At 47.4% G+C, this 72,089-nt stretch overlaps 1 protein-coding gene across 1 annotated transcript; it reads left to right on the forward strand.

The window, feature by feature from the left end:
- The first annotated feature begins 19,494 nt into the window (after positions 1-19,494).
- Positions 19,495-43,807, forward strand: LOC147124850 (leucine rich adaptor protein 1-like). Its single transcript, XM_085994001.1, has 2 exons — positions 19,495-20,659; positions 41,248-43,807. Exons 1-2 carry the CDS (start codon positions 20,453-20,455, stop codon positions 41,635-41,637), a joined length of 597 nt encoding a protein of 198 aa, XP_085850127.1. The 5' UTR covers positions 19,495-20,452; the 3' UTR covers positions 41,638-43,807.
- Positions 43,808-72,089: the final 28,282 nt, after the last annotated feature.

Consider the following 72,089-nt stretch of genomic DNA (forward strand, 5'->3'; position numbering starts at 1 on the left):
TCGCCAGGGCACTAGAGTTGTCAGAGAATAAAATCGTGAACATTTACACAGATAGTAGGTATGCCTTTGGGGTGGTCCACGATTATATGACTGCATGGGGTAGGAGGGGATTCATTACTACAGGAGGCAATCCCATAAAACACCAGCTGAGGATAGAAGCCCTCCTAGAAGCTAGCGACAAACCCCAACAGGTAGCAGTAATTAAGATTAAGGCACATCAGAGGGAACCGGACCGGACTAGCCCGGACTGGTTAAATCACCAGGGGAACCAGGCTGCGGACCAAGCAGCACAAAGGGCGCTAGAGCAAGAAAGGATCAAAGAAGTACCAATAGCCACTGTGAGCAGCTCCGAGGACGAGATAAGGATTGACGAACTCCACGAGGACACCCCCGACGTCGAAAAAGGTACGTGGGAAGAACAAGGCGCAAAGCGGGGAAGCGATAATGTCTGGCGAAAGGATAACAGGGTAATGACCCCCAAGTGCATTCAAAATACGCTATTAGAACTCCACTATGGGCTTGTGCACTCAGGGAGAGAAGCGATGATGGGAAGCCTCCGCAAAGAATGGTGGTGGAAGGGGATGGGAAGAGATATCGCGAGATACTGCCATCGATGTATCACCTGTGCGCAGTATAACCCCGGGCGACCCATAAAGGTCAAAATGGGACATCAACCAAGGCCACGAGGGCCCTGGGGGCATATACAAATAGACTTCACAGGTCCCCTTCCACCGTCACACGGCAAAACATACTGCCTCATGGTCATAGACCAATTCACCCGCTGGGTAGAGGCTTTCCCCACGTGAAATTGCACCGCTTTGACGGTTGCCAGAGTCTTAGCTGAAGAAGTAATCCCCAGGTGGGGAATACCAATTCAAATGGACTCTGATCAAGGTACCCACTTTACCGGGAGTGTCATAAAAACGGTATGCCAATTAATGGGAATTAAACAAAAATTCCACATCCCATACCACCCTCAAAGTTCGGGCATGGTGGAACGAATGAACCGAACCCTTAAAAATGCATTGGCAAAGGCAATGCAGACGTCGGGGAAAACCTGGACTGAAGTATTGCCCATTATCCTAATGAAGCTGCGAGCCACTGAAAACTGAACGACAAGCTTGACCCCTTATGAATTGATGACAGGAAGGGCGATGCAATTGCCAGAAGGCATCATAACAGGTGGGGCCAATGTAGGCCCTTTAAAAGATAGACTAAAACGATACGTTCTGGAACTTAGCACTCAATTAAAGGCGATGCGAAAGAATGTCCGTGATAATCAGGAGGACAAGGATCGGGCACAAGAGCTCACAATGACAGCTTATGTTCCCTCAGCGGGTAGTAAAGTCATGGTGAAAACTCTGCCCAGCAAACCAGGGTTCGCCCCAAAATGGAGTGGGCCATATGAAATCATAATCAGTGGGGATACCTGTGCCTGTCTAGACATAAGGGGTAAAGGAGTATGGAAGCATTGGACACAATTGAAAGTATATAAAGACAACTTACTGGCTACTTTCTGAATCTGTTTTACAGGTGATCTGCATACCCTTTGTCATAAAATTCCTGTAAAGACTGGACTGTAGTGATATATTAATCATGTTTAGAGTATTATGGGTAATGGTGTTATTTTATATTGTCACGGGAAGCGCGGTACCCCATTTACGTAAAGAGAGGATTGCATGGAAATACCTTTCTGTATATGTCATATGTCTATGCGAAAAAAATGGGCCAAAGCTCCTGCTGGCTGTGCGCCCATGTGCCCACCCATACAGGGGGAGGAATCCCATTAAGGCCTATCCCCTTTAAGGTAGAGGAGATGGTAGGGTGGTTATTATACTCTAATACCACCTGGAATAAGGAGGATACCATACAAACCCAAAATAGCTTGAATCCAGATCAGCTGGAACATGAGTGGAAACAGGCAGGGTATAACCCCACGAGCTTTAAAGGATGGTTTCATCCCCAGTACGATAATCGAAGGTATCCAGAAGAGCTATTAGTCAGCACAGGGGGAAAACTAAACAATGCAGAGGGGGAAGTCTGCTTGGTAAACTATGACGAGACAGGGTTAGTGGTTGGATGGAGTAAGTGCAAGTATAATTACACTTTAACCAAAACCAGTACTAAACCACCAGGTGCCCTAGAATGGCCCCACGTGGGAACGTTTAATTTATCCGAAGTGCTAAACCGGACTAGCAATCTACCCTGGAGGGGAATACCTGGGATCATGTACCAACTTTGGAACAAATTTGAGGCCTATAATAATACCTATTTCATTTGCGGATATAAGGCGTATCCATGGCTTCCACGAACCTGGACTGGGTCATGCTATATAGGATACGTAGTACCATACATCCATCATTTATCCTCCCTAACCCACCACTACAGGTACCAGTCGTTATGGCAATCAGCCAAGCGTGTTAAGAGAGCTATTACTGAAACCGAAAGATTCTGGGCTATAGCATTCCCCTGGTACGGAACAGGAAAAATAGCAAGGGAATCCATAAACATGGCAACAGTGCTCGAACAAATAGCCAACGATACGGCCGAGTCCCTGAGAGAAATGAGTGCCGAAATGGTGGCGATCCGGACCACCGCCTTACAGAATAGGATGGCCCTAGATTATCTGTTGGTGGCACAAGGAGGCACCTGTGCCCTGATCGGGACAGACTGCTGTACATATGTCCCAGATAGCTCCGAGAATATCACGAGCCTAGCAAATCATATCCAAGAAGAAATAAAGAAGCTCCATCAACCCACAAGCACAGGGTGGCTTGATTGGTTGCTAGGGAAAACCGGGTGGGGAGCGTGGATGATGCAAGGGATAATAATAATAGTTGTAATTTGTATGTTGATGTGTTGTGCGCTGAGCCTTATAAAGTTGTGTTGCCAAACTGCTATGAAAACCGTGATGCCGATCACCTCTATCGAGGAGGAACACACCAACCTGCTACCAAGGGACGAAGAACACCAATACGACACTGTCGAAGGAGCAACCGAACCCCTGGACATAAGCCAGTGGCTGTACGCACCGACGAGAGGGGGACCGAGGATGGTCATCTGGGAGCAAATGAATCGTGCTCCAGGACCAAGAGGAGGGACTGTTAGAATAAAATTTTGCTGGAAAAGACACAAACAACAAATTCGCTGGCTGGGACTAATTAAATCACTGCACAATGAGACATGCCACGCCAACGCATGGCTGGAACAAAGTTCATCTCGTGTCCTGTTATCACAGTCCCAAGAACTAACAAGGTTCACTGGTATCCTATTATCGAACTAATCACATTCCGCCGGTGACGCGGATGAAACAAGATGAAATGAAGACCTTTCACAATCACTGAGAACTAACAAGGTTCACTGGTATCCCATTATCGAACTAATCACATTCCGCCGGTGACGCGGACGAAACAAGACGAAGCGAAGACCTTTCGCAATCACTGAAGAGGCAGAATTGGCAACACGAGTGTGTAAACTCCTGACTGGAGGAAAATAACGATATGCGCTAAAAAACGAATTGATTGGATGAATGTAAATGATCTAAAACCAACTTCTTGGAATTGTATATAAGCTCGGCACGTACTACAATCGAGGAGAAGGTGCTCTCGCAGACCGCGTGGTTGCAGACGCTTCTCCCAGAGCTCTGTCATTGAATAAAGTTGTCTCTCTTACTCAAAGTCTAGTTTCCGAGGAATCATTTTTCCTACAACACTATAAACCACAGAGTTTAAGCTTAAAACAGAGAGAAATACTTACCAACCAATCACTTACCCGCTTTCTGGTGACATCACACTTGGATTACTTTTTACCTCTCTCCATCCCTCCGAGTTCCGAGTTCGGAGACTGGTACGCCTTACCTGGTCTCTGGGGCCTTTTATAGCCCCGCTCTGCCGCTCGAGTTTCCCGCCGACGCTCTGAGGCCTTACCTGGTCTCTGGGGCCTTTTATAGCCCCGCTCTGCCGCTCGAGTTTCCCGCCGACGCTCTGAGGCCTTACCTGGTCTCTGGAGACATTTATAGCCCCGCTCTGCCGCTCGAGTTTCCCGCCGACGCTCTGAGGCCTTACCTGGTCTCTGGAGACATTTATAGCCCCGCTCTGCCGCTCAAGTTTCCCGCCGACGCTCTGAGGCCTTACCTGGTCTCTGGGGCCTTTTATAGCCCCGCTCTGCCGCTCGAGTTTCCCGCCGACGCTCTGAGGCCTTACCTGGTCTCTGGGGCCTTTTATAGCCCCGCTCTGCCGCTCGAGTTTCCCGCCGACGCTCTGAGGCCTTACCTGGTCTCTGGGGCCTTTTATAGCCCCGCTCTGCCGCTCGAGTTTCCCGCCGACGCTCTGAGGCCTTACCTGGTCTCTGGAGCCTTTTATAGCCCCGCTCTGCCGCTCGAGTTTCCCGCCGACGCTCTGAGGCCTTACCTGGTCTCTGGGGCCTTTTATAGCCCCGCTCTGCCGCTCGAGTTTCTCGCCGATGCTCTGAGGCCTTACCTGGTCTCTGGGGCCTTTTATAGCCCCGCTCTGCCGCTCGAGTTTCCCGCCGACGCTCTGAGGCCTTACCTGGTCTCTGGAGACATTTATAGCCCCGCTCTGCCGCTCGAGTTTCCCGCCGACGCTCTGAGGCCTTACCTGGTCTCTGGGGCCTTTTATAGCCCCGCTCTGCCGCTCGAGTTTCCCGCCGACGCTCTGAGGCCTTACCTGGTCTCTGGGGCCTTTTATAGCCCCGCTCTGCCGCTCGAGTTTCCCGCCGACGCTCTGAGGCCTTACCTGGTCTCTGGGGCCTTTTATAGCCCCGCTCTGCCGCTCGAGTTTCTCGCCGATGCTCTGAGGCCTTACCTGGTCTCTGGGGCCTTTTATAGCCCCGCTCTGCCGCTCGAGTTTCCCGCCGACGCTCTGAGGCCTTACCTGGTCTCTGGAGACATTTATAGCCCCGCTCTGCCGCTCGAGTTTCCCGCCGACGCTCTGAGGCCTTACCTGGTCTCTGGAGACATTTATAGCCCCGCTCTGCCGCTCAAGTTTCCCGCCGACGCTCTGAGGCCTTACCTGGTCTCTGGGGCCTTTTATAGCCCCGCTCTGCCGCTCGAGTTTCCCGCCGACGCTCTGAGGCCTTACCTGGTCTCTGGGGCCTTTTATAGCCCCGCTCTGCCGCTCGAGTTTCCCGCCGACGCTCTGAGGCCTTACCTGGTCTCTGGGGCCTTTTATAGCCCCGCTCTGCCGCTCGAGATTCCCCCCGACGCTCTGAGGCCTTACCTGGTCTCTGGGGCCTTTTATAGCCCCGCTCTGCCGCTCGAGTTTCCCGCCGACGCTCTGAGGCCTTACCTGGTCTCTGGGGCCTTTTATAGCCCCGCTCTGCCGCTCGAGTTTCTCGCCGATGCTCTGAGGCCTTACCTGGTCTCTGGGGCCTTTTATAGCCCCGCTCTGCCGCTCGAGTTTCCCGCCGACGCTCTGAGGCCTTACCTGGTCTCAGGGGCCTTTTATAGCCCCGCTCTGCCGCTCAAGTTTCCCGCCGACGCTCTGAGGCCTTACCTGGTCTCTGGAGACTTTTATAGCCCCGCTCTGCCGCTCGAGTTTCCCGCCGACGCTCTGAGGCCTTACCTGGTCTCTGGGGCCTTTTATAGCCCCGCTCTGCCGCTCGAGATTCCCGCCGACGCTCTGAGGCCTTACCTGGTCTCTGGGGCCTTTTATAGCCCCGCTCTGCCGCTCGAGATTCCCGCCGACGCTCTGAGGCCTTACCTGGTCTCTGGGGCCTTTTATAGCCCCGCTCTGCCACTCGAGTTTCCCGCCGACGCTGTGAGGCCTTACCTGGTCTCTGGGGCCTTTTATAGCCCCGCTCTGCCGCTCGAGTTTCTCGCCGATGCTCTGAGGCCTTACCTGGTCTCTGGGGCCTTTTATAGCCCCGCTCTGCCGCTCGAGTTTCTCGCCGACGCTCTGAGGCCTTACCTGGTCTCTGGAGACTTTTATAGCCCCGCTCTGCCGCTCGAGTTTCCCGCCGACGCTCTGAGGCCTTACCTGGTCTCTGGAGACTTTTATAGCCCCGCTCTGCCGCTCGAGTTTCCCGCCGACGCTCTGAGGCCTTACCTGGTCTCTGGGGCCTTTTATAGCCCCGCTCTGCCGCTCGAGTTTCCCACCGACGCTCTGAGGCCTTACCTGGTCTCTGGGGACTTTTATAGCCCCGCTCTGCCGCTCGAGTTTCCCGCCGACGCTCTGAGGCCTTACCTGGTCTCTGGGGCCTTTTATAGCCCCGCTCTGCCGCTCGAGATTCCCGCCGACGCTCTGAGGCCTTACCTGGTCTCTGGGGCCTTTTATAGCCCCGCTCTGCCGCTCGAGATTCCCGCCGACGCTCTGAGGCCTTACCTGGTCTCTGGGGCCTTTTATAGCCCCGCTCTGCCGCTCGAGATTCCCGCCGACGCTCTGAGGCCTTACCTGGTCTCTGGGGCCTTTTATAGCCCCGCTCTGCCGCTCAAGTTTCCCGCCGACGCTCTGAGGCCTTACCTGGTCTCTGGGGCCTTTTATAGCCCCGCTCTGCCACTCGAGTTTCCCGCCGACGCTGTGAGGCCTTACCTGGTCTCTGGGGCCTTTTATAGCCCCGCTCTGCCACTCGAGTTTCCCGCCGACGCTCTGAGGCCTTACCTGGTCTCTGGGGCCTTTTATAGCCCCGCTCTGCCGCTCGAGATTCCCGCCGATGCTCTGAGGCCTTACCTGGTCTCTGGGGCCTTTTATAGCCCCGCTCTGCCGCTCGAGTTTCCCGCCGACGCTCTGAGGCCTTACCTGGTCTCTGGGGCCTTTTATAGCCCCGCTCTGCCGCTCGAGATTCCCGCCGACGCTCTGAGGCCTTACCTGGTCTCTGGAGACTTTTATAGCCCCGCTCTGCCACTCGAGTTTCCCGCCGACGCTGTGAGGCCTTACCTGGTCTCTGGGGCCTTTTATAGCCCCGCTCTGCCACTCGAGTTTCCCGCCGACGCTCTGAGGCCTTACCTGGTCTCTGGGGCCTTTTATAGCCCCGCTCTGCCGCTCGAGATTCCCGCCGATGCTCTGAGGCCTTACCTGGTCTCTAGGGACTTTTATAGCCCCGCTCTGCCGCTCGAGATTCCCGCCGACGCTCTGAGGCCTTACCTGGTCTCTGGGGCCTTTTATAGCCCCGCTCTGCCGCTCGAGTTTCCCGCCGACGCTCTGAGGCCTTACCTGGTCTCTGGGCCTTTTATAGCCCCGCTCTGCCGCTCGAGTTTCTCGCCGATGCTGTGAGGCATTACCTGGTCTCTGGGGCCTTTTATAGCCCCGCTGCTGCCGCTGGAATTCCTGAAAAATCTTGCAACCTGTCTGCTTTCTCAGTAGAAAAAAGTGTCATGTAAAACAAAGAGAACATATGTAGTTCTTTGGAAAAACTAAACAGATAAAGCAACTAACAGTTCCGTATTTGCAAATATGTCCAAAGGGAAATACAGTAATAGTGGCAAATTGAAGAGCTCGCTGGAACAGCCCAGCAACAAGAGCTTCACACCCTTGTCTCCCTCTGCTGACAGCTGCTGTGTTGACCTACTCTGAGCACAAATTCAGACCTTCCCCTGATTGTTCCAAGCATCTAATATTTTGCTTTTGCACCATAAGTGTCTGCTCAATGAGGAACCTCGTACCTCTTTGTATTTACTTTCTTCCGGGGTACTGAAAAGTCACACAGAGATGTCATGCACATAGCCATTTTTCCCAACAAACCAGTTGTCCATCTATTTAGAGTGGATGTGTACTGGAGAACTGGACAGTGCCGAAGGTAATACCCATTTTCAAATTGGAGACCGAGCTAACCCAGGTAATTACAGTTCAGTTAGTTTACCATTTGTCGTAGGGAAACGTTTGTAACCTGTAATTGACAAATATAGTGGATGAGAGAAATGCAGTGAAGTGGACTTTCAGGAAGTCTTTGACAAGGTAGTACACAGGTATCTATTGGAGAAGATTAAGGGGTATAGAAATGGGGCGTTTACCATGTTAGATTAAAAACTGACCAGAAGGCAGAAAACAGAGTAAGAGTTAAGGGCAGTTTCTTAGTGATTGAAAAGGGGTAGTAGTGTCCCACAAGTTCTGTTCTTCTATTCACTGTGTACATAAATAGTTTGGATATAGGGTTAGAGGGAGTGGTGTCAACATTTGCAGATGATACTAAAATAGGATGCATCGTAAATAATTCTGAGAGGACCAAAGGAAACTGCAAGAGGATATCGATAAGATCAAAAATGTAGCAGGTGGAATTCAACGTGAGGTGGTACAGTTTGGTAAACAAAAGTAGTAATTGCATTTTGAAAAGGGGAAAGCGGGATGTTGTGGAAGCTGGATGTTGTGGAAGAGCAGAGGCATTTGGCAGTTCAGGTTCACAAGACATTAAAATTAATACCTCAAGCAGATAAGGCCATTAAAAAAAAGCTAATTGAATACTGGGTTCCATAGCAGGAGATCTAGAATATAAAAGTCAAGATGTAATGGTGAATCAATGTAGAACCTCAGTAAGACAGTTGTTGTATTGTGTGCAGTTTTAGGTTCCACGCTATGGGGAGGATGTTGAGGCAATAGAGAATATGGAGCACAGATGCTGCCTGGTATGAGGAAATACAGATGCAAAGAAAAACTTGCACCATTGCGGCTGTTTACATGAAGCAATGGAGAAGACTGAGGAGCGATTTGATGGAGATGTTTAAAATTATGAAGGCATAGGACAAGATGGATAGAAGCAGATTGAGATGGTCCAGAACAAGGGGACATGGATATAAGGTTAAATGTAAGAGATTTAGGACAGAGAACGGCAGAAACATTTTTTACATAAAAGGTCATGAGGTTGTGAAATTTAATAATAATTTAACTTTGGAGTGTTGGAGTTTGGAATGCACTGTTGGAGATAGTGGGCCGGATTTTGCGACCCCCACGGGTGTGTACGAGGTGCGTATGCGCCGGTAGGAGCTGCGCAAGTGCTGGTGTAAGGCATGCAAACAGCATGCGCTGAAAACCGGCACTTGCGATCTGACAAGAATTCTCTTGACAGATTATCCGCCTGCCCGGGAGAAGGGCCTCCACGGGTGGAGAGTTGCGCTTTTTGCACAACTTCCGCCTGCTGAATGACTGTCAAATTCTTGCGCCTGGTAAAAGCAGATGTATGGCCTGCATTTACCAGCATAAGAGTTTTAAAAAATAGAAAAATGAAATTTGATAACTCATTTATTTCAAAAAGGTAAGCTTATTTTTAGCCCCGTGAAATCATTTAATTTCTTTTTCCAAAAATTACATTTTTGTTTTGTGGCGACACGCCACCACAGGACATAATCCGCTCACGGCGGCACGGACAGCTTAAGCAGGCGCCCCCAGCCGGGGGCCCTTTCCTCCAGCAACTTGTTTCCCGCAGGGACAGGCTGCCGGGAGCACTTCCTGTCTGGGGAGTATTTAAGTGGATACGCGGGCTTTTCCAGTCTCTCTTTGCCATGAGGTAGAATAAAAGCAGTTGTGTTTTACTAGCTCTGGTCTCGACTCCCACGTTTGCCGCGGTATCTCAACACTGGTGACCCCGACGCTCAGGACGAATCCTAAGCTAGCATGGCGGAAACAAACGCAGTCACGGTGAAACTACCAGACTTTTGGGAGAACCTGGCCGAAGCCTGGTTCGTTCAAGCTGAGTCCAGATTCCGGCTGAAACACATTACAGTCGACGCCACAAAGTACGACTACCTCGTCTCCTCTCTCACCTACGCCACAGTCCCCAAGGTTTGGGCAGCACTGCAGGATCCACCACCGGAAGGCAAGTACGAACATCTGAAGGCTGCGCTCCTTAAAAAATTTCAAACGTCCTCTTACCAGCGCAACTGCCAACTCCTTGACCTCCCCGGCCTTGGTGACGCTTCACCCTCGGATCTGCTTTCCCACATGCTGTCCCTCTCGGACGACAAAAACACCGGCGCCCTCTTTCGCATGCTTTTCATTCGGCAGCTCCCCGCCAGCATCCGCCCGCTCATTGTGGAGTCTGGCTCCACGGACCTGAATGACATAGCCGAAAAGGCCGACCGGCTGCTCTCTGCACAGTCCGCTCGTGACGTCGTGCCCGACCTCATGGCAACGACCACGTGGGCTTCCCGGCCCACTAGGCCCGACCGCCCTACCACTCCGGGTCACTGCTACTACCACACCCGTTTTGGCGCTAGGGCCCAACGCTGCACACCACCGTGTACTTTCAAACCCCCCCCCCCCGCACCGGCCCCCGCGATGGCCGCGGGGCAAAAGGGGCCTCTACTGTACGTCACCGACGACAGAACCAACCGCCGATTTCTGTGCAACACAGGGGCCCAGCACAGCATCACCCCCGCCTCCGCCCTCGAAATCCAACGCGGCACACGGGGTATCACGCTGGCCGCAGCCAATGGCTCTGACATCCGCACATATGGCACCCGCATGGTCACGCTCGACCTCGCAGGCCGCCGCTACCGCTGGGAGTTCCTCACAGCCAAGGTCCTCTGCCCACTCATCGGCACCGACTTCCTACGCGCCCACGGCCTCCTTGTCGACATTCCGAGGCACCGCCTCGTCGACATCAACACCATGGCCCCCATCCTCGGCGCATTCACCCCGGCCCGTTCGGCCGGCCTGACGACCTACTGCCTCGCCAGAGCCACAGACGACTACTCGGCACTCCTAGCCGAGTTTCCTGCCCTCACTAACCCGACCTTTTCGGCCAAAGCCGCCAAACACGGTGTGGAGCACTATATCCCCACCACCGGCCCCCCAGTTTCTGCCCACGCCCGCAGACTCAACTCGGCCAAGCTGGAAATCGCGCGGGCCGAGTTCACCACCATGGAACAACTCGGCATCATCCGCCGCTCCAGCAGCCCTTGGGCCTCGCCCCTCCACATCGCCCCCAAGCCCGGCGGAGGCTGGCGCCCTTGCGGGGACTACCGCCGCCTCAACGACGCCACCACCCCCGACCGATACCCGGTGCCACACATCCAGGACTTCTCGGCCCGACTGGCCGGACGAACCGTCTTTTCCAAGGTCGACCTGGTGCGCGGTTACCACCAAGTCCCCGTACACCCCGCAGACAGCCCCAAAACGGCCGTCATCACCCCATTCGGCCTGTTCGAGTTCCTGAGGATGCCCTTCGGCCTCAAGAATGCAGCCCAGGCTTTCCAGCGCCTTATGGACTCAGTCCACCGGGACCTGAACTTCCTCTTCGTCTATCTCGACGACATTCTCGTGGCCAGCTCTTCCAAACAGGAACACCTCGAACACCTTCGCATCCTGTTCGGGTGCCTAGCCCAACACGGGCTCATCCTCAGCCCGGCGAAATGCCAATTCGGCCTAACCGAGATCGATTTTCTCGGTCACCACATCACCCCTGCTGGGGCCGTCCCCCTGCCCAACAAAGTGCAGGCCGTCCAGCAATTCCCCCGCCCCACAACCATCAAGGGCCTCCAGGAGTTCCTCGGGATGGTGAACTTCTACAACAGGTTCATCCCCAGAGCTGCAGCCCTCATGAAGCCCCTATACGACTCCCTCCGAGGTAAATCCGGCAAGATGGACGTTGCCTAGACCACTGACACGTCAGCCGCCTTCGACGCCACCAAAAACGCGCTCGCCGACGCCACCCTGCTCGCACACCCGAGGGCCGATGCCCGGGTCGCGCTCACCACCGACGCCTCCGACCACGCGGTCGGAGCCATGTTTGAGCAGTGGGTCAATGGCGCGTGGCAGCCACTTGCCTTCTACAGCCGCCAACTGCGTCCCCCGGAGGTCAAATACTCCACTTTCGACCGCGAGCTTCTCGCGCTCCACCTGTCGGTCCGCCATTTCAGGTTCCTCCTGGAAGGCCGCCCCTTCACCGTGTACGTAGACCACAAGCTGCTCACATACGCGATGGCCAAGCACACCGAACCCTGGTCCGCTAGGCAGCAACGCCAGCTCACGGCCGTGTCCGAGTTTACTACGGACATCCAGCACATCTCCGGTAGAGACAACGTTGTCGCTGACTGCCTTTCCCGTCCCGCCATCTGCGCGAATCACCTCGCGGTCGACTACGCGCAACTAGCAGTGGCCCAGCTCACGGACCCAGACCTCCTCTCGGCGGCTACCAGCCTGCCAGGGCTACGCCTAGCTAAGGTCGCGCACGGGCCCGAAGCCACGGCAGTCACTTGCGACGTCTCACTCGGCCAACCCAGGCCGGTCGTCCCTGCAACCTGGCGCCGCCGCATCTTCGACGCGCTCCACGGGCTCTCCCACCCGGGTTCCCGCGCATCCGTCAAACTCCTCTCCCAGCGCTTCGTCTGGCGCGGCCTCAGCAGAGATGTTTGGACTTGGGCCACCTCCTGCCTCGCCTGCCAACGGGCTAAGGTACAGCTGCACACAAAAGCACCCCTGGGAGACTTCGAGGTACCCAGCCGCCGCTTCAACCACGTACACGTCGACATCGTCGGTCCTCTGCCGCCATCGCAAGGCCAAACTTATCTCCTCACGATGGTCGACCGCTACACACGCTGGCCTGAGGCAGTGCCGCTGACCTCCACCACCGCAGCCGACATCGCCAGGGCGTTCGTTAACATCTGGGTTACGAGGTTCGGCGTACCGGCCGACATAACCTCTGACAGAGGCGCCCAGTTCACCTCCGAACTCTGGACGGCCACAGCACGCAACCTCGGGGTGACGCTCCACCGAACCATGGCGTACCACCCGCAGGCCAACGGGCTTTGTGAACGCTTCCACAGGTCACTCAAGGCCTCACTCCGCGCCGGCCTGCAGGACAGTACCTGGACTGACCGCCTACCGTGGGTGCTACTAGGCCTACGCACCGCGGTCAAGGAAGACCTCCAGTCCTCGGCAGCGGAGTTAGTCCACGGACAACCGCTGCGCGTCCCAGGTGAATTCCTTCCGGAGGCTACCACGCCTTGGTCGGCCGAACAGCAGCAGCTCAACTCTTTCTCTTCCGCTCAGCAGTTCGCCCCACTTCCGGTCAACCGACACGGCGAACTCGCACCTCACGTCCCGCCAAATTTACAGCAGGCGCGCTTCGTCTTCGTGCGACACGACGCGCACCGCGGGCCCCTGCGACCCCCGTACGATGGACCGTACGAGGTACTACAAACCGGGGACAAGGTCTTCAAGCTGCGACTCGGCGACAGGGTCGACACAGTCTCCATCGACCAGCTCAAACCAGCACACACAGAACCAGGGGAACAGGTCCCCGTGGCCCGGCCTCCAACTAGAGGCCGTCCCGCCAGCAAGCCAGCACAGCCGGCGGCAAACCGCCCGGCCCCACCAACTAGACCGGTGACCACTCAGAGCCGCTGCGGCAGAACCATCAGACCACCGTCACGACTCGTCCACTCCTCCTAAGCGGATTCTGGGGGGATCTCTGTGGCGACACGCCACCACTGGACATAATCCGCTCACGGCGGCACGGACAGTTTAAGCAGACGCCCCCAGCCGGGGGCCCTTTCCTCCAGCAACTTGTTTCCCGCAGGAACAGGCTGCCGGGAGCACTTCCTGTCTGGGGAGTATTTAAGTGGATACGCGGGCTTTTCCAGTCTCTCTTTGCCATGAGGTAGAATAAAAGCAGTTGTGTTTTACTAGCTCTGGTCTCGACTCACACGTTTGCTGCGGTTCTCAACAGTTTAAAATATTTAATTAAATGTCATTTTAATTAATTTTAAATATGTAATTTTTAAAAATGTATTTAATGTTTTTAAATGTGATCCCCATTCAAACTTTTGACAGTTCTGTGCGTACGGACCTGTCAAAAGTATGAAAGGGGATTCCCTTCTTCCATTGGTTCGCCTGGCTTACATGATTCCAGGGATACCTGGGCCTCTGCGTATTTAGAAAAGGAGAGGCCCAGGATCGCAAGCCTCGGGATCTGTGGAACCAGCAGGGAGGTTCATAGATTTTTTCCAATCGGAGGCATCCGCCCACAGGAAGCCTCCGATCGGAAATTCAGAGCCAGTGATTGAAGCACAGGTCATGTCAACATTTAAGAACAGGTTAGATAGGCAGTTGAAGGAAAGGGGAAAAAAGGGTTATGGGAACAGAGTAGGGATGTGGGATTAAGACTACTGTTCATATGGAGGATAAACATGTGCAGACTGGTTGGGCCAATTGACCTGCTTCGGTGCTGTAATTCCATTTCCCATGTTAACCATTCTTCAACCTATCTTTTTGATATTGTCAATTAGTGCCAAATTAGGAGCACTTTTGTACTGTAGTTCCATGCCAACCAGGAACTGGATTGCAACTGCAAAAACTCATTTCATATAAGATACTGAGGGGGCGATTTTCGGCAGCACGTTCAGGCGTTAAAGATCATCCGAAGTGGCCAAGATGGGGTCTTGAGCTGAAATGTCGGTTTAGTCCACGTTAAGTGCAAAACGCCATCTAAGGAGTTGAAGCATGCACTAGGAACGGCTGCCCAGAGGCTCGTTAAGGGGTTGTTTGCCATTTAAAATGCCTGCTAGCGCTCATTAAAGAAGCTGCATGGTAACTTGGTAGCTAGCGCTTCAACCAATGCCCTCTCCTAACAGTAACCAGCTGTTTGAGAGTAAACTAATCATTGATGTGGCTTTCAAGTGCTAATTAAAGGTATATCACCATTTCATGTTCACTTGCTGCTGGAGCAGTGAAGAGGACCTCTGAAACACATCGGGAGACTTTCTGGGACATTTTGTCAAGACTTCACCAGCACTCGAGCAACATTTATTCTGGAAATTCTCTGAGGACTTCACCTAAAAAGAGTGACTGCTGTGCTAGTACACCTTATAGGACTCACCAGGAGAAAGAGAGTGATTGGTCATGGGCATCTTGCTAGGGGTCCCCCTTGGTCTGCAGGAGGAACGGGAGGAGGACATGAAGCCAGGCAGAGTAGCACCAACTGCTGCAGGAGAGAGGGACATGAGGGCGAGGTGGCGTCCTTCCCCCTTGCAGGTAGAGGACATCCCTCCTCCTCTGGACCTCCTGCCTGTGGCACCAACAGCTCACGCAAAAATGTTAATGAGGCCCAATTTTGGGCTGGCCCCCGGCCTCCCAGTTGGGCTGAAAATATTTTTAAAAGGACAAGAAAGTGCATTGAGCAATGGATTAGATTTGCATGTTTCTCTATCTCCTTTCTAAGACATTTTCTTATGGCCAAATTAGAATGAATAAGTTTGAATCTGAATTCATAATTTTACATCTCAGCCAATCAGGTACAAGAAATGCGAGCTGAGGTGGAATAAATCAGAAGTGTGATATAGAAATTTGCCTGTCGACGCAATGTGGACAGGGACTGTATGCTTGGCGTACCATTTTTATAATGTATTTTTTATATGATCTTTTGAAATTAAGCCCCCACCACCACCCTCTTTTGATAAGATAAGTTCTCATTAAGCATCATTAATTCAGCATTAAACTGTAACAGAAATAACAAGGTATTGTTTTTCTTGCGCAGATCTAGACATGGATCTAAATGATTGTTGGCCACTGGAGGGCCCCATAACTATCAGTTAACTAACTATTGGACATACACTGCTCATCCCACGTGCTTATTTGTGCAGGATTCGCGGGTACCACAGGAATTCCTCTTTAAAAATCAAAAAGCCGCTTACAACTTTCTCTGCACAGGAACATTTCTCCCCACCGACGTCCTCCACTACTGGCTATGCTCTTAGTGGATGTAGGCACTCAAACTTGGGAGCAATGGACAGCAAGTAATCCAGAAGGATGGTATAAGTTAACTGAAGAACAGCTGGCTGGGTATTGTCAAAAATTACCAAATTTAAGTAAAAAAGATTTGAATTTATATAGTGTCTTATATCATCATAAAAGAGCTTGTCATACAAATACATTTGAAATTCAGTAACTGTGATTATGTAAGCAAATAAGGGAGACAAATAGCAATGAGGTGAATTAACAGTTAATGGGGGAGAAATTCGGTTGTTAGCGCCACCGATTAACGCCTAAAGAGGCCGAGAAGTGGGGCGCTAGCCAATTCCGGGTGGGCGCAAGGCGCCTAGCACCTCGCCCCATATTGAGCATGCATTTAGCGCCGGCACTAAATCTTAGCGCCCGCTCATGGGCGCAGGCTGATTATGACGTCATTTGAGTGTGCAACGCCTTTTGGGCGCCCCGGACTGGAAATTCAGTGGCGCCCCCCTCCGTAGCACCTGGCGCTAATAGTGACAGCTTACCTGGACCTTACCAAGTCGATCTCAGGCTGGAGGAGCGTTATTTAAAGGGGACTGGTGTGGTTTAAAAGCGGCAGCCATTTTTGGAGCACAACTTCCTCGAGAGCTACAAAGAGTTGCTGAGCTGCACACTGAGAGCCATTTGATCACTGAGCCAGTGCAGGCAGACGATCTTCAGCCTTCTGACCATCACCTTGCTGTTGGTGAGCCTTGACAATAGGGAACCTTCCTGTGGGCACTTATTATGGCGGCTGCATTGGAGGGGAACGTCCTGCTGCTGAATCATCTGGAAAGGGCACTGAGACGCTGGGAGAGGGGGGCGGGCATGGCCAGACGAAGGAGGGCCAACAGACGTCGCCACAGCAGACCTTACGCTGGCAGGGTTTTCCGACAGCAGTTTTCCTACATGAACATGCCGGAGGAGCAGTGTGTCAGAAGGCTGCGATTTAGAAAGGAGGTGGTGACTGAGCTGTGCCAGCTGCTTCAGCCAGATCTGCAGCCTCAGATAAGGTGCAGGACATCTCTGTCGGTGGCTGAGAAGATGCTTGCTGGCCTGAACTTCTACGCGAGCAACTCTTCTCAGGCTGCATGTCAGAGGCTGATCAGAAGTAGCTTCTAGGCCCCTCTCACTGAATGCTTGCTGCCATTCCAAGAACAGGAATGGAACCGGTCTGATACCCCCAAGCCTGTGAAGGGCAAGATGCATGTAAATAGCAGGCATGGCCATTGTAAATGAAGAAAGTGTTTCATTAAACAAAATGTGGTTCCTTCAAACATGAGAAAGCTATGACAACAGAAAGCAAAACTAATACACTGACACATAACTGCCTCTCACACCCGGGAGACTGTCCAAAACATAAATCACATTCCGACCATCTTCCTTGGCCTTGATTCCACTGCGCCAACCAAAGCATCCAATGCCCCATCAGTGAGTCGTTCCACCCTCTGCCTCACCCTTTCCATGTCTTGCTAGGCTGGTGCACCACAGGTAGGCTCCCACCGCTTTGAAGGCCTACAAGGCAGTGAGTGTGTCTGGTGATGCCAATTGACCTGCCCCTTTAAGAGCTGGCTGGCACCACTGTGTCTCAGGGAAAGTGATTATTGAAAGCACCCTCGCTGCGCCCCGCCGCCGCGAAATTGGGTTGCGCCGCCGGGTTAGTGCCTTAAGAGTAGCGTGCAGCGCCTGATTTAGCGCCGCAATCACCTTTAGGGGTGCTGCAACCCAATATCGCGCTAGGTGGTGCTAAATTGCGCCTGGTGCTAGCCTCTGCGCATCGCCAGGACTAGCGCCCCAAACGCGGCTATACCGAATTTCTAGGCCAATTTTTTTTTAGGTGGTTTTGGTTAAGGAAAAATATTGGCCAGGACACTGGGACAACTTGATATCCTTCTTTGAATAATGACATGGGATCTTTTAACATCCACTTGAAAGACTAGAACAGCTAGACCTGCGTTCAGTTTAACATCTCATCACCACAAACACCGTTCTCTGGCCACTGACTCCATCCCACTCCCTGCCATCTGTCTGAGGCTGAACCACACTGTTCACAACCTTGGTATCATATTTGACCCTGAAATGAACTTCTGACCACATATCCGGGGCATAACTAAGATCGCCTATTTCCACCTCCATTACATCGTCCGACTCCGCCCCTGCCTCAGCTCATCCGCTGCTGAAACCCTCATCCATGCCTTTGTTACCTCTAAACTTGACTATTTCAATGCACTCCTGGCTGGCCTCCAACATTCTACCCTCTGTAAAATTGAGGTCATCCAAATCTCGGCTGCCCGTGTCATAACTCGCACCAAGTCCCGTTCACCCATCAGCCCTGTGGCTCCTAGTTAAGCAAAGCCTCAATTTTAAAAGTCTCATCTTTGTTTTCAAATCCCTCCATGGCCTCGCCCCTCCCTATCTCTGTAATCTCCTCCAGCCCCACAACCCCCTGAGATATCTGCACTCCTCTAATTCTGGTCTGTTGAGCATCCCTGATTTTAATCACTCAACCGCTGGTGGCTGTGCCTTCTGTTGCCTAGGCCATAAGCTTTAGAATTCCCTCCCTAAACCTCTCTACTGTTGGAGTCGACAGAAATCAACAGGCTGAGACTTCTTTAAGCAAAAACAAAACGTGTCTTACTTTAATCAATCTCCATGAGGTCTGAAGGCTCAGCCTCGTGCAGGGGCTATGACATCATCATGCAACCGATGTCATGATGTCATCACGTTCCCGATGCTCTTAAAGGGACCCTGCACCAATAACCCAACCCAGCATGTACATATCACAACATTGCTATACAAAGTGAATTGTGTTTAGGTACATATAACAGCATTGGCTATACATTGTGTTATTGTCCCTATGTGGTCTCCGCCACACTACCTCACTTTTCTCCTTTAGGACGCTCCTTAAAACCTACCTCTTTGACCAAGCTTTTGGTCATCTGCCCTAAAATCTCCTTATGTGGTTTGGTGTCAAATTTTGTTTTATAACATTCCTGTGAAGCACCTTGGGATGTTTTACTATGTTAAAGGCGCTATATAAATACAAGCTGTTGTTGTTATCTGATGGTCGGCAGCTCCAATATTGCAACACACCCTCTGTAATGCAGTAGAATATCAACCTAGACCATGTGCTCATGTATTTAGTAATTCCTAGTAAATTGCTTATGGAGTTGCCCACGGTCCATTGAATATAAACCTTTTTAATATACCACATGGCAAGAAAGTTGGGAATGGTTTCAGAAATTTACTTAATAGAGTTATCTACTGGCCGGAATCGGCAACTGCATAGCGACAGTTTCCATCTCAAAATTGAATGGGAAATGTTGACACAAAAGTGTGACTAAAAATGTGAAAACAGGAAGTGGATAGGATGTGGGCACCATACACAATATATCGCTTTAGAAAAGTAGAACCACAATTACAATACTTATTTCCATACAGTTACCAAAGTAGGGTTGCAGCACAGAACTTATACACATCTACTTCAGGCTAGTTCATGTGGCCCCAAAGATGTCAAGGCAAGGGTAAGTTTGCAGCAAGATTTATAAATGATTAAAAGTAAATGTTCAAACATTACATACATGTTCGAACGTGAGAATAGAGTGTGCTGGGTGACTGTGCATCAGTCTGTCGATAATTTGTATGTTTATATGGGAGAGGTCCAAGGTTCAAGTTTATGCCTTCAGGTCTAAGCCAAAATCCTCCTATCACAAGGTTTCCAACAAATAAATCATGATTTTAAAAATTGATTTAAAAATAATAGAACCTGCGGTTACACGAACGATATGGAGTGGTTAAAATTTCCCATTATGTGTTAACTTGTCGGGGTGAGATTCACTCATTGCGGTTTTAACAATGATCTGTTTTAATGTACCAGCTCTCGATATGGTTCAATCATTTGCAATCGTCGGTTCTTTCTGGTTGGAGGTGTACTGCACTCTGCCAACTCAAAGCGACGTGAAGCGCCGGTATCAGGTCTTACTCCGTGCATGACCAGTCCAGATCACAGCTCTCACTCCTGAACGCTGCACGCTTGTTGAAAGCCCTGTTTGGACCGCGCATGAAGAAATGGCAACGCGACCGGTCCTCTGCTTCAGAATGGCAGCGTTTAAGGGCTGGCTGCGAAATGGGGAGCTTTTCAAAGCACGGTCATGCAATGCAATGGCCACGGATGCAAAAGGCAGCTTTGCAATGGACAGAGACTGGAAGGGAAGGAGCAGACAGCAGAGAGAGAGAGTGGGGCTCCTCTCTGCGGATTACGGTAAATGGGTTGGGTGCTGTGCCCTGGTTCACCTGTAGCTTGGCTCTGCTGGGGAGGTGGGACAGAGAGAGACAGACAGACGGCAAGGTCAGCTCACACACCCATCTCCAGCAGCCGGCTCCCTGGTCGTTTATTTTTGGTCCTGCTTTCAGGATGAATTAATCCAGAAGCAAGCTCCTGCAAGAAGGATGCCTGGACGAGCAGGCGCTGCATTTTCCTTTCTTGATGTGAACTTTTCCTTAACCAGATGAACCTTGTCCTCGATCAAGCCAGACAGTTTGGACTTGTTACCCTCTTAAGCCCCGCTGCCCGTGTTCACCGGAGCCCAGTGACCCTCACCTATAGGAAGTCATTCATTCTCTTAACCTGGTTGCCACGCCAAGTTTAATGAAGTCATCAGATACCTGCTGATATGATCTGCGGCGTGTGGACTCCGTCTGAAAGTCTCTCCATTTCCACGATTGGTTTAAAAAGAAGTGTTTAATGCGATAAGTGGCCATCTACAGTCTTGTGCAATTATCTGCCTTTTGCGAGGATGGAGGAGTGTGTTCCGCCAGAGTTGAAGGAGATAGAGACCAAGCTGGGACGCAAGATTCCCGAAAGCCTGTTGCGATCACTTCGGGAGGATCAGCTGGGCCGACACAAAGACGATAAGGGCGCTCTCTCCACCTCAGGCACATTGAGTGACTCCAGCACGCTGGAGAGACTGGAGACCAAGATTCAGATATTGAAACTGGAGATGGTAAGTGTCGGAATACGTGTGGGGTTACTGACCATGTACACTTTTGTTAGTGTGCCCGCCACAGTCTGCACCGCACTCCCGGCTATCTGTCCATTCGTGCTGCTGCTATTCAGTAATGCCTTACAGACTGTAACACGGAAGCGAAATGCCAGAAGCTGAAACGTATGATATGGAGCCAAACGACTATATCACCATTCCCATCGTCCCACCCCCCCTATAATGGTGAAGGAAATGATTTTCTGTCATTCCTTAAAATTATTTTTGGAATACTCTGTGTTTAAAAAAACTACTTTTCTGGTGAGTGGGGGAGGGGAACATATACTTTTTTAAAATTTAGGCAATAGAATTCTGTGCATTTTTTTCACAAGTTAAACAGTGATTCATTTATTGGCATTGCGGCCATCATGTGTGTTTGGCAAAGCTTTCATTTGTCTGGAGTTTTTTTTTTAAAGAGTCAAGCCAGTATCCTTAAAAAGAGAAAAATATTCCCTGGCCAGTGTGAATCAAAAAACACCTGCTTCTTTGAAATGTATATTTTTATTTAAAAAATTGTGTTTATTAAGTGGAAAATTGAATACTTTTACAGCTTGGGTATTCAAAGTTAGCATCAAGCATTCTCGGGTCAAATGCACAACCCTGATGCAGAGTGAAGCTCCTGGTAGTTTATCTCAACAATGTGCCTTAACTCCAACTTCAGAAGAGGCTCTATTGCAACCATTTTTTTGTGGTTTCTGAATGACAGTTTTGTACTTTGAATTCAGACTTATGAGATTGTCCCAACTCAAGCTAACATCAGTCTGGCTAGATTTGAACTGAGGTACTAAAGATGAAAGAACAAATGCATTTATATATTGCCCGGAATTTGCGTTCGCCGTTTTTACCCCTTTGAAACTGACCGCGACGTCAGGATGGAGCGCACGCGCATCCTAACGCGGATATGCTGAAGTTGCGCTCAGTCATTCACTGCACCAACACTGGCTGCGCTGTGCCGGTTTCCCCCACCCACGCAATCAGTGAAACTGACAAAACCTTGTCTTTTTGGCGGTAATATCGCTGTTAAATATCCCATGAAAAGTTAGACCCTTTGGGATTAGGTGTAACTGGGTTTTAACAGCGTATTGACTGATAAACAAATGTTATGGATCTGAAAAATATTAATTTTGTGCAGTTTCAAATTTATCCATTTTAATAGAAATTAAAATTTTTAAGAAACTTTAAAAAAAATTAAAGCTTGTTCATCTTTATTTCAGGTTTATCTTTTCCCGTGTGAGAGCTCCAATCTTTGTTTTTCTTTCTATAACATTTTTAAAAAAGTTAGAATAAAAGGAGCTTCTTCACGTCCTGGTCTGTAAGAATTCTGCGTTTTGATTGGCTGCTTAGACAGCTTGTTGACTTCACAGCAGCTCGCGTTAGGAATTCCCTATTAACGTACACTGATCTCAACTGAACGTTGGAAAAGCCGAACTTCTCACCAGAGAGAGCGAGATCTTTGTGGGGAGCTTAATTCTAGGCCAGCGGCAAATGCCATTGTTTGGCCGCTGACCGCAAATTACGCACCAAAGTATTTCATGTCCACGTCCTTAGGACTTCTGAGATGTGTCACAACCAATAAATTAATTTTGAAGAGCAGTCACTGTTGTTTTTGTAGGCAAAATGTTGTTTTGTAACAATATGCTAATTCACTGTGTTATCCACTCCTTCCATCTTCTGACAAATGCTATGAGCTAGAAATTGTGGTCGGAGGCCTACCCCTGAAATACGCCTCCGACCGTGAAACAATTACAAACCTACCTGCTGGTGTCCAGGCTGGGAAGATTTGCAGCCTCAGGTCTCAAGGCGGACGGAGGGCAGCGTAATGGCCCACGGATCCCATGGACGCAGGCGGTGCAGAAGCGTACCTGGGATTACATGGGCCCGGTCCTCCAATCACAAAGCACAATTCCATTTTAATCATTTGCGAAGGGAATCCGCTAATGATATGCAATGGAATCCCCAAATCTAATAATTATATGGTTTACAGAATTGGAATTTTATTTGAAATTATCTTCATTCCACCAACCTCACCAAAAATTATTTTTTTTGATAATTTTATACGTCATTAAAACTAATCTGGGTCAGTATTTGCATAATCTCACTTCATACAGTGTATGTGCATAATTTAGGATATGAAAATGTTTAATTAATGGCTTAGCTATCCCCTTGCACTGATGCAAACAGGCCCTGTGCCAGCTTGCATCAACCGTAAGACTTCTGTGCACAATTGCTGACCAGTTGGTGGGCAAATAGCCCAACTCTGTGCCAGTAATTGCTTTTTCATGGCCCCCTGCAGATGGCCTGTCAACGTGCATGTTGACAGGCTGCAAGTTCTGGATTTCGCGCACATGAAAATCCCGAACTTATGGTGGCTTTCAAAAGGAATATGACACCGCAATTTCAGGGCCTATGTCATTGTAGTTATACTGCTCGCTTGCAACAATGCGAGACAGCTTCAGGTTCATGTTGGTGCAAAAGCAGCAGTATGATTTGGGAGTTGGGTTCTGGTCTAGCTCCTGAATGCACTCAACTCACTGAAGCCTTGAGTAGGTCGTCTCACACTGGTTTGATTTCACATGGGTGCAGTATAATCCAGAACACTGGGGTAACGGATCTGCAGAGCTTTGTGTGGCTGACCTCAGCGCAATGTGCAGTATAATTGTAGGCTACGATGCATCACAAAATCACCCAATCAAATGTTTAATGTGTTGGTTATTATCTCAGATATGTAGTTCCATCTGTTATTTAGAGGAACATTTTTGTTGTAGTGGGAAAGTAATCACAGTATCTTTACAATAATAACTTACTAAACAGCAGCCAACATGGATTCAGACAGACCAACCTCCTTGGCACCTTTGAGGAAGGGATATCTCAAGTGGACTGTAGTAAACCCTACAAACTGCTGTACCTAGACTTCCAGATGGCATTTGACAAATTTCCACTTAAAAGTCTTATCAGTTAAACTTAATGCTGTGGTTATTCAGGGTAAATCTTGGTTATGGTGATGAATTTGGCAGAAGGATAAAAAAACAACTGCGCTTGTTGGAGAAGTGTTCTCAAGGTGGAGAAGGTCAGATTGGGGTGCCCCGGGGATTGGTATTGAACCACTATTGTTTCTAACTTACATCAATGGCTTCTACTTAGAAACACAATGCAAACTGGTCAGATTTGCAGGGTGATAGCAAATCTGGATGAGCAGTGGCATGGGAGGAGGCATTTCAGAATGTAAAAAATGAGTTGTTCAAAATATCTAAGTGGACAGCACAACGGCAGCTGAAATTTAATGAAGACAACATTGTACTGGAACATTGTAATGGGAACACAAGAACAAAAGAAATAGTAGCAGGAGTCGGCCATTTGGCCCTTCGAGCCTGCTCCGCCATTCAATAAGATCATGGCTGATCTTTTACCTCATCTCCACTTTCCTGAACTATCCCCATATGAAATATGACATACTCCGTAAATAGTGTTGAAATAGCTAAGAATGAAGTTGAAAGAGACCCAGGAGTGGTAGTAGACTAGACGCTCAATATAGAATCATAGAATGACACAGCACAGAAGGCGGCCATTCAGCCCATTGTGCCTTTGCCGGCTTTTTGAAAGACTTATCCAATTAGTCCCACTCCCTTGCCCTTTCCCCATAACCCTGAAATGCTTTCCCCTTCAAGTATTTATACAGTTTTCTTTTGGAAGTTATTATTGTCAGCCGTGGCTCAGCTGGTAGCACCCTCACCTCTGAGTCAGAATGTTGTGGGTTCAGAGTCCCACTCCAGAGACTTGAGCACAAAAATCCAGACTGACACTCCAGTGCAGTGCTGAGGGAGTGCTGCACTGTCAGATGGTACCATCTTTTGGATGAGACATTAAACCAAGGCCCTGTCTGCTATCTCAGGTGGACGTAAAGGATCCTATGGCACTATTTCGAAGAAGAGCAGGGGAGTTATCCTTGGTGTCCTGGCCAATACGTACCTCTTGATCAACATCACTAAAACAGATTATCTGGTCATTATCACATTGCTGTTTGTGGGACCTTACTGTCCGTAATTTGGCTGCCGCATTTCCTACATTGCAGCAATGACTACACTTGCTTAAACTGCTTTGTGTTCAAATCAGATCACACCTTGAGTACTGCGTTCATTTCTGGTCACTGAGACAAAGGGAGACATTCAAGCATTGCAAGAAGTATAAAGAAGAGCCACAAGACTGATCCCTAGTGTTAGAGGTCTGAGTTATGAGGAAACTCTAGCGAGATTTGGGCTTTTCAGCCTTGAAAGGAGGCAATCTTATATTTTCATCGGACCTTTGCACTGGAAAGTGGTTTCACAGCGTAGATAAGCCATTGTTATGGTGCAAGTTTCCAGGAAATTTCTGGCCGTTGTGTTTTAAAATTATAATGTATGACTTAAGGCAAAGAAAAAGACAGAGGTCTAAATCTAGCCTTGATATTGTTTCCTGATTGATTGTAAATAATAAGCAATTTGGCAACTTGTTTCCATAATCGATAAGCACCTCACGCCCATTGTGTGGGGAAGTTTTTGATCTCTTTTTGACTGTAAACAATTAGGAAATTAAGTAGAATGTGAGACACTAAAGAACAGTTCAGGTTTTGGATTAGAAGCTGTAATTTGAGGCAAAAAGGCCCAGAGAAAGGCAGACTCAAAAAATTCAGGATGCAAATGAGATATTCTGTTGAAGTTAAAGAAGGTGACTCACTGAAGTGGGGTACTTCACTGTCTGTCCACTATTTTCATATCATCACACAAAATAAGTTTTGCCAATTGAACTAAGGGAATCTGATCATAACTGTTCCTCTCTATACATACCTTACTGTAAAGACACAGATTGCTTGTTCAGGTCACAAGTGGGGTTCATTGTTACATCCTCTCGGTCCCTCTACCGCACAAGTAGCTAAAAGGTATTGTGAGTTAACTACCATAAAAGTAAGGTGCTCAGCTCACTGACGCTATTGAACCTGAGAGATGTCCATGCCAAACCCAAATTTGTAACACCCTCTATATAGAAAAAAATGTTCCCTTCATTCTTCTAATGATAATCCTGAGTCTATGCCTCTTTGTTACTGTCTTTGGGTGTTAAATATTCTGAGTGAAATAAGTTTGTGCATGTTCAGTTCAGATCCCACTGGATGTGAGTCACAGCACAAAATATTAATTGAGCAATCTCACTCAGAGAGGTCATGAAGATTGCTTATTTTGGGAAACAAAAAGTAATGCTGATGCTAGATGGAGAGCGTGGAGATTTAGACGCAACATACTGGACTAATCTAATTGATGGGCAGGATTTGGATCTCCATTAGGGACATCAGTGGAAAACCCTGTTTATTGTTTCAATATCTGTCTCAGTGTAGTCATTTAACATTTTTCCAATGTCAAGCTAGTGGACATTGTGTATTGGGTTAGTCATTTCTCTAGGTTACCACCCAAATGCCCTAGAGAGAAAATCAGCTTGTGCAGTAAGTGTGAGACACTTAAAATTGCCTTTTATGGGGGGAAGGGGGAGGCGACTAAAGTCTATTAATGTCCCAGTACATGGCTAGAGTTCAGTTCAGCTGTGTTTCATTTGAGAGGGTGCCCAGTAAATAGAAATAACATGCTGAGAAAGAGACCAAACCAGTCATACCCACAGGGCAATGCCAGGTGGTAGCAAGATCAATATTCTACCAGCATCACCCCTTTTAGGCTAACCTGCCCCATCTCCACGCTTGCTACTACTGACAGTAGAGAGTTGCAGAACCACTGGTAGTGACACCATTCTGGGCTACTGCCAGAAATATAATCTCCATTACTTGTCAGGTTTATGTAGGGACTATGGTGGGAGGTGGAAGCTCTGCATTGCAATTGATAGTGTTAGATCCCATCTAGTGACATTTGAAGCTGCTGGTAGGTACAAAATATAACATTTTCTCTTCTCCATGACTAACATTCTTCATCACGATGAACAAGAAAAAATATCCTGAGTTGGGCTCACTCCAACTAGCAATGTGAAGGCAGTTTAAATTTCATGCTGTGTTGCCCTCTTTATTTCCTAAAGCATACAGTAGAACTATCAGGACATGAATATGGAGCTGATTTGACTTTATAGCACTGAGGTGTGGCAGAACATGCAATGCCAAATTTATTCAAATGATGTTCAGTTTTAAATAAGAACTATATCAAACTAAATAAATACTATTGGGACTGGCTCCGAGCGCATATAGGGCTTTTATTTAAACAGAAAAAGTTCAGTCGTGACCCGAGTCAGAGGCCCTGGATCAAATGCTGGTGCTAAGAAATCAGTCAAGACTTGCTTTAAAGACACAAGGCCAGGATAGACTGAATATCTTACTTACAAACAATCAATATGGCGGTCTTCGGCAAACTGGTTTCCAATTACTTGTAGCACGGCACCAAATTGCCAAACTGTCTTCTGTGCAGGGCTCAGGAACAGACAAGTAGTGTTTACTGAAAAATAAAATAATGTTCGGACAGATTTCAGTTCTGGCTTGAGGCAGTTTTAATATGCAAGGAAAAGCTGCAGTCTCCAACTTACAGCTGAACCATAGCCATTGAACCACCAGACAAGCAAATAAAATGACAAGTCAGAATTGATCGGTTTATTACCTGTATTCTTTATTTCAAGGCATGCTTTATTTCTTTATCCGAGTTCCAGTACCGATGAGCATTATGAAGGTTATTAATAAAAAACATAAAAACAATTTAAGTGAGCTAAAACTTTCCACTGAGCGTGTGTTAATGATTTATCACACAGGCTGAGGTTTTATAGACTGTGCCATGTTACTGTACAAGAATGCTAATGCTGCTAAATCCCCCGCACAACACCCACCCACCCCCCCCCACCCAACCCACTCCTTCCCAATCCAGGGGTGCTGAGATGAGACCAATTGTACCATCCTTGATAGTTCCCCGGCTGTAGTCATCTCAATCAGCACAGTCGAGTGATTGAAGCTGGCACATTGCTAGTCTGTATAACTGCATTGCTTCTTGACCATTTCAGTACCTTTTTGAGCTATATTAGTACACAATGTTTTTACAATAGTTTTATTAGACACCTGGGGTTAGATTTCAACTTGTGCTGCACAATGTAAACGGCGAGGTAGCAGCCTGAAAATGGCTTAGCACCCCATATACGCTGATGCCCTGGCCGCCGCCATCTTCAAAGAGGCCTACGATTAGACTCGGTACCTCTCAGCAGATGTGAAAATTGGCCAGGATTAACGGACCTATTGCTATTCAATACCCCATTGTTAGAAGTGCAGGTTGTGGACTTGGGGGAAGGAAGCTCAGTGGTGATGCCCCGCACGACTACATAGTATGCTGACACTCAATGTCATGGCTCACCCCTGAGCAATGGCCACGTGGGTGAGGTACCGGAGAGCGGCTGTTGCTTGTGCAACCATTCTGCAACAAGGAGTCCATGACTTCGAGAAAAGTGGTGAAGAGAGAAGGAAAGGAGTTTGATGAAAAGGAAGGGAAATGTTTTTTAAAAAGTGCACATTTATCCACACAAGATATTCATGCAAAGGTCCAGCAAATTCACACTGTGCTGTGTAATGGCTAACTGTAGGTGCAGGTTGAGGCTCACTAACCAATCGTGCGACAGTTGTCAGTGTACCATTCATTCTGCCCATTTTACTAATAATAAATTAAAGCAGTGTTCATTGCCAACACATAAAACCAATATTAAGCGTGGGATTCAGCTGGCGGCACCTGTAATTTTGTGTACAAAGTATTAATCTTCATTTACATAGAACCAAAGAGTGTAAGACCTTACCAACGTATAATTATGTCACAGCTAGTAATGTTATATACCACATGAAGGAAAACATTGAATGTGTTTTAATGTGGAGAACTGCTTGAGGAAACACACAAATGCATAAACAGAGTGAACACAAATAACACTATTAAAAAGGCTGTAGTGGATTCACATAATATTATACTCAAATATCTTAACGTGTGTCTGTGTGTGTGTGTGTGTGAGTGAAATACCTGATTAAACATATATCCAATTATTCAAATAGTTATCTGGTAGATTAGGAGTATAACTGCATTAGAAACTTCAGAACTCTCAGGAAGCTTGACACTTAAATCTTTCAGCTTCATATGTGATGAATTCACTAAGAACATAAGAAACATGGAACCAGAAAACACCATCCAGTGCATCAAGCCCATAAACTACATATGATCCTTATAACCTACCCTATCATGAACTCAACCACACCCCTTTGATGGGAAGTTCTACAGAAAAACTCACTGATTGCCAATGACTATCAAGTCGTCTTCTTATCGTGTCCACGGACAGTCTATACATAGCCCAGCCAGAACTGGACACATTTTTGCGCCTTGTTGTTGGATTCGGCAAGATCTGCAACAGTGCAGGGTTCCTCTAACGATGGGCATTGCAGGAGATGTTGCATAGTCTGTGCCTCAGTTCCACATTCACAAGTTGTCAGGCTGGTTGAATATCCCCATTTCCCCAACTCCAGAACACTCATCCATCCTCACAACTCAGCTGGAATGCTGCCATCAACAGACAATAAACTCCCATCCCAGCAGCACAACAACCATTCTGTCTTATGGAGTATTCAATCATCTCAGTCTTTACATTTATACAATGCCCATGCCTCAGCTCTGGGGCAGGAGAAACTAAGATATTTCCTTTTTATGTTTGTTTACATAAGAACACAAGAAATAGGAGCAGGAGTAGGCCATTTGGCCCTTCGAGCCTGCTCCGCCATTCAATAAGATTGTGGCTGATCTTCTACCTCATCTCCACTTTCCTGCACTATTCCCATATCCCTTGATTCCCTTAATGTCCAAAAATTTATGGATCTCTGTCTTCAATATACTCAGTGACTGAGCCTCCACAGCCCTCTGGCGTAGAGAATTCCAAAGATTCACCACCCCGAGTGAAGAAATTTCTCCTCATCTCAGTCCTAAATGTCCGACCCCTTATTCTGAGATTATTACCCTTAGTTCTAGACTCCCCAGCCAGGGGAAACATCCTCCCTGCATCTGCCCTGTCAAGCCCTGTAAGAATGTTGTATGTTTCAATGAGATCACCTCTCATTCTTCTAAACTCTAGAGAATATAAGCCTAGTCTACTCAATCTGTCCTCATAAGACAATCCCCCCATCCCAGGATCCAGTCTGGTGAACCTTCGTTGCACTCACTGTATGGCAAGTATATCCTTCATTAGGTAAGGAGACCAAAACTGTACACAAATATCTTGCAAAGGGAGACCAATTATTTGAAGTAATATTCATTACGACTAAACCATAAAGCCCATCCTTACACACCTGCTCAAGAGATAAGCTTACATTGTATCACAATTTCCCTGGCAGCTGCTTGTTATGTTGTAGAAAAGGTGATATCAGTGAATGCACACAGAAAGCATAATGAGTTCCAAGTACATTTCATGTGAGATACCAGAACAGCCATAAAGGTGAGGAAGCCTGACTAGAACGGCTCTCTGGACAGTGGGCAGTGGTGCCAGGATAGCTTCTTAAGAATCAGTGACCATCTCTACATTCAGAGGATGCAGTGACATGATATGTGATGATGTTGCTACATTGCCAAACATATTTAGATTCACAAACTTATTAACTTTATTTAATTTTCTCCCCTTAATTTTCGCCCCTGAACACACTGACTAATGCTGGGGTACAACAGGGGTGCTGGCTGGTCTCTGGTAGCTCCAAATGGCCATTCTTAATGCACAAGCTTAGACGCTGAATTTCTGCAGGTTAATCAATCCAATTCCCCCCTCCCCCAGTATCTGCGCACACACACCTTCCAGCAGGGCCTGCTGGATAACTGAAATCCTGACAAAGTTTCCCTTCCCGAGCCCAGAGGCCAATTCCTCAAATGCTGCCCTGGTTCCTTTCAGTAAACTTAGTAGATGCTGGGATTTGAACCTGCGCCTTTTGAGTCTGTTTTAGTTCACTTCTGGGTAGTGCACCAACACCAGTTGTGCATTCAGGGGACTTTTCCCCTTAATTTTAATAAGAAAAAGGTTTGGGATAATAAAAAGAAAGTTTTGGCTGCAACAAATATAACACCTACTTCCTCAGGAGCTTGCCGTGGTTGTTGAACGATGGCATTTTATGAGCAGGCTGTTGTTAGCTGTTCTAAAAAGATTCCTAATGCAGCAACACTGAGGGAAATTGTAAACCCCAAAAAAGGGTACGATCGAATAGGATGCTAAAGTGTTAAAAAATCTGAAACCCGAATCGCACCGGCTCACTTCCAGTTTTAATGGAGGTGGGACGGGTGGGGGGGGGGGGGGTGGGGTGGGCAACCAACCCACTCCCAGGAGGCGGGTGGGACATTTAAGTAGTTTAATGAGGCTACATGCTTTGTATTTTACCTCTCTTCCAGGTTTAACACTTGCCGGCCGGGTTTCCCGGGCCTTGGGGACCCAACAGGTAAAGGGAGGCGAGGACTGCTGCGTGGAAGTAGTTAGTGCTTTTCCAGCACTGCTTGTGATCCAGGAGGAGCAGGAGTGCTTCCCTCGGCCACCCAAGCTAACCTGCTTCTCCCCTGTCATCAGACCCCCCGCCATCAGACCACCCCCCCATCAGACCGCATGCCATCAGAACCCTCACCCCCCGGCCATCACACCCCTCGCCATCGGACCCCCCGCCATCACACACCCCGCCATCGGAACCCCCCGTCCCCCGGCCATCATACCCCCCCGCCATCGGATCTCGTCCCCCGGCCATCATACCCCCCCGCCATCGGATCTCCGGCCATTGGACACCCCCGCCATTGGACACCCCCGCCATCGAACACCCCGCCATCGGACACCCCGCCCACCCCACCATCAGACCCCCCGCCATCGGACCCCCCGCCATCACACCACTTGCCCCCAGACCCCCCGCCATCACACACCCTGTCATCGGAACCCCCGCCATCAGACCCTCTGCCATCAGACCCTCCGCGATCACAACACCACCATCACCCCCCCCGCCATCAGACCACCCGCCATAGGACTCCCCGCCAGCAGAACCCCCGCCCCCCCACCATCACACCTCCCGCCATCACACCCTCCGCCATCAGATCCCCTGCGCCCCTGCCATCATACCCTCCGCCATCACGCCCCCCCGCCATCAGACCCTCTGCCATCACACCCCCCCCCGCCATCGGCCCCCCCGCCATCACACACTCTGCCCACCCGCCATCACACCCCCCGCCATCAGACCCTTGGCCATCAGACCCCCCGCCATCGGACCCCCTGCCGTCAGACCTCCCGCCCACCCACCATCAGACACCCCGCCATCACACCCCCCGCCATCAGACCCTTGGCCATCACACCCCCTGCCATCGGACCCCCTGCAATCAGAACCCCCGCCCCCCCACCATAACACCCCCCCGCCATCACACACTCTGCCCACCCGCCATCACACCCTCCGCCATCAGACCCTTGGCCATCACACCCCCCGCCATCGGACCCCCTGCCATCAGACCCCCCGCCCACCCACCATCAGACCCTTGGCCATCAGACCCTTGGCCATCACACCCCCCCCGCCATCACACCCCCTGCCATCGGACCCCCCGACATCAGAACCCCCGCCCCCCCACAACACCCCCCGCCATCACACCCTCCGCCATCAGAACTCCCGCCCCCCTGCCATCAGACCCTCCGCCATCACGCCCCCCCGCCATCAGACCCTCCGCCATCACCCCCCCGCCATCGGCCCCCCCGCCATCACACCCCCCGCCATCGGACCCCCCGCCATCGGAGCCCCCCGCCATCACACCCCCCGCCATCACACCCCCCGCCATCGGCCCCCCCCCGCCATCACACCATCCGCCCACCCACCATCACACCCCCCGCCATCGGAGCCCCCCGCCATCAGACCCTCCACCATCACCCCCCCCGCCATCACACCCCCCCGCCATCAGACTCTCCGCCATCACCCCCCCCCGCCATCGGCCCCCCCGCCATCACACCATCCGCCCACCCGCCATCACACCCCCCGCCATCGGACCCCCGCCTTCACACCTCCCGCTATCAGACCCCCCGCCATCACAACCCCGCCATCAGACTCTCGGTCATCACACCCCCCCACCCAGCCGCCATCAGACCCCCCGCCATCAGACCTCGCGCCCACCCACCATCAGACCCCCCGCCCCCTCGCCATCACACCCCCCGCCATCAGACCCTTGGCCATCACACCCCCCCGCCCACTCGCCATCAAACCCCCCGCCATCAAACCCCCCGCCATCAGACCCTCCGCCAGCAGACCCCCTGCCATCGGACCCACCTGCATGAGCACAGAGTCCCACCCCCCCCAATGATTGGACCCCCCCTGCTATCACCGACCCTCTCCACTATCACTGCGCCCTCCCTCGCTATCACCGACACCTACACCCACCTCCACGATCAACGACCTCCAACCACCCCCCCCACCCCCTTACCCCTGACTGGGCGGGGATCCTGTTGGAAAAAAAAACACGCTCCACATCATTCGGGAACTCCGCCCCCTCCCCCAAACCCCCATGCCCCGGCCAGTATCACACAAGAATTACACAGTTGTAGATAGTGGCCCAGTTTCAAACCATCATCTGCACCCCATAAATACCGTTTTGACAATTTTTTTTGTGGTGATATGTTTATGCATGCAACAACAGGATGTAACAGGAAGTGAAGTAATCACTCGTGCACAGAAACTATCTGTTTTGAGTGAATGGTCACTGAGACCGTGAAGTGGGCAGCAGCGGATGGTATGTGAATGCAGTACTCCATACGGCGAGATGCAGCCAGTGGGTACAATCATTGCCTGTATGACTCAACAGTAGTAACCAGGCATAACAGAGGACAGGTGTGGGATTTCTGGGTTTACCATTTAATTGATGGGATGCTTCACTTTACTGGAGTTGCACATCGAACAGCCCAGACATGAAACAACAAAAAACTGAGGCAAGTGAATTTGACTGAATGGCTAACAGGGACACTCACTGCCCAGACACTGACATTTCTTTTGGGATCAGGAGGCTCAGAATTGGGCTCTTAAACCAGTCTCAAGTCATGACAGCATTGATTTCCAATGTGCTGAGAAACTTGACATTTTTAAATAAATGTCAGGCAATATTTCCATAAACAAAAAGTTCCCGCTTTCCCTTTCAATTACTGAGTTAATCTTAAAGGTGAATGATTCCACAAATTGTTCACGTATCTTACAAATTTGGTACTGATTATGCTCTATATTGTACCTTAACTGACGTAGCCTTTTCAACAGCACAACAAGCATATATTCTTTATGCCCATTCATGTTTAAAAGGGTCTGTCTTTATTGCTGGAAAGGAAAGAGAGCAAGAAAATCAATGTCATTTTTATTGTGCTGATTAGCAGCAATGTTACGACATCCTTGCTACACAACTGATCATTTCCATATGACTTACATCCTTAAGTTTTTTTTTCATTCATTCATGGCGTCGCTGGCAAGGCCAGCCTTTATTGCCCATCCCTAATTGCCCTTTAGAAGGTGGTGGTGAGCTGCCTTCTTGAACCGCTGCGGTCCATGTGGTGAAGGTACTCCCACAGTGCTGTTAGGGAGGGTGTTCCAGGATTTTGACCCAGCGACGATGAAGGATCAACTGATATATTTCCAAGTCAGGATGTTTTGTGAGACTTGGAGGGGAACTTGGAGGTGGTGGTATTCCCATGCGCCTGCTGCCCTTGTCCTTCTAGGTGGTAGAGGTTGCAGGTTTGGGAGGTGCTGCCGAAGAAGCCTTGGCGAGTTGCTGCAATGCATCTTGTGGATGGTATGCCGGTAGTGGAGGGAGTGAATGTTTAAGGTGGTGGATGGGATGCCCATCAAGTGGGCTGCTTTGTCCTGGATGGTGTTGTACTTCTTGAGTGTTGTTGGAGCTGCACTCATTCAGGCAAGTGGAGAGTATTCCATCACACACCTAACTTGTGCCTTTTAGATGGTGGAAAGGCATTGGGGAGTCAGGAGGTGAGACACTCACTGCAGAATACCCAGCCTCTGACCTGTTCTTGTAGCCACAGTATTTGTGTGACCGGTCCAGTTAAGTTTCTGGTCAATGCTGACCCCTAGGATGTTGATGGTGGGGGATTCAGTGATGGTAATGCTGTTGAATGTCAAGAGGAGGTGATTAGACTCTCTGTTGTTGGAGATGGCCATTGCCTCACTCTTGTATAGCGCGAATGTTACTTGCCACTCATCAGCCCAAGCCTGGATGTTGTCCAGGTCTTGCAGCATGCGGGCACAGACTGCTTCATTATCCCATGAATTGTGAATGGGACAGAATATTGTGCAATCATCAGTGAACATCCCCACTTCTGACCTTCTGATGGAGTGAAGGTCATTCATGAAGCTGCTGAAGATAGCTGGGCATAGGACACTGTCCTGAGGAACTCCCTGAAGCGATGTCCTAGGGCTGAGATGATTGGCCTCCAACAACCACAAACAACCATCTTCCTTTGTGCTTTAGTGCTGCAACTAGAGATAAATGGCTTTGATCTAATAGCCATTACAGAGGCGTGGTTACAAGGTAACCAAGGTTGGGAGCTAAATATTCCAAGGTACTTGATGTTGAAAAAAGACAGGCATAATGGAAAAGGAGGGGGATTAACCCTGATAATAAAGGATGACATAAGGACAGTTGTGTTAAAGGATCTTGGCTTGGAAGATCAGGAAGTAGAATCAGTCTGGGTGGAGATAAGAAATAACGAGAGGCAGAAAACAGTGGTGGGAGTAGCTTGTAGGCCCCCAAACAGTAGCTATACCATTGGACAGAGTACTAATCAACAAATAACAGGAGTTTGTAACAAAGGTAATGCAATAATCATGGGGGAGTTTAATCTTCATATAGAATGGGCAAATCACATTGGCAAAGGTAGTCTGGAGGACGAGTTCATGGAATGTATTTGAGACAGTTCCCTAGAACAATACATCATGGAAACAACCAGGAAACAGGCTATTTTAGACCTTGTATTGTATAATGAGATAGGGTTCTTAGTAATCTCATAGCAAAGGATTCTCTGGGGAAGAGTGATCATAATATGATAAATTAAAACCTCAAGTTTGAGAGAGAAATACATAAGTCGGAAACGAGAGTCTTAAACTTGAATAAAGCTAATTACATAGGTATGAGGGGTAAGTTAGCTAAGGTAGATTGGGAAATTAGATTAAAAGGTATGACAGTAAATAAGCAGTGGCCAACGTTTAAAGAAGTATTCCAAAATTCTCCACGAATATACATTCCATTGAGAAATAAAAACTCCATGGGAAAAGTGATTCATATGTGGCTAACTAAAGAAGTTAAGGATAGTATTAGATTAAAAGAGGCTTATAATGTTACAAAGAATAGTAATAAGCCTGAGGGCCTTAGAAACCAGCAAAGGATGACCAGAAAATTGATAAAAAGATAGAAAATAGAATGAGAGTAAACTAGCAAGAATTATTAAAAAAAGAAATACTTGCATTTATATAACACCTTTCACAACCACCGGATGTCTCAAAGTGCTTTACAGCCAATTAAGTACTTTTGGAGTGAAGTCACCATTGTAATGTGGGATATGCGGCAGCCAATTTGTGCACAACAAGCTCCCACGAACAGCAATGTGTGATAATGACCAGATAATCTGTTTTTGTTATGTTGATTGAGGGATACATATTGGCCAGGACATCGGGGGTAACCCCCCTGCTCTTTTTCAAGATAGTGCCATGGGATCTTTTACGTCCACCTGAGAGAGCAGACTGGGCCTCGGTTTAATGTCTCATCTGAAAGACAGCACCTCCAACAGTGCAGCACTCCCTCAGCACTACATTGGAGTGTCAGCCTAGAGTTATGTGCTGAAGTCCCTGGAGTGGAGTCCCAGCAGATTTTAAGAGCTTCTACATGTATGTAAAAAAGAGTAGAACAAGTAAGCGTGGTCCCTTAGAGGCTGAGACAGGTGAAATTATAATGGGGAATAAGGAAATGGCAGAGACTTTAAACAAATATTTTGTATCTGTCTTCACAGTAGAAGACACAAAGAGCATACCAACAATAGTGGGGAACCAAGGAGCTAATAAGAGTGAGGAACTTAAAGTGATTAATATCAGTAGAGCATAAAGTACTTGAGAAACTAATGGGACTAAAAGCCGACAATTCCCTAGAGTTCTAAAATAGGTGGCTGCAGAGATAGTGGTTTTGATCTTCCAAAATTCCCTAGATTCTAGAATGGCCCAGCAGATTGGAAGGTAGCAAATGTAACCCTGCTATTCAAGAAAGAAGGGAGAGAGAAAACCAGGAACTACAGGCCAGTTAGCCTGACAATAGTCATTAGGAAAATGCTGGAATCCATTATTAAGGAAGTGGTAACAGGGCACTTAGAAAATCATAGTATGATTAAGCAGAGTCAACATGGTTTTATGAAAGGGAAATCGTGTTTAACAAATGTATTGGAGCTTTTTGAGGATGTAACTAGCAATGTAGATAAAGGAGAACCAGTGGATGTAGTATATTTAGATTTCCAAAAGGCATTTGATAAGGTGTCACATAAAAGATTCCTATGCAAGATAAGGGTTCATGGGGTAGCATGGATAGAGGATAATGGACAGAAAACAGAGAGTAGGGATAAACAAGGATCAGTGCTTGGGCCTCCGCTATTTACAATCTATATTAATGACTTATATGAAGGGACCGAGTGTAATGTATTCAGGTTTGCTGATGATACAAAGCTAGGTGGGAAAGTAAGCAGTGAGGAGGACACAAAGAGCCTGCAAAGGGAGAGAGATAGGTTAAGTGAGTGGGCAAGAAGGTAGCAGATGGAGTATAATGTGAGGAAATTTGAGGTTATTCACTTTGGTAGGAAGAATAGAAAACAGAATATTTTTAAATGATGAGAAACTATTAAATGTTGGTATTCAGAGAGATTTAGGTGTCCTCGTACAGGAAACACAGAAAGTTAGCATGCAGGTACAGCAAGCAATTAGGAAGGGAAATGGCATACTGGCCTTAATTGCAAGGGGGTTGGAGTACACGAATAAGGAAGTCTTACTACAGTGGTACAGGGCTTTGGTGAGACCACACCTGGAATACTGTGCACAGTTTTGGCCTCCTTATCGAAGAAAGGACATACATGCCTTAGAGGCGGTGTAACGAAGGTTCACTAGATTGATCCCTGGGATGAGAGGGGTGTCCGATGAGGAGAGATTGAGCCTATACTGTCTGGAGTTTAGAAGAATGAGAGGTGATCTCATTGAAACATTTAAGATTCTGAGGGGGATTGACAGGGTAGACACCGAGATGTTGTTTCCCTTGGCTGGAGAGTCTAGAACTAGAGGGCAATCTCAGGATAAGGGGTCAGCCATTTAATACTGAGATGAGGAGGAATTTCTTCACTCAGAGGGTTGTGAATATTTGGAATTCTCTACCCAAAGGGCTGTGGATGCTGAGTCGTTGAGTATATTCAAGGCTGAGATAGATAGGAGCCGTATTGCCTACTCCTGCTCCTAATTCTTATGTTCTTATGTGCTAGGTATGACTCCAGCCATTGGAGAGTTTTCCTCTGATTCACATTGACATCAATTTTACTAGGGCTCCTTGATGCCACACTTGGTCAAATGCTGCCATGATGTCAAGGGCAATCACTCTCACCTCACCTCTGGAATTCAGCTCTTTTGTCCATGCTTGGACCAAGGCTGTAATGAGATCGGGAGCCGAGTGGTCCTGGCAGAACCCAACCTGAGCATCAGTGAGCAGGTTATTGGTGAGTAAGTGCCGCTTGATGGAAAGTGTCATCGACAATGCTATCACTTTGCTGATGACTGAGAGTAGACTGATGGGGCGGTAATTGGCCGGATTCGATTTGTCCTGCTTTTCGTGGATAGGACATACCTGGGCAGTTCTCCACATTGTCGGATAGATGCCAGTGTTGTAGCTGTACTAGAACAGATTGGGTAGAGGCATGGCTAGTTCTGGAGCACAAGTCTTCAGCATTACAGCTGGGATGTTGTCAGAGCCCATAGCCTTTGCTGTATCCAATGCGCTCAGCTGTTTCTTGATATCACGTGGAGTGAATCGAATTGGCTGAAGACTGGCTTCTGTGATGGTGGAGACCTCAGGAGGCTGATATGGATCATGCACTCGGCACTTCTGGCTGAAGATGGTTGCAAACGCTTCAGCCTTGTCTTTTGCACTCACATCCTGGGCTCTGCCATCATTGAGGATGGGGATGTTCATGGTGCCTTCTCCTCCCGTTAGTTGTTTAAATGTCCACCGCCATTCACAACTGGATGTGGCAGGACTGCAGAGCTTTGATCTGACCATTGATTGTGGAATCGCTTAGCCCTGTCTATAGCATGCTTCTTCCGCTTTTTAGCATGCATGCATGTAGTCCTGTGTTGCAGCTTCCCCAGGTTGGCACCTCATTTTTAGGTATGCCTGGTGCTGCTCCTGGCATGCTCTTCTACACTCTTTATTGAACCAGGGTTGGTCCCCTGGTTTGATGGTAATGGTAGAGTGAAGGATATGCCGGGCCATGAGGTTACAGATTGTGGTGGAATACAGTTTTGCTGCTGCTGATGGCCCACAGCACCTCATGGATGCCCAGTTTTGAGCTTATGTTGTACATTTGGTCAACATCCAAAATGAATTTGCCTCTTTTTCATGGTGAGTGCCCTTTTAAAGGTGAATTGTAAATGTTTCACTCATATTATACATGGAGTATATTTAGTATCTTCAATCCAGCATTGTTATGTATATTGTTGACATTTTTAGCACCTCATTTTTTAATCTTTCATTTATTTTCCAGCTCCATATCTGTAAACCACCCAATCCTTGCCTGACTAGCAGCTTTTCTGCTTGTGCACCCAATGTTTCTCTTGAGCCAGCTACAATTGGCATGTAACAGCAGCCTTTAGTGATTGTCCTATCAAGTTTCCTTTTCTCACATTAAGGAAACATATTGCCTCATTTTGCCAGGGAGCTCACTGTACACTCAACATGTTGTTAAATAACTAACTAATGACTAGTTAGTATTCACTAACTAATCTGCCATGGCATCACTCATAGATGAAGATTTTTTTAATGTATGGAGAGTAGAGTACAGCGGGAGCATTCAGTGACCTCAGGGGGGAGTGGGGATGAGACAGAATAGGCAAAGTGCCCAGACTGACGAATTAACAGGGTGGAGTGGAACAATGAATTATCACAGTGGCCAAAAATAGCTTACATTTTTTTTCGCCAGTGGTCACATTGTGCAGTGGCTCATGTCATCAGTATGGATCAATTGGCAACATTAGAAGCTCCTACCAATTCAGTCCAGAAATAGCTATTGGGGTCCTATGTACGTCAGTTAACATTTCAAATGGGCCTACTGGCTGATTTAAGGGGCCGCTCCGGCCACACAGGTGGGCCTGGTGAACATTGCCACAGGCACAGTGACGGTGGCAATGGCGGAGAATGAGTCACTGCCCACAATTTTCAGTATGCTACCGCCCCATTTCCGCCAGGCCGGATGCCTGAAAATTCATCCCAAGATTTTTTTATTCAACAGATAACCAGATGTTAGCTTCAAATTTAATTTGTGTCTTTCAGCAGATGAGTACATTCTTCAGTTAAGTGAGACTTGGAAAGAGGGATGCTATGGAAAATTGTAGCACTCACTATGGACGATGGGAATATAAACAAAGCCGGATCCTATTAATAACATATATCGTAATATTGTTTGAAGTTGTCCTATTTCCACCGTATTGCTCAACATTGTTTTGAAAATGATGCCAAAAACACTAGAGTAAAAACCAAAGGTCAAACATAAAGCCTTGAAAGCTTTGAAAGAAGCTCAGTACAATCATTAAGTATTTCAGACAGAAGGGATTATACTGGTCAGAGCGCTAATGGTGTAATACAATTCTGCTGCTGCTAATGGCCTACAGCACCTCATGGACGCCCAGTTTCAGGGGTATGGTAGTATAGTGGTTATGTTACAGGACTAGAAATCCAGAAGGTCTGGACCAACAGATCCAGAGACATGAGTTCAAATCTCACCACCACAGCTGGGGAATTTAACTTCAGTTAATTAAATAAGTCTGGATTCAAAAGCTAGTATCAGTTATGACCGTGTAATAACCCATCTGGTTCACTAGTGTCTTTTAGGGAAGGATGTCTGCCGTCCTTACCCAGTCTGGCCTATATGTGACTCCAGACCCACAGCAATGTGATTGACTCTTAATTGCCCTCTGAGATGGCCTAGCAAGCCGCTCAGTTGTACCAAACTGCTACAAAGGACTGCAGCAGTTCAAGAAGGCGGCTCACCACCACCTTCTCGAGGGCAACTAGGGATGGGCAATAAATGCTGGCCCTGCCAGCAATGCCCACATCCCATGAATGAATATAAAAAAAAAGTTTTGAGCTTATGTTGAAAGTTGAAAATGCCATGTCAGAAGTGTTACACAATACTTTAACTAGGAGGAACCTCAAGCCTATGTAGTATGTACTATGTGCTAATGTATATATACTTTTAAATTGACGTTAAATAAAGCTCGTGTTATGAACTGATTTATTTGCCACTCTCTGTCCCAGACTCGCCTCAGAGCAATCGATGTCAAGTTGATGCATCAGTTACTCTCTATCAATGAAGGCATTGAATCTATCAAGTGGATGATGGAGGAGAAGAGCACCATGGTCAGCAGGGACAGCAGCTTGGCAAGTAGTCTGTACAGCTTGGTAGAAAGCCAGAGCACTTCACTCCGAGGCAGTTGGAACAGCTTGCAAGATGGCAGTGATGGACTTGATGCAATATCAGTGGGAAGCTACCTGGACACGCTGGCTGATGACTTGCCAGGTCACAGCACGCCTTCAGACATAGACCCTTTCTCGGACAGACGTGAGACAGCAGATTCATTTAACAGTGAATCTATCAATAAGGAATCCAAAGATGACTCGGACGATGGATATTATTGTTTTGGATAAATTACGTGGAACCAAGAAGATAATTGTCTGCATTTAAAGGCAGATACTTATATAAAGTTATTGAGGTTAATTTTGACTTTGTGTGATAGTATAAAATGGGTAATATTAGCCACCCGCTGTACATCTCCTCCTCGGGAGAGGTGTATAACGGGTGGCAGATCCGATATCGCCCATTTTACACTACCACCCAAAGTCAAAGTTACCTGCATTAAGATGTTAGTACCTTGGTAAATTCAGTGCTTGGGGCCCTGTCATCAAGTGTATTTTGAAATCTTAAGGTAGAGCTTCCGCTCATACTATCAGCGCAATCCGGGTGGACTCGGTTAAACCAGTGCAAAAGATCAGGGAATTTTAAACATAAGTGAATTATGCCGAAAACTACTTCTGTTTGTGTTGTTCTTGATCTTTTACGTTGGTTCGAGATTCAATTTGCCCGAATCAGGCTCCGCCCACAAATCTGGCCACGCCCCCAGATCGAAATTATGAGATTGTGCAGGTTTGGGAAGGCTCTTCAAACTGCATTCATTTTCTTCAGCGTTATTAAGCACATTTTTACCGTTTTTTCATAGCAAAGATATCAAGAAACTGACTACACCAATGAAACTACTAAATGGTTCACAATAATTTTAAAAGTAATTTTCGGTGATTTTAAATCGGGTTACTCACAGCTGGAGGAATGGACACTCTTATTAAAAATGCTTATTTATTGGTGATAAACCCATTTTCAGCTGTATTAATAAAACCACACCAGGTTGCCACTCTTAAATACATCAAGGAATCCTTTTCATTGGGAAGAAAAAAGAATAAACTGTTACGTTCTATGACACTGCGCCATTGCGCTGGTTCATGGAAGGTTTAATGTTTGTGATTATGCAAATGAATTTTAGCAGAAACTTGAACTTTAACCTACCCAAGGCAATTTCAAGTGCATTTTGAGTGCAATTTCCTGATTGCACCCAAAGTGGAAACTCTTATTTTTAGGTTTTAAAAACTATTGGTTTAAACTGGTACTGCAACTTTCCCTTGTCTCTTTACAAGTGAAAAAAACAATTGTACACTGGCAAACAGGTCCATCCATTGGTCTAATTTATTGTCATTTTTTAACAAGAAAAGGGGAAAGACACATAGAAACATAGAACAATAGGAGCAGGAGTAGGCCATTCGGCCCTTCGAGCCTGCTCCGCCATTCAATATGATCATGGCTGATTCTCCATCTCAATACCATATTCCCGCTCTCTCCCCATACCCCTTGATGCCTTTTGTGTCTCGAAATCTATCTACAGGAAACTTTGGTTGATCCGGAGGTTGTATGTCCGGAATACTCGATCTAACGGCAAAAATCAGGAGCCGTTTTCTATAAGTTTTTCAGCTCTCATTCTTTTTTTTTTCCCAGTCAGGCACTGCAAGGTCTGTAGCTATAGCAACAGCTTCAGCTAGAGATGCTTGCAGCTGCAGCCGACTCTTTAGAAGCTGTTGCTAAGCAACAGTGTTTGTTGTCAGATACGGAGATGAAAACCTCCGTATGCTTCAACATTAACTTTGTATGTCCGGCAGTTTTGATCGGCAACACGCCGGTCCTGTCGGTGCCGGATATCACAAAGTTTCCTGTATCTCCTTCTTAAATATATTCAGTGACTTGGCCTCCACAGCCTTCTGTAGTAGAGAATTCCACAGGTTCACCACCGAGTGAAGAAATTTCTCCTCATCTCCGTCCTAAATGTCCTACCCCGTATCCTGAGAATGTGATCTCTCGTTCTAGACACCCCAGCCAGGGGAAACATCCTCCCTGCATTCAGTCTGTCTAGCCCTGTCAGAATTTTACAGAGGTCCTCATTATGTTCCAACATATAACCAGATGACAGAGAAGTTCACTTCTTATTAACAAGAGCTCAATTCAAATCAAACCTTGATTGAACGATACAATAAACCAATTACCTGAACTTACACTGGGTGACATAAGTTTTTTTGTTATGTTTTTGAAACTATTTGAAAAAGCCTCAGTGTCACAGCCAGTGTGCCAGTGCTGGAGATTTTACTCGTCCGCTCGAACTGGGAAGATCAAGATCGCTCCCCAGAAATGTGTAAACCATGTGACTGCACGGCTCCTCAGCTTCCACCCCGAGTTAAAGGTGCAGGTAAAAATAAATAACATTTGAGTTTTAAAAAGAAATCATGTTTGGTGTTCAGTAATTCTGAAAAATGGGCCTTGCCAAGAGTCTATGGAGAGTTAAAGGTCGGCGTTGGCAAATGTGCAACCATTCTGGAATTTTGATCTACTTATTAAAGTTACACTCAACATACATCATTTGCTTAAGCTGAACCATTGAATTAGGAGTGGGAAGGCAAGCACAGATATTAACTGAGCAAAACTGCTGCATAATGAGATATTTCAATGAGGAAAGCCAAGGTTAATACACAAGCACTGGAAGCCCTGCTGCAAGGAGTCAGGGAATGAAGGAACAGAATTTATGACCATTCTCATCTCCCCAAAGCACCTGCTTCAGCAGGCAAGGTGGCAGAAAGTAGACAGAACTGGTTGCTCACTAGAGTACTAGATATGACTGACTAAGGGGCAGGCCCCAGGTAATGCACAGCCCAAGGAGATCTAGGGTTACCAGATTCCCAGTTGTCTGCCTGCAAAAACCATGCAGTCAGCCGACACACTCACTCATTACCCAAGGTTTGAAGGCGCCGTGGGTTTGGCGTCACACAACTGAAAGAAAGCACAAGCACAAAGGGACTGTACTGTGCTGACAACATTCACACATCATCAAATTGATCAAATAAATGCACTTGTTATTGCTTCCAATAAAGCAGGAGTACAGCGTAATATAACAATAGACGCTATTGAAATAGCTGAGCATGAAAATATAAAAGAAAATGATTTGGGTGTGGTTATTTTGCAGATGTCACTCGTAACTTGGAAGAAATTGTGTTGCTGTGGTATTTATTGAAATATATCTTATATATTTGTACCTCACACATGATTCCTGCAGGCTACACTGATGTTTTGCCCTGCTACTTGTTATTCACTGTCTCCATCGTTTTTTCTTATTCCATGGCGAGATCTCTTTGAAGAGCAAAGTTATGCAGCAGATGGTGATGATTCTTGAGACCTTAGGGGCTGTACCACAATGTAACCCTGATCTTTTCAGTCATCTGCAGTGTTGCTTCAAGATACTAATTGTGTGCTTTATAATAATCCTGGTGGCAGCATAGGCCTTGCTGTATCTACACTTTGTAGATACATCGTTGGCGGAAGGGCAGCATGTCTGCAGTGGGTAGCTTTGTTCCCTTGGCAACCATCCTGCCATTCTTCCCCTCCAAATAAGGATGGCACAGATGATTTGTATAAAATGAAAGCATCAAGGGAACGGCCAGGAAAGTTGGGACCGACTTGTATGATTCTGCGCTGCTGGTTGGAGACTAGCTGTGCATGGATAGAGTAAAATGCTTTTTAGTTTATGTAGGCCACAGGAGCATGAATGGTCACGTTAACTGCATCAATGACCACTTGCACTTTTGGAAAGCCAGCAGCCTGATAGATGTGGGCAGGCCACTCATGCTACTGTTGCTGCTTAGTGGCAGTGTGATGAAGGTGTTGGCCATACTGAATAATGAATCTGTCACCGATTGATGCATATATGGGCAACAATGACAGCCATGGGCAGTGCCATTGCAGATGATGCTGTAAGCCTTCCTGACTTGAGCACCAAAATCTAGGCATACACACCAGTGCAGTCCTGAGGGAGTGCTGCACTGTCGGAGGTGCCGTCTTTCGGACAAGACATTAAACCTGCCCTCTCAGGTGGATGTAAAAGATCCCATGGTACTATTTCAAAGAAGAGCAGGGGAGTTATCCCCGGTGTCCTGCCCAATATTTATCCCTCAATCAACATAACAAAAAAACAGATTAACTGGTCATTATCACATTGTTGTTTGTGGGAGCTTGCAGTGCGCAAATTGGCTGCAGCGTTTCCTACATTACAACAGTGACTACACTTCAAAAGTACTTCATTGGCTATAAAGTGCATTGAGACGTCCAGTGGTGGTGAAAGGCGCTATAGAAATGCAAGTCTTTCTTCTTTTGGTGGTAGTGGCACATCTCGTTCACTGCCTCTCTCCTAAACCTGAGCTTGTAAGCTGCAGCTCTTCAGACAATCTCGGGTAGCTTGGGAAACTGTATAACCAATGGACAGTGTATGGGTGGTACTTTCAACTTTAGTGGTAGTGGAATGACCTCCTGTTATACACCTCATCCAATTTTCTTTTCCATTGAAGTCAAATGTTCTGGCAAAATTGAGAGTTCCATTGAAATTGGTCAATGGCAGTTATGTAAAATGGGCTGATCGTGAATCACTGCAAAAGAACATTGGTTGCAGTGTAAAATTGGCTGTCAGTTCGCTATCAGCCCATTTTCACTACCTGCGTAGACCAATTTCTTTCCTGAACTTCCTCAGCCAAGTTCAGTGCTAGAGGTGCACTGAACGCAATCCTCAAATTAGAAGTTGCAGGTCAAGTCGGCGGCAGAAACCTTACACCGAACAGTTTAGTACACAGACTGGAGCCACTCGAGTAAAGCCAGTTGTATCTTAGGACTGTCAATTCATCACACATGAGGAAGCACGCCTGAGTTAATAAGGTCATCTTGGCTGAGTTCTAGCACTCCTGTGAATCAGAGGTTATGGATTTAAGCCCCACTCTAGGATTTCAGCACATAATCTAGGCTGACACTCCAGAGCGGTGCATTGTTGGAGGCACTACCTTTCGGATGAGACATTAAACCAAAGCCCTATCTGCTGGTTCAGGTGGACATAAAAGATCCAATGGCACTTTTTGAAGAGGGGCAGGAGAATTCTCTTGGTTTCCTGGCTAACATTTATCCCTCTAGTCATCATCTAATTGCTGTGTGTGGGACCTTGCTGTGCGCAAATCGGCTGCTGCATTTGTCTATATAACAATGACGACTGCAATTCAAAAGTCACTCATTGGCTGTGGAATGCTTGGGACTTCCTGAAGCTGTGAAAGGCACAATATACACATGAATCCTTTTTTTCATCTGCTAGCAACAACAAATTAAATTCGAGCACTATAGTGCTTACAAGAAAACTGTAGTCACAGTAATTTCAGACATTGTGAGAAACAGATGCTTACAAGCACCCGTAAAATTACAGATCCATAACATTGCATCACTGCCGGCATTAGGCTTGGAAGACTGCAAGTCCCAGGCCATGGTTTTTTTTAAATAGATAAAACTGGAGCGTTTTACTGCCGAGGGTACAGTATTTCCCAGTGATGTGGTCAAACAAATGATTTATGTTTGGGTCAAATGGGCAACAGTGTAAAGAAAAACAGAGGTACTATTGAATAGAAACTGCTGATGAGATTATCCTCAGGATACTGCGAGTAGAGCTCTGGAGTGATTGGAGGCATTTTGTGTCCGTACAGGGCACTATGTAAGGAAACAATTCTACACAGTTATTCTGCACATAAATGGTACCAACAAAACAATTACTTGAGGGTTCAAATCAAAGCTGTCAAGAGATCTTGGGGGCTAAACTGGGCCATGTAGCGTCCGTATTTTAGGCGCTATGCGGCCACCTAACGCTCAAAAATGGAGTCTGAGATGTGGGATCCTTCCGACAGAAACTGCGCAGCCACCATCTTCGTAAAAGGCTTTGCACACGCTCATAACGACCACCGGCAGCATGCAGAGCAGGCAGATCATGGCGTCAATCAGTGTGCAACGCTGATTTGACGCCAGCGCTGCCATTTACCAACTGCACACTCCAGCCATCTCCTCTCTTAACCTCGCACAGCTGAACACGGCATTAAACGGAATGAAGCCCCCCACCCCGCCACCAGCGCTATTTAAAGGGATCATAAAATATTACAGGTTAGTTGCTGGATTATTTCTTCTGGCTGCTGATGCTTTTGTACGCGTTTTTGGCGTTTTCCTATTCTTGGCTAAAGTTTAAATAGTCTGTTGGCTTATCCTTCAATGTAATAATTCTACATTCTCACAATGATGTGTTTTTGCTTGTTCCTACATGAGGATGAACAAGCGTAGACAGGTGATCATGGCAAGGTAGGTCATGTGTAGAGTTTATGCCTGAGGCCAGGAAGCTGCTATCCAAGATTTTCAATACAATACTTACAACCAGTGCACAAATCTGTGAAAGCAGTGAACCATGGCCCAACATGCAGGAAGATGCCAATATCACTTAGTCGCTCGATTAGAATTAAAAATCATTTGAACTAACTGCAAAATCTTCTCTTTTGCATGTGTTACTTAACCTGAAGACAGATAGTTTGCTATGGTCATCTGCTGACCAATATTAAAATGCCACCTTTTTTCCAGAATAACGCAAATCCAATAATCACCTGAGATCAGAAATGCTGGAACTTAATTCAGCCCAAAAACAGGTGAGGCTGCAGGCAACACTGCCTGATATTCCACCCTCCACCCATTACTATTGGTGTAGAGTGGCCTAAAAGGGGCTGCAGGCAACATATATGAAAATTGGTCCCTCCACCTTTAAAGTTTTTAATCTTAGAAAGCAGTGGGGTTTAGGGTTTAAAAAAACAGAAAGAGGCCATTCATCTGTAGCACTCCGTGGCCACCTATCATTGATGGGTGGGCGATGGCAGCATTATTGGAAAGGCACCCTGCTGTTCCTTCAGGAAGTGGGCTAAAGTTTTGAATTCCTGCTGATTTTAAACTTGCTGCTTTCCATGCAACAATTGATTTCTCTGCCATCGATTGCCATTCGGGCCCCGCTTCTGCCGGACTGCTTCATGTATGCCTGCATCACACACGAGTGCTTTCCATGGGGTAGAAGGGGGAGGAGGAACTAGTGGGCTTTTTGGGAATGATGTCATCCTGTCAGTTCTGCCTCCTCTTCTGACATCTGGATGGAAGGCTGACAAGAATTTCTGTCAGAATCTCTCCTCGTCGAGAAAAAGGGGCAAAGACCCAATGAAAATGGATCCCTTCCCTTATTCTCTCCAATCTCGCAGATTGTGCCATTTTCATGCTCCAAATGCAAAGCAATTTTGGGGTTCTAGATTTTCCCTATTCACCCTATGAAAACCTCTCATAATACTAAAAAAACTCTATTTAATTTCCAGTTAGTCTTCTCTGTTCCAATGGAAATAGTTCCAGTAGCTCAAGTCTCTCCTCACAATTATTTTTTTGATGCCAGGTTTCAATCCTGGTGATTTTAGACATTACATTCATTCTGGATTTAATGTCCTTTCTACAATCAGATGTTAAAAACTGCACACAGGACTCTTAACTGTGGCCCAATTTAATATTTTGACCACAAAATAAAGTTGATTGCACATAGGCTGAATACTGGCATCTGTGATGTGAGGACTTCAAGTGCAGGCTGAGTGGATGATCCCTCTTCAACCAATTCAATTCACTCCACGTGATATCAAGAAATGGCTGAGCGCACTGGATACAGCAAAGGCTACGGGTTCCAACAAAACCCCAACTGTAGTGCTGAAGACTTGTGCTCCAGAACTAGCCACGCCTCTAGCCAAGCTGTTCCAGTGCAGCTACAACACTGGCATCTACCCGACAATCTGGGAAATTGCCCAGGTATGTGCTGACCACAAAAAGCAGGACAAATCCAGCCCAGCCAATTCACACCCCATCAGCTTACACTCAGTCATCAGCAAAGTGATGGAAGGTGTCATTGACAGTGCTATTAAGCGGCACTTATTCACCAATCACCTGCTCACCGATGCTCAGTTTGGGTTCCACCAGGATCACTCAGCTCCAGACCTCATTACAGGCCATTGTCGGGAGCAGTGAGAGCGGAGATTCAGTGAGTATTTAAACTCACTTTCGCGGGCTTTTTTTCCACAGACTTACCGGCGGCGGCGTTCCAGAGCCACGTCACGATTCAAAACGGGACGCAGGCAGGAGGAAGCAGCTGATTGAGTAGCATAAATGCTCACCCAAACAGTTAAGGTTCATAGTTTATAAAGTTAGAAGGTCTTAATTTTGTGGTTATAGTGTCTAAGGTCTCTGTTGTGTAGCGGGGAGTGCTAGGAAACAAGGGCCCTTGAGTATATCATTAATTGTAGTATAATTGGTGGTACTGATTTAATTTAAATTAATTAAAGGGTAAGTCATGGCAGCAAAGCTTGGCCCCATGGCTAGCTCCTCCTGCACTATGTGGGAAATCAGGGACACTTCCTGTGTCCCTGACGACCATGTGTGCAGGAAGTGTATCCAGCTGCAGCTACTGGCAGACAGCATTGCGGCGCTGGAGCTGCAAATGGATACATACTGGAGCATTCGCGATGCTGAGGACGTCGTGGATATCACGTTTAATCAGTTGGTCACACCACAAGTAAAGGCAGCACAGGCAGGAAGGGAATGGGTGACCGCCAGGCAGAGTAGTAGGCGCAGGCAGGTTGTGCAGGGGTCCACTGTGGCCACCCCCCTCTCAAACAGATATACCGCTTTGGATATTGTTGGGGAGGATGGCTTATTGGGGGAAGGCAGCAGCAACCAAATTCTTGGCACCATGGGTGGTTCAGCTGCATGGGACAGGAGGAAATAGAGCAAGAGAGCTATAGTGATAGGGGATTCTATTGTAAGGGGAACAGATAGGCATTTCTGCCGCCGCAAACGAGACTCCAGGATGGTATGTTGCCTCCCTGGTGCAAGGGTCAAGGATGTCTCGGAGTGGCTGCAGGGCATTCTGGAGGGGGAGGGTGAACAGCCAGTTGTCGTGGTGCATATAGGTACCAACGACATGGGTAAAAAATGGGATGAGGTCCTAAAAGCTGAATATAGGGAGTTAGGAGGTAAATTAAAAAATAGGACCTCAAAAGGTAGTAATCTCAGGATTGCTACCAGTGCCACGTGCTAGTCACAGTAGAAATAGAAGGATATTTCAGATGAATACGTGGCTAGAAGAATGGTGCAAGGGGGAGGGATTCAAATTCTTGGGACATTGGAACTGGTTCTGGGGGAGGTGGGACCAGTACAAACTGATGTCCTAGGGGGAGTGTTTGCTAGTGCTGTTGGGGAGGGTTTAAACTAAAATGGCAGGGTGTTGGGAACCTGTGCAGGAAGACATAGGAAAGGGAAGCAAGGATAGAAGCAAAAGACAGGAAGGAGAAAGGCAAAAGTGGAAGTCAGAGAAATCAAGGGTGTAAATCAAACATGGCCGCAGTAAACAATAATTCTAAAAGGTCTAAGAGTGTTAAAAAAACAAGCCTGAAGGCTTTGTGTCATAATGCGAGGAGCATTCGTAATAAGGTGGATGAATTAGCTGCGCAAATAGATGTAAACGGATATGATATCATTGGGATTATGGAGACATGGCGCCAGGGTGACCAAGGCTGGGAATTCAACATCAGGGGTATTCAATATTCAGGAAGGACAGGCAAAAAGGAAAAGGCGCTGGGGTAGCATTGCTGGTTAAAGAGATTAACACAATAGTAAGGAAGGATATTAGCTCTGATGACGTGGAATCTGTGTGGGTAGAGCTGAGAAATACCAAGGGGCAGAAAACATTAATGGGAGTTGTATACAGACCCCCAACAGTAATGCTGAGGTTGGGGATCGCATTAAATGAGAAATGAGAGACGCGTGCAATAAGGGCACAGCAGTTATCATGGGTGACTTTAATCTACATATAGATTGGTCTAACCAAATTAGTAACAATACTGTGGAAAAGGAATTCCTAGAGTGTATACGGGATGGTTTCCTTGACCAATATGTCGAGGAACCAACTAGAGATCAGGCCATCTTAGACTGGGTATTATGTAATGAGCAAGGAATAATTAGCAATCTTGTGCGAGGCCCCTTGGGGAGGAGCGATCATAATATGATCGAATTCTTCATTAACATGGAGAGTGAAGTAGTTGATTCAAAGACTTGGGTACTGAATTTAAATAAAGGAAACAATGATGGTATGAGGCGTGAGTTGGGTAGGAAGGATTGGGGAATGTTACTTAAAGGGTTGACGGTGAATAGGCAACGGCAAACATTTAAAGATCGCATGGATGAACTACAGAATTTGTTCATCCCTGTTTGGCATAAAAATAAAACAAAATAGGTGACTCAACATTGGCTAACAAGGGAAATTAGGGATAGCATAAGATCCAAGGAGAGGATATATAAATTGGCCAGAAAAAGCAGCAAACTTGAGGATTGGGAGCAGTTTAGGATTCAGCAAAGGAGGACAAAGGGATTAATTAAGAGGGGGAAAATAGAGTATGAGAGTAAGCTTGCGAGGAACATAAAAACTGACTGTAAAAGCTTCTATAGATATGTGAAGAGAAAAAGATTGGTACAGTCAAGCGTAGGTCCCTTGCAGTCAGAATCAGGGGAATTTATAATGGGGAACAAAGACAAGACTGACCAATTTAATACATACTTCGGTTCTGTCTTCACAAAGGAGGACACAAATAAACTCAGAGATGTCGGGGAACATAGGGTCTAATGAGAGGGAAGAACTGAATAAAATCAGTATTTGTAGGGAAATGGTGTTGGGGAAATTGACGGGATTGAGGGCCTGATAATCTACATCCAAGGGTACTTAAGGAAATGGCCCTAGAAATAGTAGATGCATTGCTGGTCATCTTCCAAAATCCTATAGACTCTGGAATAGTTCCCATGGATTGGAGGGTAGCTAATGTAACCCCACTATTTAAAAAAGGTGGTAGAGAGAAAATGGGGAATTATAGACCGGTAAGCCTGACATCGGTAGTGGGGAAAATGCTAGAGTCTATTATAAAAGATGTAATAGCAGAGCACTTGGAAAACAGTGACAGGATCGGACAAAGTCAACATGGATTTACAAAAGGTAAATCATGCTTGACTAATCTACTGGAATTTTTTGAGGATCTAACTGGTAGAATAGATAAGGGAGAACCAGTGGATGTGGTGTATTTGGACTTTCAGAAGGCTTTCGATAAGGTCCCGCATAAGAGATTAATTAGTGTGCAAAGTTAAAGCACATGGGTTTGGGGTACTGATTGGATAGAAAACTGGTTGGCAGACAGGAAGCAAAAGATTTGGAATAAACGGGTCTTTTTCTGAGTGGAAGGCAGTGACTAGTGGGGTACTGCAGGGATCGGTGCTAGGACCCCCGTTATTCACAATATATATTAATGATCTAGATGAGGGAACTAGATGTAATATCTCCAAGTTTACAGATGACACAAAGGTGGGTGGGCATGTGTGCTGTGAGTAGGATACAGAGAAACTCCAGTATGATTTGGACAGGTTGGGCAATTGGGCAGATGCAGTATAATGTGGATAAATGCGAGGTTATCCACTTTGGTGGCAAAAACAGGAAGGCAGATTATCTGAACGGCAATAGATTGGGAAAAGGGAAAGTGCAATGAGACCTGGGTGTCCTTGTGCACCAGTCGCTGAAGGTAAGCATGCAGGTGCAGCAGGCGGTTAAGAAGGCATATGGTGGCCTTCATAGTGAAAGGTTTCGAGTACAGGAGCAAGGATGTCTTGCTGCAGTTGTACAGGGCCTTGGTGAGACCACACCTTGAGTATTGTGTGCAGTTTTGGTCGCCTTATTTGAGGAAGGATGTTCTTGCCATGGAGGGAGTGCAGCGAAGATTCACCAGACTGATACCTGGGATGGCAGGAATGATGTATGGAGAGAGATTGGGTCGATTAGGCTGATATTCGCTAGACTTTAGAAGAATGAGAGGGGATCTCATTGAAAATTATAAAATTCTAACAGGACCTAGACAGACTAGATGCAGGAAGGATGTTCCCGATGGCGGGGGAGTCCAGAACCAGGGGTCACAGTCTAAAGATAAGGGGTAAGCCATTTAGGACTGAGATGAGGAGGAATTTCTTCACCAGAGAGTGGTGAACCTGTGGAATTCTCTACCACAGAAGACAGTTGAGGCCAATTAACAAATATATTCAAGAAGGTGTTAGATATATTTCTTAAGGCTAAGGGGATCAAGGGACATGGGGAGAAAATAGGGACAGGGTATTGAATTTGGATGATCAGCCATGATTGCACTGAATGGCGGAGCAGGCTCGAGGGGCTGAATGGCCTACTCCTGCTCTTATCTTCTATGTTTCTATGTTTCCAGCTTTGGTCTAAAGATGGACAAAAGAGCTGAATTCCAGAGGTGAGGTGAGAGTGAGTGCCCTTGACATCAAGGCAGCATTTGACCGAGTATGTCATCAAGGAGCCCTAGTAAAACTGAAGTCAATGGGAATCGGGTGGGGGGGCGTGCGGGGAAACTCTCCACTGGCTGGAGTCATACCTAACACAAAGGAAGATGGTTGTGGTGGTTGAAAGTCAATCATCACAGCCCCAGGACATCACTGCAGGAGTTCCTATCGGCAGTGTCCTAGGCCCAACCATCTTCAGCTGCTTCATCAATAACCTCTCCTCCATCATAAGGCCAGAGCTGGGGCTGTTCGCTGATGATTGTACAGTATTTAGTTTCATTCGCAACTCCTCAGATAATGAAGCAGTCCATGCCCACATGCAGCTAGACCTGGACAACATTCAGGCTTGGGCTAATAAGTGGCAAGTAACATTTGCGCCATACAAGTGCCAGACAATGACCATATTTAACAAGAAAGGTTCTAATTCAATGGCATTACCATCACCAAATCATCCACCATCTACATACTGGGGGTCAACTTTGACCAGAAACTCAACTGGACCAACCACATAAATGCCGCAGCTACTAGAGCAGGTCAGAGGCTGGGTATTCTGCAGTGAGTGACTCACCTCCTGACACCCCAAAGCCTCTCCAACACCTATAAGGCACAAGTCAAGAGTGTGATGGAATACACTCCACTTGCCTGGATGGGTGTAGATGCAACAACACTCAAGATGGTCAATACCATCCAGGACAAAGCAGTCTGCTTGATTGGCAACCTATCCACCACCTTAAACATTCACTCCCTCCACCACCGGCGCACCGTGGCTGCAGTGTGTGACATCTACAAGATGCACTGCAGCAACTCGCCAAGGCTTCTTCGACAGCACCTCCCAAACCCGCGACCTCTTCCACCTAGAAGGACAAGGGCAGCAGGCGCATGGGAACACCACCACCTCCAAGCTCCCCCTCCAAGTCACACACCATCCTGACTTGGACATAAATTGCCGCGGGGTCGAAATCCTGGAACTCCCTAACAGCACTGTGGGAGTACCTTCATCACACAGACTGCAGTGGTTTAAGGCGGCGGCTCATCACCACCTCCTCAAGGGCAGTTGGGTATGGTAGCATAGTGTTATGTTACTGGACTAGTAATCCAGAGGTCTCGACTAATGAGCCTAAGACATGAGTTCAGAACTCACCACCACAGCTGGGGTATTTAAATTTAGTTAATTAAATAAATCTGGAATCATTAGAAAAGTTTGAAAATTAGCACCAGGCGCCAAGGCTTCAGACTGCACACAAAATTCATTCTCGCTGCTCAAAGAAATGATTGGAGTGCTAATTTAAGTCTTAAAACCCAAGCTCATTGGCATTACACTCAAAGGGTGGACCAATATCGGGTGCGGTCTAATCTCAACTCATCATTGCCACAGGCTTTTCCCAGTACTTAAAAAGGGAAGGCTCATTGATACTGCACCACCTCATTCTCAGCATTGCTGGCTGTGCAGCTGCTTCAGCAAGGAGAAGCACAACAAGGAAAAGGAGTCAGAGGACTGAAGCAGGTGTGCTCATGGCAGATCCACCTCAGTTGGGTGGTCAGGGCGATTGACTGTTTTAACAAATGCTGCATACCACCATCTACTAGCTTCACACACTGCCCAAAGCACCACACCCCCAGCGCTCACCCATCAACAATCTCTACCTACCAACCCTCACACCCAGATCTCACACCTTGCACACAATGACAGCTATTCAACTATGGGAGGCACAAGGATCATTAGTTATTAGAATTCATGTGATATGTTTATGCATAAATTTATTAATGGAGTTTGCAATATTTTGTGGTCTCTCTCATTTCACCTTTGCACCCAGGAGGATGCCGTGATATGGCATGACACAGGGATGGTATGATGCGGATGTGGTGAGCAAGTGGGTTTAAGTCATCCTGGTGTGAGGCTGGGGGTTTGTTTGGAGGAGGTGGCAGAGTTCTGTGATTATCACCCTGGTGATGTGGAGCCAATACACTGTTCATTGCTTAATTGCTGTCGGAATACCTCGGAGGATAAGGCCTCTTGGTGTAAGTCCTGATGTCCCTCCTCATCCCTCTGCACACATGTTCCCGTATTTCTCGCTGCATATGCTCCCTCCATCTGGAGGGTGAGATTGCATGACAGTACAGCCCCCACAAATGTTGCCAAGTGTAGCAGTTTGAATCTTTGAACAATAAACGTAGCTACTTTGTAGTTGCCAGAAGACTGCTGATACAAAGGAAGCTTAAAATTACTCACAGAAACTGTTCGAGTGGGTGAAACTGACAAGAAACCATTGAAACTAACCTGCCCTGACAGCTGGCAGTGATTAATGCTGATGCCTTTAAATAACATCACTGGAGTTGGCTTCCTGGAGCTGCATGCCAGCTCTCCCTGTCGCTGTCTGGTCAAGGCACTAAGGTAAGAGGCAACAATAAATTTTCCAGAATAACAGAAAATGCTGGAAAAACTCAGCAGGCCAGACAACATCCGTGGAGAGAAATTAGAGTCAATGTTTCGGGTCAAAACCCTTTATCCAGATCGGGCCGCCAGTGAGCATTGTACATTCACCGACGTCACGATCTGCCTGCCGTTGAAGTCCCCAGTGATACCTCGTAGCAATGGCGCAATGGTGGTGGGGCCGGATTTGTCATGCGCCACTGGATTCACCTCGCCCCGGTGCTACTGCATCAGAGCCATATTACCGCCATCTGCTGGCACTAATGGGAGGCGCTAAGGTATCTAAATTTTCCCCCTTGTTCTTTAAGACAAAAGAAAATTGGTTATGCGTCTCATTAACATTGTGCACTTTCCAATTAAACTTCTATTTCCAGTACTTGGACATCAGTAATACTCTCACAAATAGTTTAGTAGGCATGACACACTCAGACTTTGACCAATGTTGCTGGGATTTCACAATCATACTTGCCCATCAGAACAAACAAATGATCAGGAATTCACATCAGTTCTACTATGGTGAAGGGACAACATTGTTTAAACCGGTTTACTTTTATTATTTATGGGTTTGTACAGTATTTGATAAAAAATTCAACAATATTATAGCAGCCATTAGGCTGGACATAATGGGCTCGATTTTGCCATTGGTGCGGGCTGGGGGTGTGTCAGCCGCTTTTCGTGTTAGCCACCCGACTCCAATTTGATGTGGGAAAAACATGCGATTTTCCTCTAACTGGGTAATTGATTTCCAGTGTGTGGGAACCCCTGGCCCACTTAGTTTTTCCATCCTGAAAGTCGCCTCCGATGACGTCATCAGTGCTGCTGCATTTAAGGCCTGCAAGTAGCCTTGCTTCTTCTGTGGACTGCAAACCTTATGCCCTTTGCTGTGATAGACTCCTCCAGCCAATATGTCCAGCAATAGGCCAAAATCTGCACCAAGGTTCGATGACGCGCCCTGCAAGCTCTGGCGGAGGGAGCAAGAGGAAATAAGGAGGTGCTCTTCCCTTCCTCAGGGAGGAAGAAGACTCCCCCAGCAGACGAAAGCTGATGCAAGTGGCCCAGGAGGTCAACTTTGTCTATGTGCCGCAGAACCTGGCTGCCGTGCAGGAAGAGGTTTCATGGCCTTCTGCGCACTGGAAAAGTGAGTATGACTTTCCCATCACCCTCAATCTGATCCCCATTGCCACTCCTCACCAGCACTCAGCTTTGACAACCTCTTCCTCCACATACCACTTGACACTGACATCCCTGCACCCTTACCCATTCCCTCTCTATGGTCACATTCAACTAACTATTCGACTATGCAGCCCTCACACTCCCTATCGCTGTGATGCTAGGAAAACAACATACAACAAACAGGGAGGGCCCTTGGTCTTGCCACCTTACTCCATCTTTGTCTCCTTCTAACCAGCAATGATATGATTCTCTACACTCCTTCATTCTCACTCAAACTCCACTTGTCTCTCATTGCAGGAAAAGAGAGCTCACAATAACAGGGAAAGAGCGAGGACAGGAGGAGGGCCACCCTCAGTAGCCCAGCTCACCTCCTGGGAGGAGGCGGGCCTGGAGATTGTGGGAGTGGAGGAGGATGCGCAAGTGGGGGCGGACAGACGGGTGCACCAGAGCAAGCTGGTGACAGAATAGTTTATCATCTCTCATTGACATTGCATGAGTCACTGATAATGATTTTGATGCTCTAACAGATTGACTTTTGATCATCTACAATATTAAATGTGCATGTAACCCTGGCCTCACATCTCTGACTCTGTCCTTTACACCCCCACAGGAACATCGAAAGCCCCCGTCCCCACTATCCAGGAGGAACAGCCTGAGCCTCCAGATACCTCAGAGGAAGCTGCAACCTCCAAGGGCACAGCATCAGCAGAATTCAGCACACCTAGCATCAGCGCAGACACTCACACCTCGGTGGTACCTTCGCGAGGTAGTGCAGTGTTGTCACCTGGTGTATCACAACTCACAAGTGAGCATCAGCAGATGGTGGAGACAGGGACAGCAGCGGAGAGTCCAAGTCGGAGGGCGCAGGACTCTGCCAGCTCGGCTCAGCTGCATGTCGACTTTCTGCCTCCGGGTTCATCCAGAAGAAGAGCGGTGCTGGAACTCCAGGAAGAGGTGCAGGAGTCTCTGGCAGGTTTTGTCTCCAGGGTCAATGTGAGTGTGGAGCGAATGGAGGAGTCCATCGCTAACACGAGCAGAGCTGCAGAGCCTTTGCGGAGGCATTGGCGCATGAACGCATCACCACGGAAAGAATGGCAACCTCCGTGGAAAGGATGGCTACCTCCATGGTAAGGCTGGCTACTGTAGAGGAGAGGATGGCTACATCCATGGAGGAGCTTAGTCGCCAGGGTATGGAAAACATGGTATTTGTTCAGAATAGACTGACATCTCTTGAGGAGCAATGGTCAGCTCGAGCAAACAAACCAGATCTTCAGGCAAGTCCTCCGGAGTAGGACTTCCAGTACAGAAACAGGTCCTCATGGCCCCCCTGAATTGCAGCAAGGTGCTATCAAGCCACCTGCTAGCTCTGAAGTGGGGCTGACCCATGAGAGGGATGTTGGTGGCATACAACAAGGAGGTGGCGGCTCCTCTCCAAGCACTCACACGACCATGCCACTGCAGAGCCCTACCAGAGACCCCACCCAACTGAGATTGGCATCTCAACCCCTGCACAGCCGCAGGAGCAGCAGACTGTTGCCAAGCCCTCACAGGTTCGCAACCCCAGCGGACGCCCACCAAAGGTGTCGAGACAGGAGCAGCAAGAAATTGAGCAAGGGGCCTCCACATCTGCTGAAGTCACAGGGGAAGCACCACGTAGGAGCACGCGTAAGTGGAAGACAATGCGCAAGTAGTCACAAGGGCAGTCACTTGGGTGAAATGTTATGTTTAATGTTGAAAAGCCATCAGTAGGTTATTGTCATTGATGTCAGCAGTTGTGGCATGTGTCATATCGCTAACGGGGCTTCCACATTGAGGGATTAAGATGATTTGATTTGTCAGTATCGTGGTCAGAGTGGTAGGAACCGCAGATTCTGGGCCATCGCCAATGCTCTGGCAAGAAGCTGCGAGGCAAAAGTGCTTGATTGTCTAGGCTAAGCAAATCTGGCTGAGATGAGTGCGTGCCTTGTATCCTGGCCAATGATGGAGACGGAGGACGACGGAGGAGGAAGAGGAAAGCCTGCCAGATTGTCAAACCAAACCGAACACGTAGTTACACTGGCTTGATCTTTGGAGAAATGGATGTGATTGTGCACAATGGCAAAGAGGGCATTGGTTACCTGCATGATGCAAGTGTGTGCGACCGCCTGGGAGACGCCGCTGATGTCTGCTGCTGATCCCTGGAATGAGCCTGAAGCAAAAAGGTTGAGTGTGGTGGTGACTTTGACGGCCACTGGTAAGGGGTGTTAACCCACTCCTCTGGGCTCCAGGTCTTGCTGCAGCATTGCACAGATGTCACCCACTACCTCTCGCAAAAGTCTGAGCCTCCTTTGGCACTGCTGCTCAGTCATGTTGAGGTAGCTGATCCTCTGTCTGTAGACCCTGTTTGGGGGGGTATCTCCAGCGCCGACAGGCTTCCATGCACTGGCGCCTTCTGGCCTGTGCAGCTTCAGGTGGCTGAGCAGCAGCTTGGAGCTCCTGCAGTTGGTGTTGCTTTTGTTCAGGATTCTGCTGCTGCCGCGGCTGGTCTTTGTCCGAATCTGATGTCCAGGAGGAAAGGAAATAAATGGTTCCCATTCTTCTGGTATATACCTCAGTTGGGGAAGTGCTCATTGAAGGTGGGGAGAGGGGTTTCCCAGGAGGTCATACTGGAGATGGGTGTGAGGCTCCAAACTTCCACAACAATGATTAGGCCTGTTAAAAGTTCCCCCAGACCTGACAACAAAGTTCTGCCACCTGCAAATGATGATTGGTGAAAACTCCTTTTTAATGGTGGAGCTGCAGCTGTTAGTAAGCAATCCACTTGTGCTGCCGCCAGGTTTCACTGGCATGTTTCGGAGGAGGTGTGCAGCACGTGGGAAAACTGTTAAAATCAGAAAGGCCTCTCAAAATGGGATTATAGAGGCACTTAACTGGTTGTTAAGGGCCTCTTGGAGGCGGGATGGAGACGGGGTCAGAAAACTCGCATGTGGGAAAATTGCTCGGAGGCGGGATCGGGCCCGCCCACCAGTTTTTGCGATTTTAACACCTCACACGCCTCCAATCCCGCCTCTTTGGGCCTGGCAAAATCGAGCCCAATGTAGCAGTTCATCATCCGAGTTGAAAACAAGGCAATGACATTCCTTCTAAGCAAACCTCTGCATAAACATAAATTTACAGGTAAAATTTTTCAGCTGAAATGAGCTGGTAGAAGGATGTAGACAGATTAAAATCCTTGTAGATAAAATGGCTAGAATAAGTGAATCACGGGGAAGGGGATGAGACATTAAACCATGGCCCTGTTTGCCCTTTCAGGTGGACAAAAAAATCCCGCGGCACTATTTGAAGAAGAGCAAGGGAGTTCTCCCGGTTTCCTAGCCAACATTTATCCTCAATCGACACTACTAAAACAGACTGGCCTGGAAATTGCGGTCGGAGGCTTGCCGCCCACATACGCCTCCGAACCGCAAGAAAACTCCGTACTTACCCGATGGCTCTGGAGCTTCGGACTCTGGTGGTCTTAGGTCTGCAGGCACACGCCTGTGTAAAGGCCCACGCATCTTGACAGATCACAAATTCTGGGGTTTTGTGCACGTGCACCGCATGCAGAAACCGTAACTCGTGGTGCACCTACGGCCATGTGCGTACGCTTTCATAGGCCCCGTAAAATCTGGGCCATTCAATGCTCATATATCTCATTAATGTTTTCTTCCTTTCAGGCTGGTGTCAGCCAGACCAGTGGAGCCTGTCTTCCATTACCCAGTGTAGCCTCACTCTTTCTCTTCTGGATTTTTCTTTTGACGAGAGGCTTCAGGCACTTCTAAATAAAGATGATCCGTCGGCGCAAGTGTGGCTATGTAGTAGCCCAGTCTGCCCAGGCTCACTGATGCAGACATCATCCGAAATGGTAGGGGTGGGGTAATTTGCATAGTGGGGGAGTAGGTGTGGCAACAACGCCCATCTCAAACCACTAGTTGGAATGTCAGAGCAGTGCCATGGACTTCTGATGGCAGAGGAAGCCCTATAAGGGCCCAACAAACATTTCTTTTCCACCTCTTCTACTCCCAGCAGAGCAAGCAGGCTTCTTGGAGAAAGTAATTGTTCCCCTCTGGGATTGGTTACCTTTCCATGGTAAAGGTTTGTGGCTTTCATTAGGCCCTCAGTTGGGCCCATGCCAATCCTCAAAAGGTAGAAGTTCCCGTGAGTCCCTTTCTGAGTGGAATGGGTGGAATTTCCTGGGGTAGGGTAGCCTGGGAACTTCCCAGATATGTCCCCTGATGTGGGTGACATAGGTAAAAGATCCACCAATGCCCCCCACCACAATTTAATGGGGGAAATTTGGTTATATGAACATAAGAAACAGATAAAGACCAGCTAGTCCATTGAGTCGGTCCCATACAGCCACGTTGCGATTAGATAACACGACCCCGATGCTCTCCACCCACTAGTAACCACGTCATTCTGGTCAGATTGGAATCTGGGGGGATCCCATCCCAAATTCTTGTCCCTTCAGGGGAGATCTTCTTTTCCACCTTCCTTGAACCCAAGAATTTCAAGGCTGATGTATGAAGCATAAACAGTTACCATGCAATTTTCACCAAAAGAGCCTCGAGGAAGCAATGAATGGCAATATAGTACTGTTGCTAAACATTAAAGTCTGCCACAAAGAGCTTGGATTTGGACAGAAACTATCATAGAGTTTGGAAAGAACCAGGAATCAAAGATTTTGTGTGTTCACGGTGATAAGACTGTTGCTATGTGATATTATCATTCAATAACCCAAATCAAAAAGCTGGTGATAGGAATCTATTTCCAACCAAACAGCTTGCTCCCTTTCTGAGTCCAAGTAGTATTGCTGATGTTCAAAGGCTGTGGAAAAGTGGGATCCTTTCATGACAATTCTATCATGACTAGATGGTCTTGTTTTAGTTTACAGTGTCACCAGAGAAATGTCCTCTAGTTGTTTTCTGATACAACATTTTCTTAGCAGCTTCAGTGAAGTTAGGGTCTTGGATCTGAGGTTTCACTCATATTGCACATATCATTAAAATTATTTGGTATTATTAATATTGATAAAACATAAGGACTGTTCCAACGAGAATGAGCTGGTGTCCCAGTAGAGCACTGTGTATCAGGGAATGGTGTGTGTCCCTGACTCACCACCTAGGACAACATTTTGTTTGTGTGCCATGTGCAACGAAATTGTAAGCCTGTTTATACAAAGAATGCATTGATGATCTTCCCTCATGGTGAGTTCAGGCCCTTGGAGAAGTGGATGGAGGGAAAGTCAAATGCTGATTCTAAGACAATGAAAGGCAGCTCCAAAAGGGAAGTGGGTTTTACTGAATTATCACAAATTCCAGAAAGGATGACGTGTATGTTTTTTAGTGTCTTTCAGTTTCTTTTTTGTTGCTGTGTTTTATACTTTCAAATTGATGGTAGAAAATAGTCTGGGCGAAGGCATTTAGTTTAGAACTCTCCCTGGAGTGATATCATGAAATTCCATTGCAATGACATTATCATCATAACAGGCCATGGTGGTCACTGGGCAAAGTGTCACTGGAATGGAACTCCATAATCTCACACTGGGGTTTTATTAAACCAAATGTCTGCTCCCAGGATTCCTCTTACCAGTATTTTTAAAACATAAAATATGGGGGGGGGGGGGAGGAGCAAAAGGTTATTGAAAGTTTCTGAAATGCACAGATATCCCCCTTTCTAGCATTCAAAATAATGTAACTATTTCCCTAATTTGTTCTTCCACTTTAAGCTTCATCTAACAATCCAACACTGCAAGAAACTCACTTGTAAAGTTTCAAATTTATCTTAGTTTATGCTTATCCTGTATTTTAATGGTTGTCAATAAAGGAAGAGTTGTGAAAATGTTTGCATTTTGTGTACCTGTATTGTTTTACTGACTAAGTTACTGAACAATCTAACCCAGTTAACATGACAAAGCAAGCATTTAACAAACATTATAGTTAGATTTCAGAATATTCAACAAACCCCCATATTGCTTCCTGAGATTTTAATGGTATTTTGTGCACGCAGACCAACTGTGTTTCTTTATCAGGAAAAAAATCAATATACAGTAAACATTGATGGCAAATAGATGCTTTGCCCCCTGCACAGAGAGAGCTCACTTCACAGTTGGAGCATCCCTTCTTTGAACTTTCAGGGTCATTGACTCCATGGGCTTCGGTAAGCTATCAGTGGCACAATGGATCGCCTGATTGCAAATGCCCACAGCTCAGGGTAGTTCAAAGTTAAATATATAAACAAAAAGCAAATACAAAGACCTCAATGGAAAGATAAAGCTTTGAAGTTGGAATATTTTCATTTGTTTCTTCTTAATTTCCTAATAGCTATTAGCAAAGCTTAGAAATGTAGTAAACAGCGAGGAAAGAAAAGAAAGACTTGCATTTATATAGCACCTTTCATGACCACTGGACGTCTCAAAGCACTTTACAGCCAATGAAGAACTTTTTGAAGTTGAGTCACTATTGTAATGTGGGGAACGCGGCAGCCAATTTGCACACAGCAAGCTCCCACAAACAGCAATGTGCTAATGACCAGATAATCTGTTTTTGTTACGTTGTTTGAGGGGTAAATATTGGCCAGGACACCGGGGATAACTCCCCTGCTCTTCTTCAAAATAGTGCCATGGGATCTTTTACGTCCAACTGAGAGAGCAGACGGGGCCTCAGTTTAACGTCTCATCTGAAAGACAGCACCTCCAACAATGCAGCACTCCCTCAGCACTGCACTGGATTGTCAGCCTAGCTTTATGTGCACAAGTCTCTGGAGTGAGACTTGAACCCACAACCTTCTGACTCAGAGGCTGAGCCACAGCTGACACGACAGGAGGATAGTAACAGACTTCAGGAGGACATAGACAGACTGGTGAAATGGGCAGACACATAGCAGAAAAAAATTAACGCAGAGAAGAGTGAAGTGGTGCATTTTGAAAGGAAAAATGACGATTGGCAATAAAACTTAATTGATACAAAAGCAAGGAAGTTATGTTAAATATTTATAAATCACTGGGTAGGCCTCAGCTAAAGTATTGTGTCCAATTCTGGGCACCACACTTTGGAAAGAATGTCAAGGCCTTGGAGAGGGTGCAGAGGAGATTTACTGGAATAGTTCCAGGGATGACAGGTTTCAGTTATCTGGAGAGACTAGAGAAGCTGGGATTGTTCTCCTTAGAGCAGAGGATGACGTTCAGGCTTAGGCTGATAAGTGGCAGGTAACATTTCCGCCACAAAAGTGCCAGGCAATGACTATCTCCAACAAGCGTGAGTCTAACCACCTCCACTTGACATTCAATGGCATTACTGAAAGGATTCGCAAATTTTATGTCTCCCCTGAAGATTTACTTCTGGCTTATTGGAGAAACCCTGGCTGGACCGAGTTTAAAATCCAGGGCTCCAGGGCCCAACAAGATGGCTGCGGTCAACCTCATGGCCAAGGCCTGCAAAGTTCAGGTTTGAACTGACAAAGAAGGAATGTTCCAGAAATTAGAAGGCAGACAGGCCTTCTGCATTTATGTATGAGAAGCCATCAGTGGCATTCGGGCCTCTGATTAAAACCCATCAAGGCCGTTTGCACAGATAATCAACGGGTAATAGCTGCATTCAGACCTTCGTTAGCTGACTTCAACACTGTTTGGAAATGATCAACGGGGCATTAAAACTGGAATGGCCAGTTACACAAAGGAAAACACTTATGGGACATTTAAAAACTGATTAACCGGCCATCCAGGTCGATGGGCCCAGAACGGTTTCCTTTGTATAGACTTCAACACGTCCAGGTCAGACAAAGAAACAAGCTGATCTGGCGAGTGATAAGGGCTCCCAGAAAGGGGTATAAGTAGTCCCTCAGGAAGCCATCTCTCTCTCTCTCGCTTGGACTCCGGTGCCCTGCCTTACCATCAAGAAGATCGACGATGAAGAGCCCGTCCAGGGAAGCAGGATACCGACAGTTACCTTTGAATCACTGGGGTATCTCTGCTCTGGGCGGTGAAAACCCTAAAGACATCGGCAGGCAACGGGGCACGGAGCAGGCATTCTAACATCCGAGACTGGTGAGCATAAACTTTCTGGCCCATCGCAAGACAACTTAGATAGGTGTAAAGGGTGGGATTAAAGGGGATTGCTAAAATTGTCATTTTAGTCATTTTCCCTCGGTGTGTCCGTTTCTCCTACCCCGCTAAGTGTAATTGTGTTACATACATAGTGATTTTCTCTGTATAGTGTTTATTTTTCTCTATTTTTAAATAAACATTGGCTTTCTTTGCACCAAACCACTGGTCTCATTTTGTTTATATCGCTGCTCGTAATAAGTCCGGTGGTCAGAACCAGAGGGGAAGCGATTCGAACTGCACGGGGCTGGAGCAGCTCAGATACGCCTGACTGGCCAGACACAAATCCCAAACCAAAACCCCCTACAGAAATGGCGACCGCGGCAGGACATTGGCAACAGTATGTGATATAACAGACAGTGGCGCGGAGGGAGAAACCGCAATGGAAGAGCGGTTGTCCACTTATGTGTGTAGAAAGGTTAATATCGCCAAGAAATGGGTGGGCGCTATGTTAAAGGCCGAGCGTCCCACAGACGCCGCCGCCCAGTGGACGGCGAGTAAACAGCATAAGAGGGCAAATGAAAAGGCAGTCTGGTTAATGTGCTATAAGAAACAGGTCCTAGTGCTGGACAGGGTTGTAGCAGCAAAGGCTGCCAAGCTCAAGAAATTGGCCCTAGAAATGCAGGATAAGGTTGCAGTGGAAGAGAAGGTGCTAGTGGTGCTTCAGGCTTTAAGTCAAGAAAGAGCGCAGACGGCCAAGGAACACCAGGCAAAAGTAGAGCGTCTGGAGGTCCGGGCCGTCGAAGTGCAACGGGAACATCAGGCAAGGGTAGAGCGCCTGGAGTACCAGACCGCTGAAAGTAAAGCCAGTGCTAGGCGCAAGATGGAGCACTTAGAATACCAGGTTAGAGAGGCGAGGGGCAGCGAGGTAAGGCTGCAGGACACAATTTGTGACCTTACCCAAAAATTAAAAGAGCAGGAGGAGAAAGTAAGGGAGGTAAAGGCAGCATATAAGCTAGCCTGTGACCGGGGGTTCGAGGAGGCAAATCACGGGCCCTGTAGGGAGGAGATAGAAAGCTTGGGCATGGCCTTGTCGAGGGCGAAGGGGATGATGTGCCTCATCAGCCTGAAGGCGGGCCAGTCGGACTTTACCGGCAACCCAAACCGAACCGTCCCACAGGCAGAACCCAGGACAAAGTTGGCTAGGGAATCAGAGGTCCCACAGCCGCCACCCATAGCTCCGAGTTTTCAGGAGGTCTGGCAGCAAAGGGGGGGGTGGAGGATGAAGTGGTAGGGGAAGCACAGCAGGCCCCGCTAGATAGGCCGGGACCAGGACCGGTGTACCCCCTCCGACAACGGAGGTACGGCCCGCCCGTTGATGATGAGGACCCAGGGGCCATCCTGTAGTGTATGTGCCTTTAAGAGCCCCAGGTGTACTGTAATGCCGGTAATGGCCACTCGGGCTATATAAGCCTGTATATTGTGTTGTATCAGTTAGTTCCCCTCCAGACTTTGTTTAGTAAACACCTATGAAACCAACTCCTGTCTTCAGTGTCTCTATCAACACACAGACACAACAGTGGCGACAAATTGGAAACGGACTTACCTGCAATTCGGCAGCACCTCAAGGACATCGATTCCTCTGGCGTCCAAAGTTGAAGAAAAATCAAGAAAAAGAAAAAGCTGTGGTTTCACCAGCTAGCTAAGCTGGTGGCAGGTACTGCAATAATCCTTCCTGGGCGTTGGGCTGGGGCTCCAGCGGCTGGCTCTACAGCTAGGCCAAGCAGCGAAAGCGGAGGCAAGCAGTAACAGACGGGAAGGGAGCACTCGGGAGACGGCCGGCGCTGCAAGCAGGTCGGCGTTCAGACCTAGAGAGAGAGTCCGGCGGGAACGAGTCTCCAACTGCAAATAAATAAATAAAAAGAATGGAAACCGCGGGAAACAGCGTTGTCATTGGCAGCAGCGGCGGGGAAGCGCGGGAAGCACCATATCATTTCTGCAGAAAAGAAAGAAAATCGCGGGAAGCGCCATTTTATTTCTAGGATGCCTAAGTCTGGCAATATTGATGCTTTTGATAATGAGATAGAGGATTGGACCACATATGTGGAAAGAGTGGAGGTATATTGCACCGCAAATGGAATAGAAGATGAAAAAAAAGCTTCAGTACTGCTAAATCTAATGGGCGCAAAGACATACGGGCTGTTACGAAATTTAATCACTCCAGCCAAACCAAAGGACAAGAATTTTAAAGAAACTGTTGATACCCTACAGGAGCACTTAAACCAAACACCGCTGCTGATAGCGGAACGATTCAAATTCTTCAAGAGAAATCAACACAAGAATGAAAGTAACGCTGATTACCTCACCGAATTAAGAAAGCTATCAAAACACTGCCAATTCGGGGCAGGACTAGCAGATTATCTTCGAGACAAATTCGTCTGCGGTCTCTTAAGTGAAGGAACACAGAAAAGGCTGCTTTCTGAAAAAGATTTAACTGCACAAGGCTTTCAGTATGGCTATATCATACAAAGCAGCCGCAAGAGGAGCTGCAGAGATACAACAAAGGACACAGGACTTCGGCACCCATGAAATGACACAGGGTTTCGAGAGATGTTATCGCTGCGGCAGATCCACCCATGACCAGAGGGACTGCTGGTTCAAGGACAAAGCATGCAGGCAATGCGGAAAGATTGGACACATTGCACGGGTATGCCGATCTGGACAAAAAAAATCCACAGACAGGAAAAAAAAAATCAATAAAGTACAGAAAGGTACAAATGATGACGGACAGTAGCTCCGAAGACCAGAAGAGCGATAGCGACTCCAAAAACAAGAGACTAAGCTGTCTCAAATTACATAATGTAATTGCCAAAGATGAATACCAGACCATTTGGGTTACCCTCACGATAGCAGGGTCCCCAGTTAAAATGGAGCTAGATACAGGATCAGCTCTGACCGTCATAAATCGACGGGATTACGAGCGGCTATTTCCGCATATACCTTTAAAAGACACATCCATTATCTTGAAAACATATACGGGGCAGAAAGTATACCCCAAAGGAAAAATAAGGGTGCCTGTTGTATACAACGGCAGGGAAATACAAAAGTTGTATTTATACATTCTACAAGATGGTGGTCCACTGCTGTTGGGATGTGAATGGATCAGGAAAATACGTTTAGACTGGCACTCCATTCAGGCACTGACAGTGACCAGTAAGAAAAAAAACGACGATGACGTCATACCTGAATGATTAAAAGACATCTTGGCCAACGCCAAAGAAGTGTTTCAAGAGAAACTAGGAACCTTGAAAGGCATCACCGCCTCAATAAAAGTGGAAGATGCAGCAATTCCCAAGTTTTTTAAGGCAAGACCGGTTCCATACGCAATTCGTCCAGCAGTCGAGGCAGAGCTGGAGAATTTGGAAAAGGCAGGCGTCGTATCCAAAATAGATTGGAGCGAGTGGGCAACACCCATTGTTCCAGTCATGAAGAAAGCATTGAATAATGATAAATCTGAAGAACAGAGAAAAATTCGCATCTGTGGAGACTTCAAGGTGACTGTAAACCCGATCCTTCACACGGTACAGTATCCTCTTCCGAGGATAGAAGATATTTTCACCTCACTATCCGGAGGGAAACGTTTCACCAAAATTGACTTGGCACAGGCATATCTACAGATGGAGGTTGAAGAGGCCTCTAAAAAATATCTCACGATAAATACACACAAAGGTCTGTACCAGTACAATCGACTGGTTTTCGGAGTAGCATCCGCTCCAGCTATCTGGCAAAGAGCTATGGAGCAAGTCCTCCAAGGGATTCCGGGGACTCAATGCTACCTAGACGACATCCTTGTAACAGGAGAAAACGACAACGAGCACCTTGCCAATTTGGAGCAGGTGCTCACTAGGCTGAGAGAACGGGGCCTACGAGCAAATCGCCCCAAGTGCGAATTTTTCCAAAATCAAATATCATATTGTGGCCACATAATTAATAAGGAAGGGTTGCATAAGTCACCTGAAAAAATTGAAGCGGTCATAAAAGCCCCAGCACCTGAAAATGTTTCACAATTAAGGTCGTTCCTGGGATTAATAAATTACTATCATAAATTTTTACCGAACTTATCAACTCTTCTACACCCTCTTAATGAACTGCTACAAACAGGAGTAATTTGGAAATGGAGCGAAGACTGTAAACGTGCCTTCCATAAATGCAAAGACTTAATCACGTCCAAAGAAGTTTTGGCTCATTACAACCCATCACTGCCAATCAGACTGGTGTGCGATGCATCCCCTTACGGCGTAGGAGCAGTATTATCGCATAAATTCCCTGATGGCTCGGAACGGCCGATAGCTTTTGCGTCATGCTCATTGAACTCAGCTGAGCGTAACTATGCCCAAATCGACAGGGAAGCACTCAGCCTGGTATGGGGAGTGAAGAAATTCAACCATTACCTACACGGACAAAAATTAACCTTGTTGACTGACCATCAACCCCTCATCTCCATATTCAACCCTAAAAAGGGTGTTCCCATTATGACAGCGCAAAGGCTACAGAGGTGGTCCCTTTTTCTAGGGGCACACCAATACAACATAGAATACAAAGGATCAAAACAGCATGGGAATGCTGATGGGTTATTGCGCCTACCGTTGCCAACGGTAGAAGAAGCACCTACCGTAGACCCAGTTGAGATTTTCCACTCTACCATAGTCGAATGTCTACCAGTAACAAATTCTGCCATTGAAAGGGAAACTAGAAATGACCCGACTCTCTCACGAGTCTATGATTTAACAGTGAAGGGATGGCCAGCACATGGCGAACCACTGTTGCCAGCATTCTCGCAAAGAAGAGAACAGCTGTCAGTGTGCCGAGGAACCTTGATGTGTGGATCCAGAGTGGTGATTCCACCCAAACTCCAGGATAAAGTTCTAAAGGAGCTTCACGAGGGGCATCTGGGTGGAGTGAAAATGAAAAACCTAGTCAGGGCGTTTGTATGGTGGCCAGGTATCGATGGAGACATCGAAGAAATCACCAAGAGCTGCCTAGGATGCCAGAAGGTCCAAAACGCTCCACCACAAGCCCCTCTACATCCATGGGAGTGGCCCTCATCTCCCTGGCAAAGGGTACACATCGACTTTGCTGGTCCATTTATGGACTCAATGTTCTTAATCGCGGTTGATGCACACTCCAAGTGGCCGGAGGTAATAAAGATGTCCTCCACCACCACAGAAAAAACCATCACAGTATTAAGGACCATATTTGCCAGGAATGGGCTGCCGGAACAGATCTGTTCTGATAATGGACCGCAATTTGTGTCCGAAGAATTCAGGAAGTTCTTAAAAAACAATGGGGTTAAGCACTACACGTCCGCCCCATACCATCCCACCACCAATGGATTGGCTGAAAGGTTTGTCCAGACCTTCAAGAAGGCCATAAAGGCCATGGGTAATGAAGACATAAAACTTCAGCACAAGGTGGATAACTTCTTGTTCGCATACAGGAATGCAACACATATGGTTACCAACCAAACTCCCGCCATGATGTTCTTCAATAGAAGCCTAAGATGCCGGCTGGATTTGATCAAGCCCAACATCAGAAGGGACGTGGAGAACCGGCAATTTCAAGGTATGAATGAAAGGCCAACTAGAACCTTCCAGATAGGTCAACAAGTTTTGGCCCGGGACTACCGTACCGAGAAATGGCAGCCTGGAACTATCTGCACACGACTAGGACCGCTGATGTATACCGTGGACATCGGAGAAAGCATAATAAGGCGCCATGCTGACCAAATCATAGAGTCATCTGAAAAGTGACAACCTACACCACAACTCTATACGCCTAACGATGAAGTAGAGATACCCATATCTACCTCCGATCCGGTGATACTGGAACCCGATGAACCCGACACTGGCATGCAAGCCGAATCAGCCTTGCCAAAAGAACCTACTACACCACCAGAAACTACTACACCACCGAGGCGTTATCCGGACCGAGTCAGGAAGCCTCCAGAGAGACTGACTTATAATTAATTAACTGCAGCAATGTGTAGATTATTTTTCTTGTAACATGTAATTAATAATTACTTAAAATATTATGAACTGGTTGGCTAAAAGGGGAGGAATTGTAGTGTATGTGCCTTTAAGAGCCCCAGGTGTACTGTAATGCCGGTAATGGCCACTCGGGCTATATAAGCCTGTATATTGTGTTGTATCAGTTAGTTCCCCTCCAGACTTTGTTTAGTAAGCACCTATGAAACTAACTCCTGTCTTCAGTGTCTCTATCAACACACAGACACAACACATCCAAAATCAGTTTGTGGTGCCGCATGGCACCCAACAGCTCAGGGCCATGGTTAGCCACATCCCCAAGCTCACCGAAAAGGGAGACCCCTCTCTGCACTTCAGGGAGATAGAACAGGCAGCGTGCGTCAATGACTGCGATGATGCAGAGCAAGCTAAGATGCTGCTGTTTTCTCTGGGGAGCAATCTCCTCCAGACCCTATCTGATGAATGTAAAAAGGGGCAGAAGGATTATGAGGATTTGAGGAATGAGATATTGGAGGCCATGGGACTCAATGACGGTAGTCATTCGCCCGGGTGGAAAAAACG

Source organism: Somniosus microcephalus, chromosome 1 (genome assembly GCF_052327205.1).
Source record: "Somniosus microcephalus isolate GS21.2 chromosome 1, FLI_Smic_1.0, whole genome shotgun sequence".
NCBI lineage: Eukaryota > Metazoa > Chordata > Chondrichthyes > Squaliformes > Somniosidae > Somniosus > Somniosus microcephalus.

Excerpts from the sequence above, each read along its gene's own strand:
- LOC147124850 (XM_085994001.1), top strand. The coding sequence starts at position 20,453 with ATGGAGGAGTGTGTTCCGCCAGAGTTGAAGGAGATAGAGACCAAGCTG. Across the intron at positions 20,660-41,247 it reads AGATATTGAAACTGGAGATG|ACTCGCCTCAGAGCAATCGA; the intron begins GTAAGTGTCGGA and ends TCTCTGTCCCAG.